This window comes from Apium graveolens, chromosome 10 (assembly GCF_009905375.1).
Source record: "Apium graveolens cultivar Ventura chromosome 10, ASM990537v1, whole genome shotgun sequence".
Lineage (NCBI taxonomy): Eukaryota > Viridiplantae > Streptophyta > Magnoliopsida > Apiales > Apiaceae > Apium > Apium graveolens.
The window spans coordinates 197908070-197980158 of NC_133656.1; the positions used below are offsets into that span (position 1 = coordinate 197908070).

A 72089-nucleotide genomic window follows, 5' to 3' on the forward strand; every position below is an offset into this window, starting at 1 on the left:
CAGAATTCTGGCCTCGGTTGAATGATTGCCTTTCTCGTCCACGATAGCCACCTCTGCCACGTACAGAACTGCTAGTCCCAGAACTGTCACCAATGGACACCTTACTTTGCAACGCCTTTTCCAAGTGGCTTGCATCATCATACTGGTTCATTCGCTGTTCATGCACTTGAAGTGAACCAACCAACTCGTCAATCGAAATTGTTGACAAATCTTTTGACTCCTCAATAAAAGTAACCACGTAATCAAATTTTCTGGTCAGTGAACGAAGGAGTTTTTCCATGACCCGAACATCGTCGAGACTTTCACCATTTCTTTTCATCTCATTTGTCACCGTTTTCAAACGCGTAACATATTCACCAATATTTTCAGAACTCTTCATCTTTAAATTTTCGAACTCTCCGCGTAGCACCAGGAGCCACACCTTTTTTAACTTTTTCAATTCCTTGGAATGATTTTTGCAAAATCTCTCACGCTTCTTTTGTCGTTTTTGCTTCAGAAATTTTTTCAAAGGTTGATTCATCAACACCTTGAATAATTGTGTACAACGCCTTTTCATCTTTTTTCCAGATATCCTTTAACGCCGTCTTCTCGGTATTTGGAAGTGCTGCTTCAGCGGCTACATCAGCGGGCTAGTTGAACCCATTTTTGACAATTTCCCAATTGTCGTAAGAACCGAGTAACACCTTCATTTGGATACTCCAATTCTCGTAATTTGTCACCGTCAACTTTTGAATTTGAAGTTGTATCATGATCGCCATTTTTCAGAAACGTGACCTTAGTTCGGATACCACTTGTTAAAAACGTGAATGGGCTCGATCAAATATTTATATTTTTAATTATAAACCAAACACACACTTGTATAAATTAATAATAATAAGCTACAATTTTTCTTGGTTACACACAAGGCTATAGCCTTTTTTTTCTGAGGGAGCTCCAGCTCTCTAAAATTCTCACTATCACTGCTATTTCTCATCACTTGATGTGTTGTAACTTAAAATACACCAGTAAAGCCATATTTATAGGCTTGAATACCCAGACGTCATGGCTAACATAACCTATATTTACTACAAGATAGCCCACATATTTGGACTACTGACTTCTTTATATTTATTAACATACATACTATAAAATGCATGCATGCCCTTAGTAACTAATAGCAGTTTTTACTTCATCTTCTAAACACATGCAAATTAGTCTTCTTTTCATACACAACTACTGTACTTCACTTGTAGATAACATTAGCAGCCTACCATTTTTTTAGGATTCAACCTTGATCTTTTACAACTCAACAACTGTTGCCTTATTTTCAATACTAATCTTTTACTTCTAGTGTTAGCTGCTGTAAATATTTATTATAAGAGTTTAACTATTTTGGGTTTCTTTGAGCTAACATATGCAATTTCATGTTTTCTGTAAACTTATATAATGCTTGTTCAAATGCAGCTCAAGGTTCTGCTGTATAAACTGGACTATAAATCTTCAGAGTACGTACGTCGATCCCTTGTTAGACTAATTTGGTATAAGCATCTATAGATGCATCTGATTAAGATAAAATTTAAAAGTTGTTTATACCCTTATAAATTTTAGATGTATCCTGAAAAATCTATCTATACTGTAGGTATACACTATTGGTGAGCTCGTGACCACGAGACCACTACATTTTTTTTGATTTTCGAGGAGGATTTGTTCATAAGATGAGATGAATTTGTTTTAGATGATACATGTATCCGTGAACTACTTAATTATCCTTCTCGCTGGCATGCGAACCTAGAGTTACACAGCGTTTACAAAATATGATAATATATAGTTTTCATTCCTAATTATCTTTATAATTCTGGCCTAGAATTTCAATTTGTTTCAAGAAATTATTTTGTCAAACATACTGAATATTCATGTATTATGTGACAGCATACTAAATATACTTGGGTGTGGTTGCTAGTGCAATTGGTCAAGGGGTGATGCATCTTGATTCTACTACCAGGGCCAAAGGTCAGGAGCTGAGAATGGTTCTGGAAAGACAAAGCAAACAATGATCCTCGATCTCATCCTGGTGAAGAAGATTTGGACATCAGTCAAACGGAATGAAATAAGTTGAAGCGGGATTTCATCCCATATAAGCTAACTTATAGTTCCCCATGCACTTATTTTCTCGTAGTAAAAATTTTGATTTTGGACCGAAGCTATTAAAAAGCAGCAGCAGCAGCAGCTGCAGCAGCAGCTGCCTGGTCGAACTAAGCTACAACCCTATGTATAATAGCTTCCTCCATCCGCCCGTCTTAGCTGATTGCTAGTATTATTGATGATATTCGTAGAATAATTTTTCCCAACATTATATCTTTCTCGTTTGCTCGTGGTTCATGTGATAAAGCTGTCCACTAAATTGTTAACTAGGTTATGTCCTATGGACTCCATTGTAAATAGATCAATGATCTTCGTATTTGTCCTGGCTCTCTCTATTCAAATATGATTTGCTAATTTAATTTGTTGGCTGCTTTGCAGGTTTTGCTGTAAAAAAAATGTATAGAACCTTCCCAAAATTTACAAGGTTGAGACGTTGAGTAGGTTCAATAATTTGGTTTTGGAACAAAAACAAAGCCAGTTAATTTGATGCCATAACTGTTTTACAATCAGCCCAAATCAGGCCCACAGACAGTAAACCAGATCAGGGTAGTGGAAAGTGACCAAACCACCCACTATTTTCTTTTTGCTAATTACCATCCCCCTATATTGATTTATTTGTATAAATTTCAAGAAATCACAGTTTTTATGTTGTACCGGTACTAATTTAATATGGTACAAAATTTTATTTAAAGAAAAAAATATATTACTAATTTTATTGGCTGTTATTTTTTGAAGTTCTATCAGTAGAGAAGAGTATAATACTAATTCAGAAAAGAAAAACTCCAAAAATAATACGCGGGAGCGGAGCAGTAATCAATCATTACTTGGAAAAGTAAATTTGTTCAAAAGTTTAATTAGTAATTAATGATTATTTTTATATGAACATATACTGTAATATATGTAAATCATAAAAAAAAGTTGCTTCACTATTAAACTCAATTTTCAATTTTTTAATTGTTTCGAAAAACATTAAATTTATAGTCAATATATAAGATTTTAAATATTTTATATAAAAAAAGGAATATTCTAATTTTAACTTAATATAATATTGGTTAAAAGTACTACTTTAAGAAACATCATTGTAATATAGTTATATATCATTATTAGTCAATTTGCTAAATTTCTATCAATAGCTGATAAAAAAATTCGAACAAATTATTCAAACAGATTTTATAAGATATCCGTGACTTGTGTGTGCCGCCCAAGCAAATAAATTTGCTTGCAAAACAAAAAAAAGTTCCTTCCCACGTTTGAAGTAACGACTACGCATAACCTATACTATATAGGAAAATATATAAACCACCTCTGTACATGCAAGCAATTATTCTAGAGTTTCATTACCTTTGTACACACAGAACCATAAACATGAGTAAGATTCAAATTTTCGTAAAATCATTGAATAGCAAGACGATCTCACTCGGTGTTGGCTCGAGTGACTCGGTTGAGTATGTGAAAAAGCTGATTGCTGAGGAGAGTGGTGGTGAGTAATGATTTGACTATTTATTGCGTGTGTGCGTTTAATGTGTATGTAGTAGCAGTAAGTTGCATGAGTTTTGTAGTGTTTAAATTGATATTGGTTCGAATATAATGTAATATAAAGATTAAGTACTTGTGGCATTTATTTAACGTATTATGGTTTTAGATGAGTTTTGTTTACGAAAGTTCCAAGGGGATCTTATATTATACTATTTGTGAGGTTTTATATTTGTCTTCTTGTCTTGTGTAAAGAATAACACGTAGAGTAAGTTACACAAATTTATGTTGTGTTTTGATTGTGAAGCTGGTGCAGACATGGAGGAGATGAGGCTTGTTTTTGCTGGACAAGAGCTTGAGGATGATAGTACTGTTGGTGATTATCAGATCCAGAATGGTAATATAACTTCACTAATTGCGCCTGTGTGTGCTTTTGTTTGTGTGCGTTGAAGCATATGCATATCGAATTAGAGTAACAGAAGGGTTAATGTCTGTGTAGAATCGACACTGGATGTGCTTGTGAGGTTGAGAGGTGGAAAGGGAGGACCTCCTCAGAGGATTGATCCGAATTTGATTCTGTTGGCTCAAAAGTATAATCAGAAGAAGATGATATGCAGGAAGTAAGCATTGCTAGTGCATTCATGTTTTGATTGTTTATTACTAGTATTTAGCTTTACTCTTTTCCAATGCTTTATAAATTTATTGATCTAGTAAATGTATAGTGATTACCTTCAATGATGTTGATTAGTTGAAGCTTTTAATTACCGAATCTAACCAATGAAAGAATATTGATTGAACTCTGATCAGATGTTATGCACGTTTGGACATTCGTGCTAAGAATTGCAGGAAGAAGAAGTGTGGACATAGCAATCAGGTAATTACTGAGATTTTAAGTCATTTTTCGAAAACTTAAAGAAATATATGAGTGAATTTTAGGCTTACCTATGTTTGTTTGTGTGTTTGTGCAATGCAGTTGAGGCCGAAGTCTGTTCTGGATTCCAAGGGTTCGGGCTAAGAGGATTCTGATTTCTGAGTTTCGTGTTGTTTATCTAGTTATCTAGAACTAGAACTTTAGTATTATCAATTTTATGGGTGTAATAAGTCATTCAGACAATTGTACTTGTGGAAACAAGTTTCTAATTGGCAGTGGTTTGGGCCTTGATGTTATTCGAATAACCTTGTGCATGTTAGATTCCGAGTTTAATCCTTTTGGTTGGCTTGTGACTTTGATTGATGGCTGTTTCTTACTGGTTCGTGTACTGGTAGCTTGATTGATGCATGATCAGTTATTAAGTGAAATTGTCTTCTACTTTTTTTTATTAACAAAGTATGTATCTTCATGCATCATACTGAAAATAATCAAGTACATTCTCTGCAGGGTCAGCCGGTCGAGGTCTTATTCTTATTAAAATTGAGGTGTATTTTCTGTTAATTTTATCGATTACATGTTGCTGCATCTCGGCAGTATATTACGGATAGAGATGTAATAAAGAAACTGTTGGAAAATGAGGGTAGTAGCCCTACATTGTGCAGTCAATTTGAATCATAGTTTGAGTGGATGAATGTCGCGTGCGCGCGACAAGTGACACTGAGAACGTGTTCTCCTCCTACACTGGATAGAGATGGATGAGATATGATCATTCAAATTTAGTCCCTGAGTTGTGGAAATTTGTGAAAGTCCCAAAGGAGAATACATAGCTTTTTTATAGTAAAACATTTATATAGTTTTCAAAATGTGTTACTTATGTATTGCCCCAACACCTACGTGCGTGCAGGGGGTGCAAATCTAGGGCTTTCGAGGGGCAAGCTCGAGCCTATATATTATTATTATCAGGTTTAGGGTTATATTATTTATTCGAAACATATCTCATAGCCGCCTCCTACACAAAAAAAACCATTTTCTCTTCCGGTAATAGTTTCTTGCCCGTTCTTATTCGCCGAAGGCGCTGTTCGTGCAACAACGCCGTTTTCTCATTTTATCCTGGGAGGCTAGCAACTCGCACATACGGTGAGTGCCGTGATAACTTTAAGGAGACAGTATACGCTGGACTCGAGAACTTCTCTTGTTATATCCTTTTATTGTCTTTTCTGTTATTCGTATATTTTGTTTGTATTAATCGCAGATTGTGGCTCACAATTTTAAAGCTATCATTATTTTATATCTGTGACTAATACATCTGTATCTGCCTGTTTTGTTGAGTAACAGATCTATGGACGATAACACTGTGAACAATACGATGAACATGACGGCTGATCCCAATGCACAGATCGCTGGATCTAATGGGATTCACCAGCAGGCGATTAACCCTAACACACAGATCGTAGTATCGGATGGGGGTCAAACACCTGTTGGACATGTGCCTTCGGGATATGTGCCTGTGGGACACACTGTCATTGGACAGTTTAGTGTGCCTCTTGGACAGATATCGGCAGGATTCACACCTCCGATTATACCTGCGGTGCCTACTAGTGTGCATACATCTGTAGTACAGACGCACACACCATCTGTCCCACATGTCGTGCCTGTCGCACCTGTTATGCCAACTGTGCCTATTGCACACATTGAAAAACCTGAGAAATTCAACGGAATGAACTTCAAACGTTGGCAGCAAAAGATGCACTTCTATCTGACCATGTTACATCTGGATCGCTTCTTGAAGGAAGAGGTACCATTGCTCACTGGTGAGAGCAACACGCAAACTTTGTATGCTGTGGATGCTTGGAAGCACTCTGGACTACATATGTCGGAATATTGTTTGGCTAACTCGTTGTATAACGTGTATAGCTTGAAACCAACAGCTAAGGCCTTATGGGAGTCAATTGACCATAAGTATAAAATCGAGGACGTTGGGGCAAATAAGTGGATTCTTGACCGTTTTCTTGACTATAAGATGACGGATTCTAAGATTGTGGTCAGTCAGATGCAAGAACTGCAGGTGATCATTCATGAAATTCATGTTGAAGGAATGATCATTAGTGAATCTTTTCAAATTGCTGCTGTGATTGAAAAGTTGCCACATGCATGGAAAATGTTCAAGAACTACCTTAAGCACAAGCGAAAGGAGATGACCATGAAGGATTTGATCCTCAGACTTCGTATTGAAGAAGACAACAGAGGATCTGAGAAAAAGTCGAATGTTGCTACTAAGAAGGCAAACGTGGTGGAGCATGTTAAAAGCTCCAAGCCAAAGAAGGCCACTTCTGGTAAAGGGGGAAAACTGGCACCCAAGGGAGGGATTTCGAAATCGAAATTCCAAGGGATGTACTACAACTGTGATAAAGTGGATCATAGGTCTTCTGATTGCAAGAAGCCCAAAAAGGCCAACAAGAAGAAAGAAGCAAACATGGTCGATCACATGTCCAAGGAGATGGGTGACATAGACCTATGTGCTACGGTCTCTGAAGTGAACCTGGTCGGCTCTAATCTACGTGAGTGGTGGATTAATACTGGTGCTACTAGGCATGTTTGCTCAGACAAGGTGATTTTCTCTAGCCTCAAGGCTTCCGATGCTGGTGAGAAGCTTTACATGGGGAACTCAACGACTTCTACCATTGAAGGTGAAGGAACGGTGATTCTGAAGATGACCTCTGGGAAGAATCTGACTTTGAAGAATGTATTGTATGTGCCTGATATTCGTAAAAACCTCGTGTCTGGTTCTTTGTTGAATGAGCATGGCTTTCGTATTGTAATTGAGTCAGATAAAGTTGTTTTGTCTAAGAGTGGTATGTTTGTAGGAAAGGGCTATGTAACCGATGAACTATTTAAGCTCAATGTTATGTCCATTAAGGACGATAATGAAATGAAGAATTCTTCTGCTTACTTGAGTCTCCTAATTTATGACATGCTAGAATATGACTTGTTAATTATGACACTTTACGAAGGTTAAGTGTAAAAGAATACATACGGAAATTAACAATTGATACAAAACATAAGTGTCAGACTTGTGTTGAGGCAAAATTAACGAGGTCATCATTTAAACGTGTGGAAAGAAACACCAAAGTGCTAGACCTAATACATAGCGATATATGTGATTTAAAATTCGCTCCAACCAGAGGAGAAAACAAGTATTTTATTACATTAATAGATGACTGTACAAAATACTGTTATATATATTTACTGAAAAGCAAAGACAAAGCTATAGATAAATTTAAAATCTATAAGGAAGAAGTTGAGACAACAAACTGAGAAAATCGAAACGATACGAAGTGATCGTGGAGGTGAATATGTTGAACCCTTTGGGGAATTCTGTTCACAACATGGTATAATCCATGAGGTTACTGCACCAAACTCCCCTCAGTCAAATGGAGTGGCTGAGAGGAAGAACCGCACTCTCAAAGAAATGATGAATGCGATGTTGCTAAGCTCTGGACTTCCGCAGTCGATGTGGGGGGATGCCATCTTAAGCGCGAATAATATTTTAAATATTACTATGTGCGAGAATAAGGATGTAAGTCCTTATGAAATGTGGAAGAAAAAGAAACCAAGTTACCAACACCTGAAAGTGTGGGGGTGCCTGGCAAAGGTACTGGTCCCTACACCTAAGAAAGTAAAGATTGGTCCAAAGACTATGGATTGTATCTTTATCGGATATCCACCACATAGCACTGTATATCGGTTTCTCGTATATGATTCCAAGATTCCTGAAATTCAAAAGAATACGATTATGGAATCTAGGAATGCCTCATTTTTTGAGACGACATTTCCTTGCAATCCAGGAAACGAACCCCCTACAACGTCCAAACGAGCTCATGAGTCTATAAAGGACAATAATGAGAGTACAGAAAGTGAGGACGAAAATGTGGGGGTAGTGAGAAGGAGCAAAAGGCAACGTACGGAGAAATCCTATGGGTCTGACTTTATGACATACTTGCTCGAGGAAGGTGACCCGAAAACCTATAAGGTAGCGGTTACCTCACCCGATGGCCCCATGTGGAAAGAGGCCATTAAAAATGAAGTTGATTCAATTTTGCAAAATCACACTTGGGAATTAGTTGATTTGCCAAACGGCTATAAGCCATTAGGTAGCAAGTGGGTTTTCAAGAAAAAACTGAAAACTGATGGTACTATCGACAAGTACAAGGCAAGACTTGTAATTAAAGGATACAAGCAACAGAAAGGTCTCGACTACTTTGACACATATTCTCCAGTAACGAGAATAACGTCTATAAGGATGATGTTTGCTATCGATGCACTGCAAAATTTAGTAGTATATCAAATGGATGTGAAAATAGCTTTTCTAAATGGAGATATAGATGAGGAAATCTATATTGAATAACCTGAAGGATTCGTTGTCCCGGGTCAAGAGAGGAAAGTCTGTAGATTAGTGAAGTCACTGTATGGCTTGAAACAAGCGCCTATGAAATGGCATGAGAAATTTGATGAGGTCGTGTTGGCCAATGGCTTCAAGATCAATGAATATGATAGTTGTGCCTATTACAAAGATAATGAAAGCAGTTATGTCAAGGACAATGACAATGGTTATGTCATGATGACATTGTATGTAGACGATCTACTTATTGCCGGAAGTAATGACAAAGTGATCAAATCTACAAAGAAAATGTTAAAGGCAATATTTGACATGAAAGACATGGGACTAGCAAAAGTGATTCTAGGAATCCAAATTTCTAGAACATCAAAAGGACTCGCACTGAGTCAACCTCATTATGTTGACAAGATCCTTGAGAAGTTTCTTAAGGATGACCTTGAGAAAGCCAGGACACCTGTGGATATGACCTTACATCTATCCAAGAACAAAGGTGTAGCGGTTTCCCAGTTGGAATACTCGAGGATAATCGGAAGTCTGATGTATCTAATGAGTTGTACAAGATCAGACATTGCATACTCAATCAGCAAGTTGAGTAGGTTTACGAGTAATCCGGGAACTGATCACTGGAAAGCGATCATAAGGGTACTGAGGTACTTGAGAGGAACTCGAGACTATAGACTATACTATGGAAGATATCCAAAAGTATTAGAGGGATATACTGACGCGAACTGGATATCCAGTAAGAAGGCTCTAAAGTCTACGAGTGGCTATGTGTTTACACTAGCTGGCGCGGAAATCTCATGGAAATCCTCAAAAAAAATTATGATAACTCATTTTACGATGGAAGCTGAGTTCGTGGCACTAGATAAATGCGCCGAAGAGGCTGAATATTTACGCCAATTTTTAGAGGATATTCCAAGATGGCCAAAACTTGTGACTGCAATAGGGATACACTGTGACAGTCAATCCGCTATTGGTAGAGCACTAAGCACGATGTATAATGGAAAGTCTCGTCATATACGATGACGCCATAGTTCCATTAGATAATTGATCTCAACCGGAATTATCACTATTGACTATATACCGTCAAAGGATAATATCGCGGATCCGCTAACCAAAGGGTTATCAAGAGAAGTGGTTGAGAAATTATCGAGAGGGATGGGCCTTAAGCCTGTTACTTAACGGCGTGATGGTGTACACCCAACCAATGCTGACTAGAGATCCCACAAACTTGGTTCAATGGGCCAACTAAATCATGATGACCAATTAATTTTGGGGGAAACCCCTGGCCTGTTCCTATGATGAGGAAACAGTGAGACCCATATGGTACGAGGTTAAGCCTTTGAGCTTTTAATGATCTTTTGGGGAATACATGGAGTTCAGGAGTGAACGCATGAAATTCAGTTGAGTAAATGCTGGGTTACTCTATAAGAAAAAGATCACCTATGTGGGAGAGAAGTGGGGCCGCTTCAAAAGAGAATTGCGAGGCACAATTCTTTAGAAACTCCTGCAGAACCAGGACGATGTTCCATGGCCAAAATGGACATACTCATGAGAATTGAACGAGTCAGAAAGGATATAGTGATAAGTATATCATCGTTTACACAAACGGTCGAACAGTTCAAGGACAAGCATGTCTACTGTCTACCAGTAAAGTCAGTATGCTTATTCGAGCGAAGGTTCAAGGAGCATTCTCTACCTATCGTATGCTATATCTGATCGAAGAACTATCACCAATTCAAACTCCGTGTCTGTCTATCTGGTGTGTGCTACTGAAATGTCAATCTCATTCATATGGGGGATTATTGGAAAATGTGGGTAGTAGCCCCCATTATCGAGTCAATTTGAGCCATAGTTTGAGTGGACAAATGTCGCGTGCGCGCGACAAGTGACACTTGGAACGTGTTCTCCTCCGCGAGAGCTTTCCGAGGCACTTTGAATAACTCAAAATGACTAAGAGATGGATGAGATATGATCATCCAAAGTTAGTCCCTTAGTTGTGGAAATTCGTGAAAGTCCCACATTGATTTTGCAAAGGAGAATGCATAGCTTTATATAGTAAAACACTTATGTAGTTTTCAAAATGTGTTACTTATGTATTGCCCCAACACCTACGTGCGCGTAGGGGGTGCAAATCTTGGACTTTCGAGGGGCAAGCGTGCGGACACGAATGTAGCAGAAAATTGGCTCGAATAATTACAGACTAGTTTTGCTAAATTTAAATTCTACTGGGCTTGGGCTCTTAAATTCTTAATTCGTTTTTGATTACAAATTATTATAATTGATTTGGCGAAATAATAATTCTGATTCAATTACGGATTTGATTATTAATCAACGCGTTTTATTTAATTACGTGTAAAGTAGCGCACATGTTTCTCTCGAGCCTATATATTATCATTATCAGGTTTAGGGTTATATTATTTATTTGAAACATATCTCACAGCCGCCTGCTACACAAAAAAAAACCTTTTCTCTTCCGGTGATAGTTTCTTGTCCGTTCTTGTTCGCCGAAGGCGCTGTTCGTGCAACAACGCCGTTTTCTCGTTTTTTCGTTTTATCTTGGGAGGCTAGCGACTCGCACATACGGTGAGGGCCGTGATAGCTTTAAGGAGACAGTATACGTTGGACTCGAGAACTTCTCTTGTTATATCCTTTTATTGTCTTTTCTGTTATTCGTATATTTTGTTTGTATTAATTGCAGATTTTGGCTCACAGAAACATAATTATTCTTTATGCTGTGCAATTGAAATAAACAAAGCGGAATGAGCAAAGAACAGATGGCTAATGATATTATGTTCAACTTGTAAATCTTTCAATTAGCAGATGGCTAATGATATCATATGATTGTACTTTTGGGCCATGATTCTGAGAATGCATTCACATCTGAGTACTCTGTAATTTTGATTGCAGGCACGAGATTAGTAATCAAGATCATTGATTCCATGTCTCGACCAATTTCTGCACAATGAAATTACAGTAGATGTATATATATTGTTTATATTCGAGTGGATCAATTTGAATTAACACAGGCTTGGATATATTGCAAACTTTGGTCTGTCAAGCTCAGAGCAAAAACTGACTGAAGATGATTTTGAATTAGCAATCATGACTTGCAAGACGAGCCGAGATTACGTAATTGCACTAGTAGCCTGATATTAATTTCAGAGTTCACGCAGTTTCAAAGTTTCATAACTCGCATATGTATTACATTCCTAGATTGTCATGTCCATTTTATCTGATTGTTCATAGTAAACTTGGCATGCATTGATCAATGTGGTGCTCTAGTAGAGCTAATAATCGACTCACATATTGTGGAGAATTTATGCTGCATTGTGAATTGAAGTTAGCTTGGCGCCGGAAATGGTAAGTCCCAGCCCTGGTCGGTTCCAGGCTTACAGTGGGCTTAAATCTATTCCAAATGTACTTCTAGATTAATGCAAACCTAATTATAGTAATTCATTTGTAAGCCAAACCTAATTCGAACTTTTGATCTTCCGTAAGGGGGACAGCTCCTTGCAAATGCAGTGACCGATTTAATGATTAAAGAATTGATCAAATTACGTACATATATATAGATATATATATAATGCGTCTTTACAGGAGTATTGTTATATAGTACATTGATAATATGTATATATTAAAATTGTAAACATCACACATGTATACGATTATACTATCAAGAAGTTCTGATTTATTGACACGAACAAAATGCTGTAATGAGTACAAGTGATGAGCTTGTGGAGCATCCTCTGCTAGCTGCAACTGCATGATCATCCAACTTTTATAGCTTGTTGCTGTTATCCCGTTTTTGATCAAAATGGATGTGGGGAAAATGTGCCCACTACAATGCACACATATATTTTTCACATATATAGTTAGAACCCAACAATCAATTTCTAATTTCTATTTGGAGCACGACCAAAATATAACATTATTTCAACTTGTTTCATTTTTCTAAAATTCAATTAAACGTTTTTATGCAGCTTACATTTTTAGCGGCTGTACTGAAGGCTTCACGGTGGCTAATGTCTGGTTTTACTGATTTTATCCTTTGAATTTCTTCCCTGCAAATTGTCGACCCCAAAAAGTTTCTTAGTTACATATTTAATTAGGAGCTGCAAAAAAGTGAAGAGTACACACAGGCATACACAAAGGGGCTGCCCTACCTATATGAACTACTCAAATTAATAATTACCCCCTTCAATCTTTGAATTTGTTGAGGCATATAATTATCACCAGCTAATTCACGTACGCTAAATTACATTTATTAAACGACTAATTGTACTCCTGTCAAATGCTTTATTTTCACAAAATCTAGAATTAAATGTAAGGATTGAAACTTACTTAATGAATCTGTTATATGCGGAAGGAACGCGTTGTCTCTTCTCTGGTGCTGCGAATACATAAACGTTAATTCGTTTAGTTAATTACTGCTACTCAACTTGTCAAAAAATTCGACATATGCATAGTGAATCTCTGTGTCTATTTATACATAGTTGCATCTGAGGTAGTACTAAATTTTAACTCAAACACTTGCAGCATCTCTCTCAAAGAATAGCCAGAATGTTTAGCTAAAATTATATTAAATAATATTAAACATGTACAATAATGTTGATGTTAGTTTATAAAGTTGTTACTTATACTTAAAAAATAATCTTTTTATTATTATTTTAGTTAATCTCATTAAAGCATTTTGGCTGAATACGATGTAAATGATTATATAAAATAAATTGAGATTCAACAAATATAAATAATCAAAGTTGAATATGTAAAATTATAACTAACAAGAGTGTGTTTTTTGAGTAGTGTCAATTTACAGGATAGGTGAAAATCGGTACAATTTAGATGTCAGATTAAACTTTTTAGCTAACCGGTCTCGATAGTTGGACTTGGAGTCGCTTTTCAAGCCACTCAAATCATCACAGGTTTATTTTTATAATTTGATATATAATGAATTATCATATTTACGAGTGAAGGCAGGTCGTGTTGGTCGGGTGTTAGGGGTAATAAATCGAACCAACATAATTAGTTTGATTTTAAAAAATGAACCCGTTAATTAAAAAAAATATTTTCAACTCAACACTGCCTTTTATACATTGGGTCGGGTTGGTTTGGGTTAAAACTCGAATAAAACTATTTAAATATTTTTTAGGAGTCAAAATTTCAAATAAATTTAACCAAAAGTTGAAGTAAACTAGTAGTACCCCATAATTTAATGAAAGATAAATATTATTGGATATTATACGTACCGTAAACTCTTCTAGTTTAAAGTTAATAAATTATAGTGTGTTATCCGTAAAATAATAATATTATTTCGAATATATTGATTAATACAATAAATACATAAATTTATAAAATTTCAAATAATAATACTATAATTATATCATCGGGTTGGGTTGGGTTAGTAAGGGTTTAATTTTTTTAAAATTTGACCCAACCCATTATATTCGTGTTGACAAAAATTTAAACTAATTAAATTTTGGGTTTTGGATAGTTCGACTTCGTCGGCTGAAATAAGAAACAGGTTGGGACGATTTTACGATTTGGTTAGTTTTTTGTTCATCCCTAATCACACTTAATGATTAGGGATTATATTTGAGTAAATTACAAGGTATTTTTTTAACTTTATTTACTTTAATATTTTGGTGGTCAAAATTCAAATTTTGTAATAAATTGGCCAACTAATATTTTAACGCTTGAAAAAGATGGGTAAGGGTTACTTTTGAAATCACGATCTTAACCAACTTCTTGAATAATACAAGTAATGTTAGACCCATCATTTTTTAAATTTCAAATTCTGATTGATGTAAAATCGGAAAAGTTCAGTCACATGTATGTAATTTACTAGAATTTATATGTATGGATACGAGTACAAGTAGGTTAGCTAAAGCAGTTGTTCTTAGAAACCAATGTACTTACGGCGATTGGGAGGCATTCTCGGAGATTGTTGATGCCGATCAGCAGATTCAAATGCAGAAAACTTGTTGCATTCAGAAGATGAGCCGCAGTCTCTTCTAGCATTCACCAGCCCTGACTGTGGTCTCTGCACTTTCTTCAATGCCACAAATAAAATATAGGCATGTAAATATAATTTTCTCCAAGCAGAAAGAACATATGTCCAGCTTAATTCTTTAGTACTCTATGATTCTCACTCGTATCGGTATTCGAGCTATTCCAACAAACTACTTAATTACCCTAATCCCCAGGTAATCTTTTATTTTTCTTCTAAATAAAAATAAAATATTTATTTTTTTATATAAAAAAGAACATTTTAAAAATGAATTCCGAACCTATATACTTTATAATTAACTTAACATGTATGTCAAGCATGTGAAAAATATGTAAAGAAATGAAGTCACAGATGTAGTATAAAGAAGGTACTAGTGATATAGATATACACGCACTCCGTTCCCTTATTTACAGTCACTCCGTTTCTTTACTTTTGAGAGTTTAAATTGATCAAGTAAAAATTAAAACTCATTTGTTTATTATTTTAAAAACTGAAAATTATATAATAAAATAGATGAGATGTAGTTTTAAATGATATAATTTTTTTAAATGGATATTTCAATGATACAATATGCATAAATTTTGGTAAAAGTTTGATCAACGATCATTAAAAGTCAAATGATAACTAAATAGAGATGAAATGAGTATATATATATATATCCGGAAATGTTGGTTAATTACTATAAATTATTCCTATATACTTATTGCATTATCATATGAGAGAACAGAGTGCAATTGTGAATAGCAGAAGCTAAGTTGTTTAATTAGGTTGATCAATCATATAATATTATTTCCTGATCGAAAAAGATCTTCTTTTGTTTTAAGTTATAAATATTTGATATTGAGAATAAATTAAAATAAATTAAACCTCCATTTAAATTAACAATAAATGTACATAAATAACTATAACATTAAGTCATTAACCCTAACCAGAAAAAATATCATCTCTCTCAAGTTTAAAAAATTATCCTTTTAAGATGACAAGTTTGTTTATTTATCTCATGAAGGCTTTTACGATGGTTGAGTTTTTGTCACTTAATTCTGTTGTGGTCAAGGGATCTTGTGCGTGTCTTAGTTTACTTAACAAAAAAATTGTTTGTTTATCAAATATGTATTTATTAAAAATCTATTAGACGAAATTTGCAACATTCAAATTGAACTCTACTCCAATTATATTACTAATATCTTTGAATTCTAGGCTTCTAGTAGGGTACATGCCAAGAATGGAGATACCCACAAATCTCTCTCTCTCACCCACAAAATTGTCCTCTCTTTCCCCCTCATCCCTATCCATTATAATTTGATGTTAAAGAAACGATGATAAAGAAAAAAAATCATATTGCAGGCTTGCAGCCGATCTATTTGGTCTTTATATATATAAAATTATACCTGAAGATCTTGAAGTGGAAGGGAGTGAAGCATAGGTCCCATATTAACAGAGAACAAATTAACGCAGTGCCCGCACCTCACTGTCACCACTGTTGTCATACTGTTGCATGGAACACTCACCTGCAATATTCATCAACATTATTTCTATATATTTATATGCAGGTTGTAACTAATTAATACTTAATCAGGTTTCCTGATTAACACAGTAGTTATAAATATATATTTACTTTTGATGCTCCTGACTTTTTTGGAACTGACACAATGCATGACACTTCCATTAAACCACAGAGAAAAGAAGTTAAAGGCAATGTCTGAAAGTCGAGGCCATTAGCCATGTATAAAGCTGCTATCACTGTATCTCTCTGCGTACTATCCAATCCATCCCATCATTCATTCATCTCTTATAATTCCAGGTGGGGTTGGCAAATATTGTACAGTATATATAAACTTTTCGAAGGCCGGCCCCAGAGATTGTTCTTAATTACTATATGTTCACTATAATTTTCAACCGATAGGAAAAAACGTACAAGGGGTGAATTAAGCGCCTAAAGATGACACGGCCTCCTTAAATTAACAAAAAAATTCAGTGTTAAACCTATTGACAGAAAATTATAACGAAAAATGTTTACATTAACAATTATTATTTGTCATGAACCAGGACCCAACTTCTTAGATCAGAACAGTTTTATGTACAAATGTATTATGGTTCTAAAGGGGCTCCTTAAAAGACCCTACAACTGGGTGGGGTTATGATGAAAGAACAAGCACTATGATGAGTTCCCCTGATTTGTATTTCACAACAGCTTCGTGATCTTTCTTTTATAAATCAAGAAAAGAAGATCCAAGAAAGATTAATGTTTGATAAAGCATACCATTTGGATATGTAGGCGTTTTAAGAGCAAAAAGCATTCATGAACCCACACAGAGAGCTAGAGAGAGAGAGCGCTAAATTCACTAGCTTGATCATTGTATTAATAAGTTATTGAATTAACTCAAGAAGAGAGAGAGAGAGAGAGAGGGAGAGAGAGAGAGATAGAGAGAGAGAGAGAGAGAGGGAGAGAGAGAGAGAGATAGAGAGAGAGAGAGAGAGGGAGAGAGAGAGAGAGAGATAGAGAGAGAGAGAGAGAGGGAGAGAGAGAGGGAGAGAGAGGGAGAGAGAGAGGGAGAGAGAGAGAGCAATAGGTTTAGTAAGAGAGAGAGGGGGGGGGGGAGCGAGAGGGGGAGAGAGGGAGAGAGAGAGAGGGGGGATCCTTTACCTTGATCATTAACAATAACTTCAGTGAATTAGCTCATATACACAATAGGATTTTTTTTTTGCCCAGCTACTCATGAATGTGGTACTATAAACGCACGCTGGAAGGAGTTGTCAAGTCTGATAAATTAACTTGGAACCAATTTATTTAGTTATTGACCACATTATATGAAAATGAGTATACTTTTAAAAGGCTTGGGAAAAAGCTTCACGTTGTCTTGATCCAGCTTCGTCTAACCTTTGAAGAAACCCTAATCTATAGACCCTAGACTCAGATACATTTATGTATACATACATCAACTGTCATTCTCCACCTTTTTTATAACAGAAATTTATGCGTGCCAGATCTTGATCATGTATGATCGATCAATTACTAATTAATTATCCTACCTTTAACCAAATTAAACATAAAAATTAAAATGCGTTAAGCTAAAACTCTCTTACTACTGCATATTTAATTATATATGTTTAATCAAAATCTAACAATTGGACCAAAACCGTAATTTTATATGAATAATCTTTTCTTAACTTGGGGCCTTCACAACCGGCTTGCTCATACGGATTAAACCTAAATAAAAATTATGCTGCACCTATATATGGATCTTTTTTGTTTCTAAATGTTGTGGATCTTGATGTACATGGACACAGGAACAAATATATTATTAAAACAAAGAGGAAAAGAGGAGGAAGAAGAAGAAGATATACCGCAAGTACAGTGTTGCAGAAGTTGCATTGAACATAACAAACACGTTCGGTGGTGAATTCCAAAGACATTATAGTATTTTTCCGGCACGAAGAAAAGGGCCTCGATCAGACGGAAACAAAGCCGCACAATAGAAGAAAGAAAAGAAACAAAGAAGATTGCATCCAAAGGGGAAGCTCTAGCTAGAAGAGAAAAACAATGGATAAGAATGTTGATAAAAGATGAACAAAGGGCTATGTACTTACTGTATAAATGTTTGTTATTTGTGATTGAGAGAGATATATACTTAGAAGTTAGTGCAGATGGCATTAATTGTGTAATGTGATCAAGTGGTGGCCTTTTTAGAGATGTGGGGAAGGAGAGGGTTTGTGGAGTGTAGTGACTAGATACAATATATACATATATCCGTTTTTCTGTGGTGTGCCCATAATTCAGATATTAAGGAGTTTATGTGACAAATTTTAATCGATTTTATTAAAGTAATTATGATGATTAGCTCTCATGCAAAAAATTCTCATAATTATGACGATTAACTCTCACGCAAAAAATTCTCACTCATAAAAATAACCAATTCATAAAAAATTATTGTTAAAGCGTGGTATGGGCATAAACCCTAGTATATTATATTATGATATAGAGAATGAGTGGGCAGGAGTCCATCTAACCATCTGGGAAGTAATTGCAAGTATTTGATTACATTCCGTTTCTTTTGTGGAGAGCGGACGAGGGGGGCGATTGTGAGATGATGATATATACTTAATGCTCTTGGAATGTTTTGAGAAATGAGAGAGAATGCTTAAGCTATAAGCCATTCGTACTTTACTAAAGTTTGGGAAGAAATTCTTTCTTGTCCAAACTTTTTGGACGTTGTGAGAGGAGTCACTTATCGGATTATATAACACTCATTTTTATGTTTTATAAATCTAAGTATGGCCGTGTCTTAATCCATGTTTAATTATCGAAAATATCGTCATTTTATTAAAAATATGCTATTATTTAAATTTATTGGAAAATATCCTTGATAATAATGGTCTAAGATTTTTACATGATTGGTCAATTTTTAAAATATGTCCGAAAAAATCAGTTATTTATTATCTTCTCTATTACACCCTATTATCGATTATTTCTCAAAAAAAAAAGACCGTGCATATTTTATAGTTATGACGAAGAAAATGTTGATTTAATTATATTATGAGTTGTGTTTTATTTCAATTATTTTTGAGGTATTGTGCTACTAATTATATTGGTGAATTGATTTAATTGATATGACTTTAGGGCTAGGAAAATTGTACAGCTAAACATACACAACATTAGCCTACTAACCTAGTTAGCTATATAGAAGACGTTGATGCTATTGTCCAAATTAGATTTGTCGTTTTACAATGTGCCCTACGGTCAAACTTTCTTTTGCTTCACTAACAAAACAAAACTAATTAATAGCCATGTACCTACCTTCTTCCCATATTTGTCGCGTGTCTGCATAATCTAGCTTATTAGTTTCAAACATGCATGTCGGGGGTTTCGAATAATTAGTTTGTGGCAGTAATGTTATTAATCAAATGTCACTTGATTTAATATTTGATTAGAATGCATGACAAATTCAAATAACTGCTCTTCTTAAAAATGTGATCGGTCACACTGGTATCACCTAGCTTACTTTACGATGGCCAGAAGCACGGCGGTAATTCGCATCGAGTCAGTCAAATTTCCAGTCGATGGTAATTTGAGTTGAGGTTAATCGAATCAAGTTGAATTGGTTTTTTTAACTAATTGAACCTAAATTTTTTCCCAAACTCGGTTCATTAATTTTACAAAACGAGCTGAGCCGACTCGCTAAGCCAAACGAGCCAATTTTGAATTGGGCGAGCCGTCTCGTTTAATTTTACACTTAATCGAACATAAACCTCTATCATAACTCGGCTCGTTAAATTTTAACTCGGGTTGTTAAATTAAACAAGCTGAAATCTCTGCTCGAAGGCTCGTTTAACTAAACGGGTGAATCGAGTTTGAGTCGGGAGATCATGAGCCGCCCGAATCGAATTACGGCCATCCATGATTATAAGCATGTAATACTCTGTATCATTGATAAATTTTTTAATGCCTAAATATTCATTCTACAATTATAAATTTTCACATATGAATTAGATTGTCCAAGCATAAAAGTCAAGGTGAAAACAATTGTATTTAATATTTTCATAATATAAATATATTTATTAATATTTAATCTTATTTTTTACTAGTTAAGAGCAAGTACCGCAGAGTAGCTATCACATGTTGTAAATTAAAATTTAAAAATTTTGACAAAACTTGTACTCCAGCATTATTCTAACCGCCTCTCAAAACTTTAGACACACATTTCCCTTAATGTTTAATAAAATACTATTTATTTTTAATTTTATTTTTATCAATAAAATATTTATTATTTTTCTAATATATATTTTTTTAAATAATTGTTATTAAAATTTGAACTAAATATTATTATATTTATAAGGAGCAAATATAAAGAGTATTATTGTACCTAAATTACTAAAAGTTATATTTCTATAATATTATTTTTAAGAAACAAGACTTTTGGACTTATCCTTGTAGATAATGCGCCTCAGAGGCCGAATTATCAATTATGTACGAGATGATCACTGAGTTTTAATAAATAGTACATAGCTTTTAATTTATTACAGATGCAATGACAATTATATTTGAGATGCAATGGTTTGGGTTGTTGAGGTGGTGCTGTAACTTATAATCTGGTAACGACTTGACACTAATAGATACATGTATGATCTGCAGGGCAATTGATTAATATGAATTCATAGAGTTAATTGGACGGACTTGTATAGTCACGATCATCCATTTACACTGCCCAAAACAGCTGATATGTACGACGTGGTCCATTCTTTTTAATTATTAAGATCCTCGGTTTTTACCATTGAAATCATTTGGTTGTGAAATTTTTTTATAAATACTTTTAAGATAAAAATTGAAGGGAAGGTGATGGATCAAATCCCCTATTAGGGCTTAATTTTTTAAATTTTATTAGTCGCGAAAATTTTCTATTAACAAATAATTTGTCAATAATAGACGAGGATTTATTAATTTACGTAGAAACATTCTCCTTCTCAGATCTCTTTGATCACGCAATATAACTGCGCATTGCATTTGCTTAATAGTTGATGCTAGTTCTATGCCAATGGATCTGCATATCTATACATATTTATACATATTTAAAGATTAATGGTGTGTACATTATTTAATTTATAAATTTCTGCCCGACATTATTTAGTTATGCATGCTCATTACTGTGCACTCTGCATCTACGCAAATATCAGAGTAAAAACTTAATTAGCAAAAGAGAAAAGATATGCTGCAAATTTGTCGCATCTCATGTAAAACTAAAGAGTATATTTATATGGAACTTGATATATTTTGATACAAGCAGATTGAATTTACAAGGTAAGAAATAGGTTTATATAGCTAACATTTTTTCTTATTCAATCTTATCTAGTTGTTGATGTTGACGTGCTTGCAGGATAATAATATGTCTATCATGTACTCCCTCCGTCCCAATTTATCTGTCTTATTTGACTTTTTACGGTTAAATTGACTCAATTTTGACCGAAAATTTCATATAGTATAATATCGAAAATACTTATAAAATTTATATCATTAGAAAGTATGTTTAATCTACTTATATATATATTTTTTAATTTTTCAAAATAATGAAAGAATGAGTTTTTATTTACGGTCAAAGTTGAGTCAATTTGACCATCAAAAGTCAAACAAGGCAGATAAATTGAGACGGGGGAGTATTAAACATGTTTATATGAAAACTTGAGAAAATTAATCACACAAATTTGTTTGTCAAAACGATTTGTTTTTCCTTATTGCAAACGACTACAATATATAAAAGAAAATACATAATAAGAAAACTTATAATCTAGAACATGATTATTTAAAAATCTAAACAAATTCAATCACTATTAATTATTCAAAATATGATATTAACTAATTTGCTTTAAGATTAATAAGATCCAACATTTCTCCTCTTTAATCTTAAACCTGTCTGACAACATCTTTGACGCCCGACAACTAGCACATTTTCTCAAACTTTGTTATCGACAATGCCTTTGTCAAGATGTCTGCACGCTGCTCCTCATCACTGATATGCTTCAGAATTATCTCCCTACATTTCACACATTCGCGAATGAAATGATATTGTATATCTATGTGTTTGCTTCTACCGTGGAGGACGGGATTTTTAGCCAAGTCTGTAGTTGACATGTTGTTGATATATAGAGTTACTGGTCCGCTGCAACGATGGCCGCCATAACCTCACAAGTCAATAGAGCAACACAGCGTTGCTTTTGAGAAATCCATGTGATCACACTATCATTTAGATGAAAAGGCATACCTCCAGTACTTCGCTTGTCGTCCAATTATCCAGCTAGATCATTATCCGTAAAACCAATCAAAATATTGTTCCCTCCTCCCTTCGAATATATGAGTCCGAAGTGAATACCATGATCCTTTTTACTGTGTTCAAATGAAGTTTTGTTGGATGTTCTATATATCAGCTAACTATACTCATGGCATAAGCAATATCTGGCCGAGTATGAACTAAATAGTGTAAGCCCCCAACTATACTTTTGAACTTTATTTAATCCACCGGTTCTCCACTTTCATCCTTATTGATCTACTTATTCGGGTCCATTGGGTAATTAGTAGGATTACAGTCACTCATCCCCGCCTTTTCAAGTATTTTCTTTGTGTATCCAGCTTGTTTGAGCTCGATGTACCCATCACCTTGCTCTACCTCTATTCCCAGGTAATAACTCAATTTGCCCAAATCACTCATTTCAAATATTTGGCTCATTTATTTCTTGAAAGCTCCAATCATGTGCATATTGGAAATAATGACCAACAAGTCGTCAACATATACGGAATTTTTTTAAACAGTCATCTCCTACCTCCTTCATGTAGACGACATGTTCATATGAACGAGTGAAACCCAAACTTTCCAAACATGAGTTGAGCTTGACATACCAAGCACGTGGTGTTTGACGTAGGCCGTATAACGCCTTTAACAATTTGTAGACCATATGCTCTTGTTCTTCAATTTTAAATCCTTCTAGTTGAATGACATATACATCTTCCTTGATCTCTCCATTCAATAAATTATTCTTTACGTCAAGATTATGAACCTCCCATTTATACTTGGCTGATAGTGCCAACAGAAGATGCACAGTCTCAAGACGAGTTACTAGTGCGAAGATTTCCTCAAAGTCAATATCGTACTCTTGGACATAGCCCTTAGCTACGAGACGTGCTTTGTGCTTTGTGACTTTCTCATTCGTATCTTTTTTTAATTTGAATATCCACGTCAATCTTATAATCCTCTGTCCGGGTGGTAGAGTTGTCAACTCCCAAATTTTGTTCTCTTCAATGGAGTTGATCTCTCTTCTCACGGATTATTTCCAGTTGCTATCTTTTACGGCCTGATTGTAGTTTGCAGGTTCTTCCTATGAGGTATAGCTCCTCGTCTAGTTCGACCTCCTCTGACTCGACATACACTTCACTCAAAAGCCTGAATTTTCTAGGCTCCACACTTTCATCATGATTTTCAGGGTTTAGTCTTGATGTAAAAATCTGAGACATTGGAGTTGCATTCTTTGTATTGTCATTTATGTCGTTATTCACATTTGCATTTCAAGAATCATCTTCACCATTCATGTGTGCATCTGGAACAGGAAATGATATTTTCACCTCATTGACGTCCTCTTGTTTGTTCCACGACCAAGGCTTTGTTTCCTCGATGTTACGTCTCTACTTATGTGTACTCGATTACTCTCTGGATCGTAGATACGGTAACCCTTCGTTCCTGGTTCTTTTCCCAAGTTGATTACTTACTTGCTTCGATCATCTAACTTCTGCACTTGATTACCATGAATTTTCATATGCACCAAGCTTCAAAAAACATGAACATAGCTTAAATTAGGTTTTTTTTTGCTCCAGGCTTTGTATGGTGTTTGATTTGTCAAGGAACGAGTTGGCAACCTGTTCAACAGGAAAACTGAGTGTCTCATAGCTTCCCCCACAACTTTGATGGTAGTTGCATCTCCTTTAAATAACTCTTTGTCATATCAATAATTGTACGGTTACGACGTTCCACTACTCCATTTTGTTATGGATTATATGGAGTTGTATAGTGCCTCTGAATCCCAACCCTTTTACAATAATATTTGAATTCATTAGAGGTGAATTTCCCTCCTCTATCAGACCTGAAAATCTTTACCCTCTTTTTTATGCCATCTTCGATTAGAGCGCAAAATTTCCTGAAGGCGCTGAGTGTTTCATCTTTGTTTTTTCAAGAAATAAACCCATATAAAGCTGTTAAAATCATTAACCATTAAAAAGAAATATTTTTTACCTGACACAGTCTCCGGATAATTTGGTCCGCATAGATCTCCATGAACGAGTTCGAGCACTTTAATAGAGTTGTAACTGGTTTGCTTTAAAAATTTCTTCCTCGTATGCTTTGACAAAAAATAGCCATCACAAACATCCTTTGGTTGAGTTATTTTGGCATTGCCCTTGTCATTCATGCTTTTGACATTATTGACAAGGCTTGATAATTGACATGTCCCAAACGAGCATGCCAAAATTTTGATACATCATCTACCTTAGATAGAAGACATGCATGTCTACTGCTTTCCACGATTAGCTTGTATAATCTGTTTGACCAACGTTTTACCTTCATAAGAAGTCGTTCTTGTTTGTCGTATACCCACAAGAATTCTTCTTTCATTATGACTTTGTTTCCCTCCTCGGAAATTTGTCCCAAACTGATGATGTTATTACGCAAGTTAGGAATATAGTACACTTCATGAAGGGCTCGTTCTTCAACATTTTTGCACATCATCATCACTGTTCCTTTTCCTTCTATCTTTACTGTAGAAACATCACCAAAATGGACTTATCCAGTTGTGCCTTAATCTAGAGCCAAGAATTTTATTTTACAACCTGTCATATGATTGCTAGCACCATTGTCAAGATACCGGAGATTGTATTTAATTATGTTGTCTTCGTTCCTCGATAACAATGCAGGTCTTACTCTGCTTTCATCAACCAGCATCAAGTTTGGTTTGTCGTTTTCATACTTTGCCAACAACATGGCTGACTCGTCATCATCAACCATTGTCATGTTTACTTCTTATTTTTAATCTCTAATTCATTTCAGCCTTCTACATTCTGCAGCAAAATAATCATAAATATTGCAGTTGTAACATTTGACTCTACTTTTGTCACATCCTCCCCGATTTTTAAAATTTGACTACTCTTTCATACCTCTTTTGTTTGATCATTTGAGTCATTCCTCTCGAGTGAAAAGAAGTTTATTTTCATCGTTCTCCCACTTAATCCAATGTTCCTCTGTGAGCATTAATTGTCCATCATTTGACTCAGTCTTTATCGTCTTTTCCTTCAATCTTTCATCATGGGCTTTAAGTGAATCGACAGCCTCTTCGACAGACATGTTGTCCATGTCACCAAATTGTTCCATGGTAGACATAATCTGTAAAAACCTTTGAGGTACTGCACGAACCAGTTTTTCACCATGTATGATTCATCCATTATTTCTACCAGGGCCCGTATATTAGTGATAAGTCCTTTCAATTTCATATAAAAGTCATCGAGTTGCTCATTCTCTTTCATGTCCAATGACTCAAACTCCGCCTTTAAAGTCTAAATCTTGGCTTTCTTTACATGATCTGCTCCTTGACACAAAGTCTTGATCATCTCACATGCTTATTTTTCCATTTTCTTCTCTTCTAACGATAAAAGCACCCATTCAGGTATGCCCTGGTAAATGATGGCCAAGGCTACCCTATCTGTTTTCTCATTGACAGGTGCTTTCGGATTCGTCTGCTCCACAACGTACCATACCCCTTGAGCCTGCATAAAGACTCTCATCTTCATGGACCATGACGTGCAGTTGCCTCTGGTTAAAATGGGATAACTCAACCCAAAAGATCTTCCCTTTGCCTTGTCAATCTTTGATGTTGTCGCCATTCACTGAGAATTAATTCCTCGCTCTGATACCAAGTGTAGGATAATAATACGTCTATGATGTATTAAGCATGTTTGATATTAAAACTTGAGAGAACAAATCACGTAAATTTGCTTGTCAAAATGCCTTGGTTTTTCTTATTGTAAATGATAACAATAAAAATTTGGCCCGACCCGATCCGGATAAAAGTTCGGCCCGGCCCGATAAAAGCCCAAATTTTATGGTGATTTTTAATAAATATTCGAATAAAACTTTAAAAAAATTATGACTTACTGAAATTTATTTTATAATTGAATATATTACCAAATAAAAACCCTAAATTTCTAATAAACTCTTTAGAGAACTGATATTTACACATCTTTTTTTATACGTGAACATTTTTGTTGATTTAAAATCGAATAATCGAGATGTAAAACAATTATTAAAACAATTAGTAATTACCAAAAATAATTAAAACAATTAATATTAAAATTATTTAAAAAAAATCATGTAGCCCGGCCCGATCTGTGCGCCTAAACAAACCTAGTTATTTTGAACAAAATCCGGCCCGACTCGATTTTAGAAAAAGTCCGATCCGATTTTAAAAAAATGAATTTTTTAAAGCCCGGCCTGAATCCGACCCTATTCAGTTTTTGCGCATCTCTAGTTACCAGAATCCGATCCAAAGAGTAAAATTGATATGAATGAAATGTTAAAATACTTTCATATAATTAGGGAAAAATTAAGAAAAATTGAAAAAAAGATATTAATAAATATGACTACTTACAAGAATGAAAGCAAGTGTCCCCTCTGAGAATCTTCCGTCTTTATTTTCTATCCGTAGTACCAAATCTTTTTTTAAACAAAGAATAAAAAATTACACCATTGAAACTTTAACAATGGTTCAAATCACAATCCTTGTCAAAATCATCGGCAAATGCAAAATCAAATTACTGAAACTAAGAAATTTAAAATTAATCAAAAAATATAAAAATATATAATTGTCCTACTTGAAGGAATGCTTAGTTCTGCATACAGTTTTCTGATTCTCTATAGTATTCTATACAAAAAATACTTGACACAATTACATATCTGTCATTTGTCTGAATATGGTTAAAGAACATTAAAGTTCGAGAATGATATATTGTATTAATCTAAATCTTAACATGTTTCATACCTACAAATTAATTTCTTCGTCTTTGGTACTTTTCACCAATACTTTCTTTGGAAATCCATATATAATGTGCAACACGGGTTTAGATTCTGGTTAGCGTTCTGCTGCATAATATGGTTAATGATTCATACTTGCTTATATGAATTAAAAGTAGAGAAAACACTAAGTTGGGTGACTCTCACCTCTTGAATACAACTTTCCGGACAAAGATCTGTATAAGTATAATATGTAATACAGTAAATTTATATATTGAGACAATATATATCTCCATAATCAATCAAAGAATTTGAAATTAGCAGTAATTTGGATGCCTAATTTATAAAGATCAATCAACGGATTAACAAATATTAATTAATATATTGATTCAAAAAACTATAAATATGGTAACATATTTATACGTTTTGACTGTATATTTTGCCCTTTTTTAAATTGAAAAGAATTATTTAATTATGTTATAATATATAATAATGTATGGCTAGGATTGTGTCACTTATGTCTCTTGATAGTGTCGTTCTCCATGGAACCTTATGATATATATATATATATATATAAATATTGAAAATCTGTACTATTATAGTAATTACTAAAATATAATATTAGTTAAGAAAATTTATAACATCCTCTAAAATAATTAAAAAATAATTAAAAAAATATATATAAAAAATTATATAATATACTATATTATTATGCAAGACATTCCTGTACATAAAAATATTAAGTCATTATGACAACCTTAAGATTCAGTTGTATGATAATCTTTTGTATTTTGTAATTGTACCTCTTGAGTCTGTAAAAATGTTAAGGAGATTAGACTGAAAGATTTTTTATGAACAACCATCAAGCTAAGGAATAAACTCTTGAATAAGAGCAATCTTGATCATGCCTCAGAGAGAAGTGTAGAAGCTTAGAATTGAATAATGTTGTTTTTGGAAAAAATGTTCTAGGTCGCAAATCGACAAGTCATAGGTCAATATGTATAGAGATGTCTGTCGAGAAGTCAAAAATAACTTAAGAGAAGTAACTCTACTTGTAGAGATGTCACCCTGATTGTAGACAAGTCCAAAGAGATATCGACAAGTCAATCTACTTGTAGAGAACTAAATATATCGATTAGTCAATATTATATGTAGAGAAGTGAAGATATCGATAAGTCAAAAGTCTATATAGAGAACCTGAGATAGCGAAAAGCCAAACTACATGTAGAGAACTGAAGATATCGACAAGTCAATTTACTTGTAGAGAACTTGAGATATCGACAAGTCATAATACTTGTATAGAAGTGGAGATATCGATAAGTTACTCTACATATCGATATGTGACTTCTCTATACTGTAAAGCAGATCTCGATAACAGTCTCAAAATTCAGATTATAGACAAATTGAAGATCCAAGATTATCAGTCAACAAACCATTCTATCATTGAATTTGAAAGTCTACAAATGCAGCTTGAAGAGTGCAAGATCAAGAGCCAAGATGAACTGAACAAAGGATAGTCGCAGACCTGGAAGATTACATGCAGATATGATGCACTCAAAATAGAAACATAAAAATAGACTTAAGAATATGTTTTAGTCCATTTTAGGATAATCTTTGTAAGTTGTGCATATTGTTGTTTAAAACATGTACATGTCTTTTATTTATATGCAACAAAAATAGATCTATGAATCTTCTATTCTCTCAAGAGAAGTAGCTAAGTTCTTATTATTTAAGAACACAAATTTGTAGCACAACAAATTTAATTTAAATATAAATCATGTGAGTTTTGATAAATTGTTTGTGTCTTTTATATTAAGTTATTTGTCACTACAAATTTATATCTAGTTGTTGAAGTTCCAAAGCCTAAATACAATCTGATTTTCAAGACAGTGAAATCAAGAAAATCAAGAAAACACATTCACCCCCCCTGTGTTGCACTTCATACCTAACAAGTGGTATCAGATCAAAATCTGAAAGTAAATATAATAGATATTGGAAGTATGAGTGCACAAAAACTTAGCAATATCAAGATTCTTGTCTTTGACAAAGTGAATTATGCCCTATGAAAGAAGGAGATGATGTTGTTCAACGAGATGGATAATCCACTATATCTTGAAATTCTCAAGCATGGACCTTTCATTCCAATGGTGAGGGTACCTGAAGTAACTGATGGTAATATGGTCATTCCTGGTCACTTTGCTCCTAAGGATCCATCTACATATACTGAACCAGAAAAGGATAAAGTTTCACTTAACAATAGCTTGCAACTCATTCTTATTGAATCTCTTGATAATTCCATGTACAATAACATTATCATCTGCGAGTTAGCCAAACAGATCTGGGAGAAGATAGAGATTCTGTGTGAAGGTACTGAGGAAGTGAGGTCAAACCAAAGAAGAATTTTGGTCTCACAATATGAGGGTTTCATGGTTAAAGGCATAATTGAGGTTTTTAAAAGGTTCAACAAATTGATAAATGATTTGCAGCTGCAAAACAAGTATTATGAAGCTGAGGAGGTCAACCTAAAATTCTTCCTCACTCTTCCTGACCGTCTAGAATAAAAATATTTCTGCAATAAGAGAAGGGATTTATCTAGGAAGAATAACTTTGGAGGTTTTATATGGCATTCTTAAAACCTATGAGCTGAAGATGATGCAGAGAAAATTATTAAAGCTGAGTCAAAAATATGTTGTAGACGTGTCAAGTGCCTTGATAGTAAATGACAAGAAAATAACTGAAGATGAAAGTGAATCCCAGACTCAAGTTATGCAACCTGTTGAGCCAAAGAACAAGGAACCTAAAAAATAAGTCATTCTGGAGTTGGAAGAGGATGAGTATTACACTTTTGATGAGTTGGATAAAATGGACCAGTCTATGGCCTACCTGGAAAGGAAGTTTTCAAATATAAAAGTCAAGAAACCTAGGTACTTTAAGGGTTAAGGTCAAACATCCTAGAACAACAACTGGAAAGGAAAAACTCAAACAAATACAACTAACAAAGGTGGCTATAAATTAGGATTTGTGGACAGATCTAAAATTAGATGCTATAACTGTGATGAGCTTGGTCACTTTGCCACATAATGCAGAAATCCAAAGAAGGTGAAGAAAGATAAGGCATATTTAGAGTTTGAAGCTAAGTATGTAGCACTTTCGAAGAAACAACAAGGAAAAGCTTATATTGTTGAAGGAAGGAGTTTGGATGACACATATAATGAAGATGATGGTGAAAAATATGAAAATAATACTCTCATGACCTTGGAGGAAGGAAAGTCATCTGCATCAAAATCCGAGGTACATATCCTAACCATCATTGATTTAAATGATTCACAATACAAGGAAACTATTAAAAGATGAGAGTAGGAATATTTCACATTCACACAAGCACGATGGCTGCTACTGAGGAAATGAGTAGGCTATCAAAAGTGAATGAAAAACTTGAAATTGAGAAACAAGAACTAGAGCTACGGCTTATAAGCCTAGAGTCAGTCATGCAAGAAAATGAAGGTATTAAAAATAAATTGAAATTTGCAGAGGAAGTAAAAGTTGTATTGAGAGATAAAATTGAGAAAAATGAACTTAAGCTTAAGTCATTTAAAAATGCATCTCAACTTGTTGGTCAATACCATGAGAAAAACAAACCATGTGCTAACATAGTAATTGGAATGGACTATGAGGATGGTTCATCTCAAAAGAAATGTCAAATTGACAAAGGCAAGGAAAGTTTGAATAAAGAAGTTCTTGTTGTGCTTCAAAAGGTGAATGCACCCTTGTTCAAATTCTGTGAAGTAAATTTCAGAGAAGAGGAGCTCATCATCAAGCAAGAAATTACAGATAAAGATGAAGAAAAGAAAAATGTCAAATCAACTATCAACACTGATTGTGTGAAAAGTCTGAGCCTAGTCCAGTCATTAAAATACCAGTAGCTGAAACAAAAAATGAAAGCACGGGAAAGAAAAAAGAAGAACAGAAATGGAAAGATAGGTGTCAAAAAAAACAATAACTATGTTTATGTTGCAGATGCTCCCAGAAAGCAGTGTCAAAGATGTGGCTCAACAAATCACCCAACTCATCATTGTAAAAAGATTGTTAGTGAGCCAAAGTATGGAGCCTGCAAGTACATGAAACTCAAGCCGATGACCCCTACTCATTCTGTGACAAGTTTGATTGAATTCCATGTAACATGAAAGTTATGAGTAGATGTCATAAGTTAAGAAAAGATTTAAAAGTAGTTAATTTTAGATATGTGATCAAAGAAGAAAATGTTAATCAAACTAAGAAAGCTTTCTCTTTTGCTTGTTCAAGTTCTACTCCTGTTAACTCTGTCAAGAAGAAGAATGTGCCCAAGACTGCTTGGATAGCTAAAAACACTTAAACCTCATTATGTGCAGGGCAAGAAGAATAAAGTCATGTGGATCATTGACAGTGGATGCTCCAGGCGCATGATAGGTGATAAAGCCCTACTATCACAGTTTGAGGATATGGTTGCCCCTTTAGTGACCTTTGGAGACAATGGCAAAGGACTTATAATGGGATATGCCAGTTTAATTTATGGGAATTTTGTCATTCACGATGTAGCACTGGTTGCAGGTCTTGAAGTAAATCTTCTAAGAGTAAGTCAATTATTGATAAGGGTTTTAAGGTTATTTTTGACAAAGAAGATTGCTCAATCACAAGCAAGAAGACTGGTGAAGTTGCTCTAAAAGGAGTAAGAAGAGGAAGTCGGTTTGTCGCAAACATGAATTCAGCAAACAAGGACAAGATATGTTGCTTCTACACCAAGGCATTAAGTGAACAAAGCGAACTTTGACACAAGAAGCTCTCTTACTTAAACTACAAAGCAATCGGTACTCTTGTGAAAAGAGAACTGGTGAGAGACATGCCATCCTTGGATTTTGCTCAAAATGAAGTTTGTGAAGCTTGTCAAAAAGGAAAAATGAAGTGATCAAATCACAAAAGCAAAGTTGCGAATGCCATCAATGCTCCACGATAACTTATTCATATGGATTTGTTTGGTCTTGTAAATGTCATGTTCATTTCCAATAAAAGATATGCACTGGTAATGATGGATGACTACTCAAGATACACTTGGGTGGAATTTATGCATTCAAAAGATGAAAATACACACATTATCAGTGAACACATAAAGAAGATTAAAAAGCAGGATGAAGATCAAAAATCTATAAAAAGATTGATGTGACAATGGTACTGAATTTAGAAATTCCATACTAAATGAATTCTGTAAAGACAAAGCATCATTTAAGAGTTCATGCTCCAAGAACACCTCAAAAAAAATGGTGTGGTTGAAAGAAAGAATAGAACTCTAGTTGAAGTTGCAAGGACAATGCTGCAGGATGCAAAGTTGGCAACCAGTTTTTGGGAAGAAGCTGTTAACACAACATGTTATACTCAGATTAGATATTTGGTAAACAAAAACATTGGCAAGTCACCTTACTCAATCATGTCAAAGATGAATCCTACAGTTAAGCATCTTCATGTATTTGGAAGCAAGTTCTTCGTGCTAAAAGGCAACTCTGAATATGTTGGAAATTTTTTCTTGGATATTCTTTGAAAAGGACTACTTACAGAGTCTATATGCTAGAGCAAAAGAATATAATGGAAAGCATATATCTGATAATTGATGATGAAAAGTATCATGGCTTGGAATTTTTTGATGACAATGAAGCTGAAGCTTTGAAATTTGATAATCTCAACCTTAACAGTGATTCTGAAGATGAAGTTGAAAATAGTGTAGATAATTGAGAAGGAGAGGAAACTACTGTAACAATGAATTCTACAAATGAAAATTCATCTCAAGATAGAAGCTCGCCTGAATTTGATAGCACAAACTCAGGGAAAGAAATAGATGATAGTTCTGCAAGTCATGCCAACAATGAATAAAATGAGGACACATCTAGTCATCAAAATCATCACACCAGAAAATGGGATATGAGTCACACAAAAGACACCATCATTGGTGACCCTAATGCTGGAGTGAGGACTAGAAGTGTTGTTAGGCCCTTAATCAACTGTAGAGGGGGGTGAATACAGTTAATACAATCAACTCGACAAAGCTTCAATAGAAACAACAGTTTTTATATCAATCTTATAAAAACTTATTACACAAGTACTCTCTCGAAAGGATGAACAAGATATCCTTGAGAGCTGCTAGGTTATGCGAAAGATATAACAATGTCGCAATGCTTATAGCATGAACCTAATTTGTGCTTTATATAGAGCACATCTACCAATGTATAAGAAATCATATTCTATTAACAACAAGGAAACCTATACTATTGCTTCTGAGATAAAGTCCTCCACCGACTTAAGTTTCCTGTTTCTTTTTCCTCTTCAAAGATCAACTGATGTGACAAATATTGATTTCATCATCCGTTGATATCGTTATCCGTCAAATATCAACATCCGTCGATGTCAGCAGTTACCATCTGTAGATGCTTCTAATAGTTTCTGTTTGATATCATCAATTGCACCTAACAATCTCCCCCTACTTATTCATCATGGAATTATGGACAAGTTCCAATTTATGATGTCAAAACTATCTAAATGTAGGAATTAAGTATATATATTCAATGTTGCTTCAATGAATATCAGACTTTAACTCTTCATCCTGAACTGCTTCTTTAACTTGAGCAATGTCAGAGGTTAACTTCACTTCCTCAGCTCAGAATGCTTCTAGAAATCTTCCTTCTTTGACCATCTTGGATGATATCTGCTTCAAGTAAATTTTCTTCAGTATCAAGAGCTTTAACTACTGTATAGATTAAAACTATCAGAATTTAAGATTCAAATTTCTTAGATACTGTCTCCAGCTTTGGCTTTAAACTTTGAAATCCTTGACTTTTCTTATATCTTCTCCTTTACTTTAAGCTTCATGTCAGCAGTTCCAATAGCTTGAGATCTGAAAGATCTTTTATCTTCTGCCTGTCTGATTTTCCTTATAACTATACCTCTAGTTGGTCTGTTAGAAGGATCATCTTCATAAAGTACTTGAGAAATATCAACATTTGTTGTCTTCATAGAATTTTTTAAAGTCTTTCTCCATTTGCCTTAGCTGTTCAAGATCAACTCTAGGATTTTCCTTTGCAAATATTATTCTACTCACCTCAGAATCAAATAATTGAATCTTTGGATCCTTGTAGAACAGAGTTGTCTTTCTTCCTTTAACTTTTAGAGTTTAAAGATATTGGCTTGCTTCAGCACCAGCTTCTTTCTCCAGAATACCTTAGTCTTCATCAGCAACAGTTGTGAATTATGAAGATTTTTGCATTTTAGTAGTCACAATCAATTCTTCAACTCTTCTTTCATTCCTCTTGCTTCCTCTTTTACTCTCCTTTTGTTCCCCTTATTACCTCTGTAAAGAATAATGTAATGTAACATTTAATCGAGGAATTATAACTCAACATGAAACAGAAACAGATAAACAATATTAAACTGTGAAGTACAAAAACCTAAAGATGAAGACATGATACATGCAAAGAATCAAAAGATGTAAATGACTCTCTAAGTCCACACTCAAGTCATGGGAAGAAGTTCATTAACATGTTAAAGCATCCATGAAGAATAAAACATCAAAGGACTTCCAGTTACAGTTACATGGTTTGATTTGAAGTATTGAAGATCTGGGGTTCAGTGATTGAAGCTAGAAATAACCTTCTAAGATGTATCAGCTTTGCAGTATAAAAGAAATTGTATTATATCAACTCATGTTAGTTGTTTGTGAACCAGACCAGTGCACTAAACATCAACAATACAGAATAGATTTAATTCAGCAACACAGGAAAAATAGAATGCATACAACTATTGGAGACAAAGAAATTTACTAAGGCAAATATATATAGTCGCAGGTTGACTATATAGTCGCACGTTGAAGTTCTGAGAAATTCTTCTAAAGAAAAATCAACATTGTAGTCGCCAGTTAAATTCCTTAGTCGCAGATTGAGGTGTGAGTCATAGGTTGGCATGTTAGTCACAGTTGGCATGTTAGTCGCAATTTGAGGAGTTGGTCGCAGGTTGAGAACTTAGTCAATATGAGTTCTTAGTCGCAGGTTGATTCCCTAGTCGCAGGTTAACAAATCCTCAGTTGCCAGTTAGCACTTGGAGGCTTTACAGAATTAAAATGAAACAAATTCAAATGAAACAAGTGGTCCAAATTTAGCCACCTTCCAAATGAATTTGAAGACTACAAAGCAGCAAAGTGAATCTGTATCCATTTGGTTATCTTCTTCAGTTCAATATAAAGTGTTTACGGGAGCTCCATTAAAGAACCTCATTTATTAAGCTTGTAAGCATAGTGTTGTGCTACTGAATTTATTATAGCTAATCAATTCATTGATTAGATTGTAGCAACCTCAAGGATTATATTAATAAAACAATATATTCCTCGAATTATTCTGTGTCTATTTTGATTCCGCACTTATAACGAAGAACTTGTAAACGAATCGAAAAAGATTGTAGGTATCGTATTCAACCCCCCATTATATGATACTTTGGGACTAACAATTGGTATCAGAGCTTGTTGATTGACATACAAATTAAGATCCGGAGAAATAAACAAGTTCTTGAAAAATTTCTTGAATTTTTTTAATTTTCAAAAATTCCCATTTCTTGAAATTTTTGAACTTTAAATAATTTTAATTCCGCCAAAATGATGAACAACCAAAGAATTGGAAGTATCAAGGTTCCCCCATTTGACAGAGATAATTACAACCTATGGAAGAAAAAGATGATGTTGTTTATGAAAGCTTCGAATCCACTTTATATTGGGATATTACTGAATGGCCCTTATGTCCCGATGGAAGTAGTTGTTGAATCCACTACTACAACTGGTGTAGGAATTCCTTCCTCGTCTACTCCCAGGGATCCGTCTAAATATACGGAGACTGACAAGGAGTTGATAAATCTGGACACAAGCCTTCAATTCATAATTGTGGAATCGACCGATAATAATATGAGCCATCAACTTCTAGGAAGTAATAGTGCAAATGATATGTGGGATACCATTGAGCTTTTGATGCAAGGTACAGAAGAAGTCAAAGAGAACAGGATGGATATTTTGACTACTCAGTATGCGGCATTCAAACTTCAAACCGTAGAAACACTGTCTTCACTCTTTGAAAGATATGCAAGACTGTTAAGTGAATTAAAGCTACAAGGGAAAGTTTATCTTATACGAGAGTCTAAAAGAAAGTTTATGCTAACGCTCCCTGTTCACCTGGAATAAAAGAACACATCAATCAGGGAAAGAGCTGATTTTATTACCATGTCCCTGGATGTAATCTATGGAAAGCCAAGAACCCATGAACTGAAGAAAGAGCAGAGAACTATTATCTATGGACCTGGTTCTATTGAAAGTAAGAGTACAACACTTGCAAAAACCACTACACTTGTAGTTCGTGAACCTGAAACCCAAGAAATCAAGGTTGCACCCTCCTCAACAATCAAGGAAATTGTTGTAACTGAAATTGCTCATGGTGAGCCAGAGGATGAAGGTGATTTTATACTCAGAAAGAACTTGAACAGTTGAAGGACAAATCTATGGCATACATGGCTGCAAAATTTAGTCATGTTAGATTCAGAAGAAAACCCAACTATAAACCAAGGGGTTCATCAGGGAGATTTTAGAAAGAAAGCTACTCATCAGGGTCAAGCTCCAGAGGAGGCTACAAGTCAAGTTGGGTAAACAAGAGCAAAACAAGATGTTACAACTGCAATGAGTTGGGGAACTTTGCATCTGAATGCAGAAAGGCCAAAGCAGCAAAAGGAAATGATTTCTATGAAAAAAGGAAACTTATGAAGATCTGAAGAGGAAGAATGAGAAGCTGAAACAAAAAGCTGAATGCTTATGTGGTTAAGGAAAAGGGAAGAGCGTACATTGCTGAAGGAAAAGGCTGGGATGATACTGATTCGGATGAAGAAGAGTATGTAAATTTGGCTCTTATGGCAGACTCTGCAGAGGAATCAGCCCAATCATCTCAGGTTCCTGAACTTACCACTATAGATATGTATGTGTCTGAATACAAATCTATTGTGCATGAATTTACTTTAGAATTGTATAATGTTCATACAAGCATGCTTGCATATAAACTTGAAAATGATAAGTTAGTTCTTAAAACTGAGAGTTTAACCTCTAGAAATGAAGAACTAGAATTGTTTGTAGTTCGATTAGAAGGCCTTAAACAAAAGAATGAATATCTAGAGAATAAGGTTAAGTGCAACGCAGACATAATAGCCATTCTTAGAACCCAAATTGCTGACCTAGAAAAAAAGTTACAGGCATTTAAGAATGCAGCTTTGACTCAGAAAGAGATAATAGATAGCCAAAGATTTAAATATAAGACTTCAATAGGACTTGTCTATTCTAATCTGAATAGTAAAAAGCATAGTGGTGCTTCCGAGATAAACATGTGTGTCTCAGAGAAAGTATCATATGTTATTAAGGATGCTGTAACTCCGTTGTTCACTGAGTCTGTTTCAGAACCTTAGGATGAAGTAAGTTTGCTAATCAATGAGGAATTGATTGCTGAAGACAGAGAGAAGAAGAAGGTAGAGGAATCCCTTAAGACTCTTAAGGCTCCAGCTAGTAAAGCAAAATCCATAGTTGACCAAGGTAATAAGATGGATATGAAAGAACCTGACACACTTAAGATACCAGAACCAATAGTTAACTCTAGGACTGGTGAGAGTGCTAAGGTTAAGGCTAAGAAAAACATGAATGGCAAGGTAGGTGTAAATAAGAAATCTGATTTTGCATCTTCCTCATCTGCATGTAGAAAGTTATGTAATAATTACAATTCTGCTGCACACCTTACACATGCATGCACAAAAGCTAAAGTAAAATCTGTTGCAACTTCTAGTATGCCTGCCATGCCTAACATGCATAGTTTTTATGAGCCCTGTGGCGTAGTTGGATGTATGCCATGTGCATTTGTTACCATGTCTGAATATTTCAAAGCTTTTCATGCAACTGCTAGCACTTGCACTGACACTAAGACAAGCATGAGTAATGAGCACACATAGGCTAAGTCTGTAGTACCTCGTATCTCTAAGTCTGACAACTTTGTTGAGACTAGCACTGAGAAGGAGTCAGTCAAAGTGAAAGTTAAGCCTGTTAAGGTTTCATTTGATTCTATTTCTACTCCTAAACCTTCAGGACCCAAGAAAGCTTGGGTACCAAAGTCTTCTTAATCAATCTCTGTTTGCAGGGTAAGGTAAGAAAGGAAAAAAGATCATGTGGATTATGGACAATGGTTGTTCTAGGCACATGATAGGGGAAAAGTCGCTGCTCACAGGTGTGGTTGAGAAAGCTGGCCCTATAGTTACCTTTGGAGATGACAACAAAGGATTTACTAAGGGATATGACAATTTGAAAATTGGGAATGTCATCATTTAAAACATCTCTCTTGTGGAAGGATTGAAGCATAATCTTCTGAGCGTCAGTCAGTTTTGTGAAAAAGGATACAATATTGATTTTAGGTCAGAAAGATGTTTGATCACTCACTGGAAAGATTAGAAGCTTGCTTTACAGGGAGTAAGGAAAGGTAATTTGTTCGTAGTTGACTTGAATTCTACCTGTGATGGAGTAATGAGATTTTTCTATAACAAAGCTTAATCAGAACAAAGTTGGCTATGGCACAAGTAGCTCTCGCACTTGAACTTCAAGATAATGAACTCTTTGGTTAAGAGAGAATTAGTGAGAGGACTACCACATATGGAATTCTATCAAGAAGGACTCTATAAAGCATATGAAAAGGGGAAATCAAAAAAAGCATCACACATGAGCAAGGAAATGACAAGCATAACTGAACCTCTTCAGTTAATTCACATGGATTTATTTGGTCCAGTGAATATGTTGTCACTATCAAGGAAAAGATATGCTTTAGTGATAGTCGATGATTACTCCAAGTATACATGGGTGTTGTTTTTGTAATCCGAGGATGAAGCACTTAATTGATAGTGGATCATATAAAGAAGATTAAGATGGAAGTGAAATTACTTGTCAGAAAGATCAGATCAGACAATGGGACAGAATTCAAGAATGCATATCTAAATGAATTCTATACAGAAAAAGGTATTTCGAGACAGTACTCAGCCCTAAGAACTCCACAACAAAATGGATTAGTAGAAAGGAAGAATCGAACCTTGGTTGAAGAAGCAACAACTATGCTAAGTGAATCAAGACTTCCTACCTACTTCTGGGTTGAAGCTATCAACACAACGTGTTACACTCAAAATCGTACCCTGATTAATAAAGATCATGACAAGACTCCTTATGAGATTATGGATGACAAGAAACCAACACTGAAATACTTTCATATGTTTAGAGCAAAATGTTTTGTGCTAAAAGAAGGAAATGAGCATCTGGGAAAGTTTGATGCTAAAGCGGAAGAAGGCATATGTCTTGGCTATTCTCTGGAATCTAAAGCTTACATGGTTTATATGATTACTAATCAGAAGGTGATTGAAAGCCTTAATGTAACATTCGACGACACCAAGCTGGCAAGCCTGCAAAGAGAAAAGGATTCTCAATCTCTGGAATTTGAGAATCTGTCAGATGATCCTTAAGATATAGAAGAACCTGAGATTGCTAGAGCTATACCTACAGTACATGGCAATGCTGATTCTGGATCAAGTGGTGGTAATGGTGGAAATAATGATTATGATAATCATACAAGTACACCCTTAAGAACTACTACTCAAAGATCATAATCATCAAGTCATGGTGGGAGCAACTCAGGGGGAGCAGGAAGAGGATCTACAGTTCACACTCAAAATCATGCTGAACAAGGAGAAACATCAAGATCTTATCTGCCTCGACAAAGAGTTTGGAACAGAGACCATCCCTTTGAATTGATCATTGGTGATCCTGAGACAAGAGTGAGAACTAGATATGCCACTCAGAATAAATGTCGTTTTTCAGGGTTTCTCTTAGAAATGGAACCTAAAAAAGTGGATGAGGCACTTGAAGATCCATATTGGGTTATTGCTATACAAGATGAACTCAATCAGTTTGAGAGATAGAAGGTATGGAAGCTGGTACAGTGATCAAAGGACAAGTCAGTGATAGGCACTAAATGGGTATTCAGAAATAAGTTAGATGAAGATGGCACTATAACGAGAAATAAGGCCAAACTGGTAGCTAAAGGTTACTCTCAAGAAGAGGGTATAGATTATGATGAAACCTATGCACTGGTAGCTAGGCTTGAGGAAATCAGGATGTTTCTGGAATTCGCAGCACATTCAGATTTCAAGGTTTATCAAATGGATGTGAAGAGTGCATTCCTGAATGGGGAGCTAGAAGAAGAAGTGTATATGGAACAACCTCCAGATTTTGAAGATCCAAATCTGGTTAATTTTGTGTACTTTCTATTCAAAGCTCTCTATGGTCTTAAGCAAACTCCAAGGACATGGTATGACACTCTCTCTAAGATTTTACTTGAAAATGGTTTTACTAGAGGTGTTATAGATAAAACTCTGTTTCACAAAATGCATAAATCTGATATGATATTAGTTCAAGTATATGTTGATGACATTATATTTGGTTCTACTAATGATGATCTTTGCAAGAGATTTTCTAATCTAATGCAAAGTAAGTATGTAATTAGCATGATGGGAGAGTTGAACAATTTTCTTGGATTACAAGTGAGTCAAAGGAAAGACGGTATATTCATCTGTTAATCTAAGTACATCAGAGAACTTCTCTAGAAGTACAATCTGGAAGATTCAACTCCGGCAAAGACTCCAATGCCAATAGCCACTAAGCTTGATCAGGACAAAACTGGTAAGAAAGTTGATATCACAAGCTACAGAGGTATGATAGGCTCATTACTTTATCTCACATCAAGAAGGCCAGATATTATATTTGCAACATGCTTATGTGCTAGATTTCAAGCTGACCGAGAAGAGTCTCATCTTATAGCTGTTAAGAGGATATTTAGGTATCTTAAGGGGACTCCAAATCTTGGTATTTGGTACCCTAAAGGTACAGATTTTAACCTAGTTGGCTATACAGATTCAGATTTAGCAAGTTGTAAGATTGACCGGAAAAGTACTTCAGGAAGCTGTTAGTTTCTTGGAAGAAGGTTGGTATCCTGGCATAGTAAGAAGCAACACTCATAATCCACAACAACTACTGAAGCTGAATACATAGCTGCTGGAAGCTGTTGTACCCAAATCTTGTGGATGAGGAACCAACTCCGGGATGATGGTCTGTTGGTATCTAAGATTCCAATATTCTGTGACAATACAAGTGCAATAGTAATCTCAAACAACCCAGTTCAGCACTCAAGAACAAAGCACATTAATATCAGGTATCACTTTATTAGAGAGCATGTCACAAATGGCACTATGGAATTATATTTTGTAGCCACAGAGGATCAAATTGCAGACATCTTCACAAAACCATTTGATGAAAATACCCTCTCTAAGTTGGTTAGTGAACTTGGGAGGTTAAATCTTTCTAATTAACAAATTAGGAACCAATAACTGCAATTTGTCTCAAATAAATTCACTTGTTATTTAATGTCAATATTCTAAGGACATGTGGATTTATGTGTCACTAATTATTTCTCGTATTTCAAATATTTGTGTGATTGTATCTAATTGATAAATATTTTAACACACTTATATTGATAAATTATTTAAAAATAATTTAATCATTATTGGTTAAGTTATGAGTAAAATATTGCAGAATAATTTTGATTTAACTAATTGAGAATCTATCAATTCAATGATAAAAGATTTTATAGTAATAAACCAAAGTTTTGATTTATTAATTTTAGTGAACTCTGAATTTTTCAATATTTCAAGGGGTTCAATAAAATTAATGAGATAATGGTAGCATAATTTACATCATAAAAATATAGTTTTATCAAATAAATGATAATAGTTGTATGATTATGAATAAAAATTATAAATTGTCAATGAAATGGATTTTAGATCATTCAATATTTAAAGAATTTATTTTGTTGATATTTTTAAAATAGCAGCACATTATTTGTTTTAATTTTATTAAATGTTTTTTCTGAAAAGAAGAATTTTAATAAAATCATAAACAAAATTAATTGTGATAACTAGAAATAGTCTATCTACCAACCTGCGACATTCAATTTACTAGTAGCAAGTTGCTAATTGAACTTTTTTCAGTGGTCAACCTGCGACATTCAATTTAATAGTCGCAGGTTGATATTTGAACTATTTCTAGTGGTCAACCTGCTACATTCAATTTATTAGTCGCAGGTTGATACTTGAAATGTCTTAGTATCTAACCTGTGACATACAAATTACTAGTCGCAGGTTGAGACTTGAAACATTTACAATGGCTAACCTGCGACTTACAATTGATTAGTCGCAGGTTGATACTTGAAATATTTATGGTGTCCAACCTGCGACGTACAATTTACTAGTCGTGGGTTGACACTTAATACATTTTTTTGTTATTTTGTTTGTTTTGTGTTTTCAGAAGCTCTGTGTATATATATAGCCCCTTCCCGTCGCCACTTCCTTAGCGATATACATATACAGAAGTACGAATAAGCAAGAAGAGAGTCAAGTTTTTTTATTAAAAAAGTACCAAAACTCTATCAAAATTTGATTTGATTCACAGATTACTGTTGCCCATCACAAGATCTTTCTTTTGACTGTAAAAACTAGCAATTTTACTGGTTAAAAAGCAAGATCCACGATTGTGCCCATTTTGGTTAAGGCTTTATTTGGCTAAGTACTTTTTAATCCATTAGTTAATTAATTAGTTGTTTGGCTCTCTAAGATTTGTTAGTAATATTCTATAATTTGTCATTTTGTGTGATTGATATTAGTTTACTGTTTTAAATTTTCGTGCACAATTAATTTGTTTTAAAATCAATATTTTATTCTTATCTTTTTAAAAAAATATGGGAGATAATATTCAGATTTTAAAAAAAAATTGTCTCGATTATAAAACGTGATCCAACTCAGTTAGGTGATTTTGAAAAATGGATCCGTTTTCTAAATGAGCATTCGATTGTGCATTATGCGTTGATTACTAATGTCCCACTGAATGTTGAGCTCCTCAGACATATTCACAGTACAGCTCAAGACATATCAGATGACAACATGGTAAGATTCTCATTTCTCATTGGTGATAAAACAATACAAATCACTGAGGATGACCTTAATGAATATTTGCAACTTCCTCAGGATAATTTTGATCCAGCACCAAATGAAGGGGAACTGATCAATTTCTTCAGAGACATCCACAGCAACATGCCAAATGACACATTTCCCAAACACTTCAACAAGAGCCATCTGACAAAACCTTGGAACTTATTCTTCAGTATTCTATCCTTCTGTCTGTCTCCCAAGACTGGTGGATTTCATAAAATCACACAATTTATGAAGGTAGTTGGTGTAGCTATTGCTAGTAATCTACGAATTAACTTTGGGTGGATGATCATGAGAGAAATTCTGTAGAATTAAGCCAAACATCAAGAATACATTCTCTATGTCAGATTTCTCCAGATTGTTCTAAATGGCAAGCTCACAGAAGCTCAGAAAGAAGCAGTTCACAGTGAGGACATGGAACCATCTGCAAAATTGACCTCCAAACTGGTATCTACCCTGATAAAAATGAATCCTTATTCTAACAACAACGACATTTATGTGATGGAATTCATGCAAGAATTCTTTGACTCCATTGCTGAAGCATCTGCCTCTGAGTCTGAAGAAGATCAAGTCCCTAAGAATCAAACCCCTAATATTGTGAATGAGGATACTGAAGGAGCAGAAGCTGAACAAGAAGTAGATCCTCAGACTGCTCCTTATGCTCAAACAATTAATGTTGATCAAGAACCTGTAGTTATTGAACAGCCAGAAAAGGTTTTTCAACCTGAAGCTACTGAACAACAAGTAGAAGCTAAGTCACATCAATCAGAGACCAATGTTTACATGCCAGACTTCACAGGTATGAATGAATCTGCCATGAGCACTACTTTTGATGATTTAGTTGATATAGATTTACTTAATCTTGCTGAATTTCATACACAACTTGCTCAAGAGCAATTACTATCAGGAGGCAATGAGTTTGTTTTCCCGTAAATTCATAACCACCCTCTAGAGCCAATACACACATCTCAAACTCTCTTAGCCCAAACCCTGGAGTATAAGGATCCTATGGATATAGAGGGAGAAACTGCACATGATGCAGCAAATAATGAAGGTACTTTGAGTGAACCCACAGCTCCGTCTCCAACGAAGCAAAGCAGTATCCCCACTGAGACAACTGTAACCTCCCATATATCTTCCCAAAAGGATACAATGGCTGAAAAGGCACATAAACAGTTACTGGATCCATCTTCTCAACAAAGTGGGTCTATTAAAATTCACCCGTCAGCCACGACATCCTGTAATGAGTCAAACACACTCTCCAATATTCAAGCTCTTGAAGCTTTAAATGAGTCAATTAAAAGAGCTCTATTTGGTGATAAAGTACTGATGGAAACAGGGCATTCAACCATTTTACGGTTAGAATATCCTGTTCAAGGTCCTTCAATGGATCAACTGCCTTCACAGGTGTTAGGAGAGAGTGTTGTAATCGCTGCCACATCTAGCACAACACTTACCTCCCTAGGACTAATAAACGTGGATGCATATGCGAATAGGGGATCCGACATAGGTGCGGATCGGCAACCCATTGACGATGAACCAGATTCACCTGGTGAGCCTACGGGGAAAGTGTTTTCACTGACACTAGAGGAAGCTGAGAAACAGATGCCAAATATGACGACCTTAGTGATCCTTCGATAGATTTCAACTCTGGTCCAATCATCTCATGGTGACAGGCAACTTTTCTTGAACAAGGATCGGGACTCACGAATTACCATTGCACCACTACTGACCTCCTTAAGGATGGCTCCAGTGTTTTTGCAGGTACATCTTCTAGATCTCGGAGCTATGAGCGGAGTGTATCCGTGAGGGTGAGTGAAACACAAATCCCTAAGCCGAGTGACAGAGTGTTGAGTGATACACCGCGAGAAGCCCGTGAGACACCTACCTCCCAAACAACACCTATAGACATGTCACATCACGTAACAAAATCTTACCTTGAAGAGCAGTTAGCATTTAAAGATAGCTATCTCAAAGAACAACTGGCTCTCAAGGATCAATATATCAAGAATGAACTGTCTGTAAGGGATCATCAGATTGCCCGTCTTTCCGAACAACTAGAACTTCAACAAGTATCATTTGCTAGTTTAAGGGAATTCATAGAGAAATCTCCCTCTTATTCCGGAAAGGGAAAGGCAATTGCCAATACTGAGCCAAAGATCTCCGTTAGCAAGTGCCAATCCCTGTCTCCACTGAAACAGCTATTTCCAGTACTGGGCCAAAGACCTCAGTCAGCAATCAAGTGTCTGTTTCAGAACCATATTCATAATAGATTCCTATCTTGATCTTTCCTTCTTAATCAACCTCAGCTCTGAAGAATAAAACAACTGAGGGGGAGAAATGGGTGGACCGAGAAAAAGTAGCTGCAACTGTGGACTTAATTCATGATACTTTTCAAACAGCTGACTCTAGTTATGATGAATTTGGAGATGAGATTCAGGAAGAAAAGGAAGAGGAAGAGAGAAGTGATGAAAAAGTGTTGTTAAAAGCAAGACATGCTGCTAAGAAGAGTTCTTCAACTTAAGGGGAGCAATCAACTTTAAAACAAGATCTCCTAAGCAAAGTCATTATGACTCAAAAGAATCTTATGTCGGAGATATATGCTCCAAAGCCCATGTTCTCAGAGTATGAGCTGGAGGAAGGAGAAATAGATGAAAGTGATGTTCCTGAGGGTTTTGAACCCAGAGTTAAAGCAATGATTAATGAAGAGAGAAAGGTCATATCTGAAGACGAATAATTTGAAGATGAAGATGTTTTTTCGGATGACTGTTTGTACTATGGATTGTCGGAAAAGCTCAATCGATCCTATCAAGAAATTCAAGAAGATATTGAGAGATCAAGAGCCAGAGTACAGAAAGCAATACAAAGAAGGGAAGCCAGAGAAGCAAGAGAATCTTATCTTCGAGCTAACAGGAGAGGAAGTGAATGGTATGAGATTAAAAGAAAAATGGACAAATCAGAAAGCTATCAAAAACTAGACCCTGACAACATGAATCTTCTGAACACTGTAGAGAAGTACAGAGTTGATTATCCAAATATTCATGAGTTCTATTCTCAGTTGAATATGATAATCACTGGAACCACTATGAATATTCTAGCTAATGGATGGAAGATTACTGTCAATCACAGAGATGGACTCCAAATGAACATCTCTACTAGTGTGCTGAATAAGCTAAATATTTAGCATAAAAAATTCCTTGGTTAAAATTAAATGAGAATGAATACTTCAGAGACAAGCTTCGAAAGATGATGATGGATGTATCTCCTCAAGCATTTCTTCATCCATTTGTGATCAAAGTATTTACAGATGGCAGGATGCAGAATATCACTATGTCTGATCGACATCTGAGACCCATTCGATATCTACAACTCACTTTCCTGGAAAGTCAACTCAGGAGCAAAAGAGCAAAACTGGAGGCACCAGGAGTTAAAAGATCAGAAGCAGACTTTAAAGCTGCTGAAGTTCTATATGCTTATAGGCTCAATGACAAAATGATCAAGGATATAGAGAAGGACACGAAGCAAGTTAAAAGAGCTTAGCATGAGATATGGTTAATTAATGGAGAGCCAAAAATTAATCCTTTAAAAGATAGTGAATTTATCATCAACCCTAACAGTGAAGGGGAACTAGTCTTTTAGATTAATAAAGCAAAGATTAAGATCAATGATTTCAAAACAAGCGGATCAGAAGCAATACATCAAGCCTTAATGGACGTCAAACTCTCCACATGTAAGAAGGACAAGATTGCTTTGATCCCGATTATAAAGATACTTGATGAGGTGGTGGAAGAAGATTCAATCAATGACACCAAGAGAGTACGAGGACATCCTAAAAGGATAATAGTCTTCGTAATGTCAAAAAGATCTACAATGTTTTTTGATCTTGTTCCTAAATGCTCCAAAGTCAAATATCTTCAGATGATGCTTAATGAGCTGAATAATCCACCTCTCATTAATGCACTAGAAATAGAAGCTCGTGATTTGGTCCAAGCTAGACTGGATGTCCTTATGAATAGAAGCAAAGAATCATCTCTCCTAGAATCAACAAAATCAACAGATCCTAAAAAGAAAGCTCCCAAGAAAAAGTCTGTTGAGACTCAATCCACTTAAGAAGGAGAAGGCAGTCAAGGCAAGAAGTTCAAGAAGACAAAGACAAAGAAGACATATGTAATTTGTTCAAGCTAGAAGAACACTTCTTTGTAATTTATAATTTAAGAAACCTGGAACTGAATATGTAATCTAGAATGTATTTAATATCTTTATCTATTTTGAGGTTGTACTTTTTCTTATTGTCAGTTGAGTTATCCTTAGGGATTTGCTTGTCAAACTCTAACAATCAAATAGGGGGAGATTATAAAGCATAATATAATATAACATGTAATCGAGGAATTATAATTCAACATAAAATAGAAACAGATAAACAATATTAAAATGTGAAGCACATGAACCCTAAAGATGAAGACATGATACATACAAAGAATCAAAAGATGCAAATGACTCTCTAAGTCCACACTTAAGTCGTGGGAAGAAGTTCATTAATATGTTCAAGTATCCATGAAGAATAAGACATCAAAGGACTTCCAGTATCAGTTACATGGTTTGATTTTAAATATTGAAGATCATGGGTTCAGTGATTGAAGCTAGAAATAACCTTCCAAGATGTATCAGCTTTGCAGTGTAAAAGAAATTGAATTATATAAACTCATGTTAGTTGTTTGTGAACCAGACCAGTGCACTAAATATCAACAATACAGAAGAGATTTAATTCCGCAACACAGGAAAAATAGAATTGATACAGCTATTGGAGACAAAGAAATTTACTAAGGCAAATGTATATAGTCGCAGGTTGACTATATAGTCGCGGGTTGAAGTTGTGAGAAATTCTTCTAAGGCAAAATCAACATTGCAGTCGCCAGTTAAATTCCTTAGTTGCGGGTTGAGGTGTGAGTCGCAGGTTGGCATGTTAGTCACAAATTGAGGAGTTGGTCAAAGGTTGGGAACTTAGTCAATATGAGTTCTTAGTCGCAGGTTAATTCCCTAGTCTCAGGTTAACAAATCCTCAGTCGCCAGTTAGCACTTGGAGGCTTTTCAGAATTAAAATGAAACAAATTCAAATGAAACAAGTGGTCCAAATTTAGCCACCTGTCCAAATGAATTTGAAGACTACAAAGCAGCAAAATGAATATGTATTCATTTGATTATCTTCTTCAGTTCAGCAGAAAGTGTTTACGGGAGCTCCATTAAAGAACCTCATTTATTAAGTTTGTAAATATAGTGTTGTACTGCTGAATTTATTGTAGATAATCAATTCATTGATTAGATTGTAGCAACCTCAAGGAATATATTAATAAAACAATATATTCCTCGAATTGTTTTGTGTCTATTTTAATTTCACACTTATAACAAAGAACTTGTAAATGAATCGAAAAAGATTGTAGGTATCGTATTCAACCCCCCCCCTTCTACGATACTTTGGGACTAACAACCTCCATCAAGATTTTCATCATCAATACTTATTAATGACATCTGTTTGCATTTAGATTTATCAATTTTCTCCCCCCTTTTGCATCGTCACCAAGTAGTGGAGAAAGAATCAGCTCCATTGAATTTTGTACTTCAGTAAGTTGATCAGACATCTGAGCTTGATTAGCTTCCAATCTAGCTTGACTGGCTTCAATTGCAGTTTTTCTGAGAACTATTGGTGAAATTTGTTTCTGAATTTCCTGATAAGTAAGCAGCTTTGAAGCAATCAATGATTCCTTAATCTGATTGATTTGAGTATTTGTTGCTTCATGAGCTGTGTGTAAGGATTTGACAACCAAAGTATATGCTTTCAGATGATTCAGTACATCAGGATTTGTAATCTTTTGTTCTGCTGTTTCCAGATGTTCAACTGCAGCTGAATCTTGCACTAACTTCTGAACATTTTCAGAATAATCCTGCTTCTTCTTAACATCTAACTCTTTCATTTTCTGTTGTCTCACATGCATAGGCATATCTTCAGGAAAGAAAAGATCATTCTCAAGATCTAACATAGCATTAGATACATGAGTTTTTTTACCATCATTAGATTCTTCAATAGCAGCTGGATCTTGCACTAACTTCTGAACATTTTCATCAGCTTCCGTATGCAGAATAGAATGTGAAATTAATCCAGTGGCTTCAGAAGGTTCAACACCTTCAGCAGTCTTCTCCACATCTTCAAGTATTGTATATAAATGAATTGGAGCTTCAATATTAACTTCCAGGAGTGTAGTTCCTGTAATATGCTGTGGTGATTTTGAAATGGATGAATCTTTATTAATGGACTGTTGTGCTACTACATTTTCAGCAACAACAGGGATTACTTCAAGTGATGGAAAAGAAGAATAAATGGACCGTTTTTCAACAAAAATAGGGATTATCTCATGTGGTGGAATAGTAGAATATATGGACTGCAAGAAAGTATCGGTACTTAGACTTACAGGGAGATCAATAGCCTTTGATACATCAGAGCTTTCCTGAGATTCAACATACTGCTGTTCAGCATCTATTCCTTTAGTACTCTGAGCATCTGCAAACATATAGCAAATTAAAACTTAATCTCTCTATTCTTTTAAAGTAATCTCACTACTCCTCACACCACACATCTCATGACTTTTAATAGTCAGAGCTTCCTCACAAGGATTACTAAATCCTATCTCTCATCTACCTCTCCTTTTGCCAGGAAGGATCCTGCCTCTCTTATATTCTGTTTTTCTCTCAATCTTTTCACACATCTCACAGAAAAAGGCTCAGAAAAATTGTCCTATAGAAATAAGAGGTGGCTAAAGAAGGGTGATATATGATTATACAACTAGAGGTAGTCCTTAAGTAAGGTCTAGATGCAATCATATCAACAAGATTTATATTATAAAAAGCATACTATAAATTCTGAAAGAACTAAATCAGTATTAAAATAAATGCTGATAAAGTAATACCAGTATTTGTACCTTGTGAATTCTCAATATGACAGTTGTTGTCCATCCATAATGAGAACCTCCATTTGAATTGGAGAGGATTTGATCATGTTATTGTCATGTACCATGATCTCAAACCTCTGTTCTTCTTGCAAAGAACTAACACTTGAATGTGTTTAATAAAAGTTATCATAAAGTCTTCAGTAAAGACTGATGAAACCTATGTGTCTCTGTTAGTATCATCAAGATCTACCTCAGCAAGTAATCTCTAACCAACTAAATGTTGTTTCTGAGTGGTGAGCATAATTCTAGAATTATGACAATTGATTTTTTGGCAACATTTGAGAAAAGAATTCAAGTGTTTCAGTTGTAAGAAGAGAATTAAGATATAAGATATATGAGTTTTGAGATTGAGTGTGGACAACTTTCTTGATCAGAAAAGAAAGTTTCAAAAGATTATGAAGTGTAAGCAACACTCAAAGATTATAATTCTGAATAATTAAGAATAAAATATTTCTTAAATTTTCTTCTTTAACAATAGTTACCTCCTTTAGTGCTCAATCTGTACTGAAGTGTCACATGAACTCAAACAGAGATTAGTTTATTCATATGCACTATAAAAAATATTTGATATTAAGCATGCAGTACTGATTTAACATTTAACATTGAAGAACATTCAAGCACACATATAAGAAAGTAATCAAGAACTCATTTAATGAAGCAAAAGAAGATGATATATATTCATTCATTAAGAAGTAGAATACAAGATTTTAATAGAATCTTAAAGATAAAACCCTAAACAATCTATCTATTCTAGCTTCTTCTTCTTTTATTCTTCCAGTTTCTTCAATGCCCTCCGATGAAAGATTCTTGACATTGAACCTACAAGAGAAATGATATTCTCTTGTAATGCCAGCCATATGAGGCGACGTTGTTCTTCCTCGAGATGCCTTTGTGCAACCACATCAGCTCATCTCATCTCTTCAAATCGAGCATCTAGTCTAAAGAGATGGAAGGACTCAGTGTCATCTAAGTTCATATAATCAATAATCGACTGAGGAATCTCAGAATGATAATAATCTTGGTCGTGGAAGACTGCCCTGAGTCGACCAATGTTAAAATACAATCTCCCGTACTCAAGATTTATTACTGGACGGTAGACTCCATATGAAAGAGAATAAATGGCCATTGATTTGTAATAAGGATTATGAGTTTTTAGGAATTTGTGAGTGAGAATGATACTGAGAGGCTTTGATAGTGAAGGGTTGTATTTATAGAAAAGAAAGTAGAAACTGAAGAGACTCTTTGATTGATCATGCAATAATTAGACATAATAAGCATACACAATTACGCGTATCTAGGCAAGTAAAAAGTAATCACTCTCTTTATATTCTTATTCCCAGTGTAAATACTCAAGTATCGACGGATACTTGCATCAATAGGTAACCCATTCTAATCAATTAAAAGATATTCCACTCACTCACTGATTAATTAAAATACCGCTAACAATTTATTTTGAATAAGTTTAAAATAATCAATTAAGCATAACAATCAATCATGGTTTGACCATTATCAGTATCTTAATTAATAGTATCAGGATTTAACAACTACTGACATAAACTATTAGTCAAAACAAGTTTAACTAATAACAGAGTTTATAAGCATAATCAGTAGTTTAACATGAAATTATCACATAAGATCATTTAGCACAGTTTGCATGTTATCATGACATCAAGCATTTAGCATAAGAGTCGGTATCTAACAAGTACTGACAAATAATAAGATACCATGCATCAAAAATATTAGCAGACTTAATTATCATAGTTTGAGAACTGCCCTGAAATCATTCCCAATTCATTCACCAATCTTGTGAATGTAGCTTCACAGAGATGCTTGGTGAATATATCTTCTACTTGCTGATCCGTTGAAACAAAAACCAATTCCACTATACCAGCTTTCACATGTTCCCTTATGAAATGGTATCTGATACTGATGTTCTTAGTCATTGAATGCTGCACTGGATTTCCTGTCATTGCAATAGCACTTTGATTATCACAATATATAGGAATAGAAGAATGGTCTAACCCATAACCCAGCAGCTGATTCTTTATCCATAGAATTTGAGCACAATAGCTTCCTACAGCAATGTATTCTGCTTCTGTAGTTGAAGTTAAAATTGACTTTTGTTTCTTCCTGTACCAAGAAACCAATCTGCCTCCAAGAAATTGGTAGCTTCCAGAAGTACTTTTCTTGTCTATTTTGCATCCTGCAAAATCAGCATCTGAATATCCAATTAGCTTAAAATATGAATCTTTAGGATACCATAATCCCAGATTTATGGTGCCTTTGAGATACTTGAAAATTCTTTTCACAACTAATAGATGAGGTTCTCTAGGGTCATCTTGGAACCTTGCACAGAGACAGGTAGCATACATGATATCAGGTCTACTAGCAGTCAGATATAGAAGTGAGCCAATCATACCTCTGTAGTTAGTTATATTTACTGAAGAACCAGTATTTAAATCTAACTTGGTTGCAGTGGCCATAAGAGTTGATGCAGTTGAGCAATCTTGCATTCTAAATCTTTTGAGTAAGTTCCTGGTGTATTTGGATTGATTTATGAAGTTTCCTTCATCAGACTTTTTGACTTGTAGCCCAGAAATAACTCAATTCTCCCATCATACTCATTTGATACCTGGACTGCATTAGCTTTGCAAATCTCTCACAGAGTTTATCATTAGTAGATCCAAAAATGATATCATCAACATATATTTGTACTAACAACAAGTCCTTACCATGGTATTTATAAAAGAGATTTTTATCAATTTTACCTCTTGTGAAACCACTTTCTAGAAGAAATAGAGCAAGTATTTCATACCAGGCCCTTGGAGCCTGCTTCAATCTATAGAGTGTTTTATTCAGTAAGTAGACATGATCTGAATACTTTGGATCAATGAACCCTGGAGGTTGTTCATCATAAACTTCCTCTTCAAGTTCTCCATTTAGAAATGCACTATTCACATCCATTTGGAACACTTTAAACTTTTTGTGAGCAGCATAGGTAAGAAAGATCCTTATTTCCTCTAACCTTGCAACTAGAGCAAACGTCCCATCATAATCAATGCCTTCTTGTTGTGAGTAACCTTTTACAACTAGTCTTGTTTTGTTCCTTGTTATGATGCCCTCACTGTCAGTTTTGTTTCTGAACACCCACTCTGTACCAACTACAGATCTGTTTTTTGGTCTTGGCACAAGAGTCCAGACTTTGTTCCGTTCAAATTCATTGAGCTATTCTTGCATTGCTGTGACCCAGTCAGCATCTTGTAGAGCTTCTTCAACCTTTTTAGGTTCAGTTTGAGATAGAAAAGAATGGTAGAGACATTCATTCTGAGTGGCTTTTCTTGTTCTTACACCACTTTCAGGGTTTCCAGTGATTGAGTCAGGTGTGTGCGACTTAGACCATTCTCTTGCTGATGGAAGTTGACTCTTAGAAGAAGAACCTCCCCCTTGATCCATAAATTCTCTGTTATTTCTTTGAGTAGTACCACTGTTGTTTCCTGATGCTCCCCCTAAATCAGTGTTCCCATATTTATCAGTATTTGACTAATCAGAGTTTGAGGAAGATGAGTCTGATGATCTTTCTACTGATGTTTCTTGAGTTGAATCACTTACAATAGTCTCTGGATTTGAATCATGTTGCTCCCCCTCAATATATACTTCAATGTCAGAAGTATTTCCACTATTATGTGGAATCTCATAGCTTCGAGTGATATCAGGACTTACTGTATCAGAGTTAGGATTTAAAAGTTCAACATAAGGTATTTCATTTTCAAATCTCAACTTGTCATGGTCATCTGCATCTTCTAGACCTGTTATCTTTTTGTCATCAAAATATACATGTATAGACTTCATGATTATTCTTGTTCTTAGATTATAAACTCTGAAGGCTTTTGTAGTCAACGGAAAACCTACAAATATTCCTTCATCATCTTTCAGATCAAACTTGGTCAACTGCTCCGGATGAGTTTTGAGAACAAAACACTTATATCCAAATATATGAAAGAATTTCAAATTTGGCTTCTTTCCTTTCACCATCTCAAATGGTGGCTTCCCATGCTTGTTGATCAATGTTACATTTTGTGTAAAGCAAGCAGTTTGCATAGCCTCAGCCCAGAAGTAGATAAGCAATATTGCTTCTTATAGCATGGTTCTTGCAGCTTCTATCAGAGTTCTATTCTTTCTTTCAACAACTCCATTTCATTGTGGAGTTCCTGGAGCATAAAACTCTTGTTTTATCCCCTTGAGTTTGCAGAACTCTTCCATAGAGCTATTCTTGAATTCAGTTCCATTATCACTTCTGATGATCTTCACTTTGTATGTTGATCCTTTCTCCATCTCCCTCAAATGATCAAGAAGAATGGATGGAGATTCACCCTTGGTGTGTAGAAAGTACACCCATGTGTATCTTGTATATTCATCAACGATCACAAGTGCATACCTCTTCTTGGAAATAGACATAACATTCACTGGACCAAAGAGATCAACATGAAGTAGATGATATGGTTCAAGAATTGAGGATTCAGTTTTACTCTTGAAAGATATCTTCCTTTGTTTGGCTTTCTGGCATGAGTCACATAAGCCATCAGGAGTAAACACTGCATTGGGCATTCCTCTGACAAGATCTTTTCTCACAAGTTCATTGATATTATTGAAGTTAAGGTGAGAAAGTCTTTTATGCCAGTTCCAGATGTCTTTCACATATGCCCAACTCAGTAGACAAAGTTTTGAATTATCAAAATTTATGGAGACCCTGGCTTCATACAAACTACCATGTCTTACACCAGTCAATGTGATCTTGCCATCAGACTTACTGACAATTTCACAATGCTCCTTGTAAAAGTTGACATGGTAACCTCTGTCAAAGATTTGACTCATACTAATCAGATTATGCTTGATTCCTGTAACTAGAGCTACATTTTCAATGATGACATTTCCGACTTTGATTTTGCCATATCCCAAGATTTTTCCTAAGTTTCCATATCCATAAGAAACGCTTGGGCCAGCCTTCTCCTCAAATTCTGATAGCAGGGATTTATAACCAGTCATATGTCTTGAGCATCCACTGTCCAAGACTAGAGCATTCCTCCTGTCACCCTGGAATCAGCAATTTGAATTAGTTAGTGTTTTCAAGGATCCAGACTTGCTTGGATCCTTTGGCCTTTTTAAGTTTATTAACATATGCAGCAGAAGACTTCATATTAGAGTTTATGTTAACATTCTTACTATTCGTATTTATACATGCATAAACAGATTTTGCTTTAAAAAGAGGGTTTCAGTTTATAAAAATCATTATACAAATTATGATATTCTTTACATGTATAAATAGAGTGCCAAACACTACCACAATGAAAATAAAGGTTTTGTGGTTTATATCTAATTATCCTATTCTTAAACTCTGATTTAGAAGGAACAATTCTTCTCTTTATGCTTCTTGCAGGAATTAGCAAGATGATTAGAGCTACCACAGTTTGAACAGGTCTTTCTAGGTGCATTAGGCGGGGTTACATAATTTCCATTCTTGTTAACACCTACCTTGCCAATCATATTTTTCCTAGACCTTTTCCTTTTGTCTTTCATGTGTAAATCATTTAGCTTTAGCTTAAGCTGTTTCTGAGTCATTAAACCAATGTTTACTGAGTTTATATGAACTTGTCACACTTTTCAGTAATTAAGTTTGATCTAGGTGCTGAGGTAGTACCTTCCTCATGGATTGATTTAACATTATTAGTACTTGGATTAAACTTAATGCTCTTTATTTGAACCTTGTTCAATTTGACCTAACTTTCAGCTTTTATTGGTTGTATTTTCTCAGTTTCTTCTCCACTTTTCTTATCAAAATTAGATCTAGCTAAGTATCCTAATTTTGATCCCCAACAACCATTCTCTAAGATTTCTAGGGTTGCTTTTCCTGATTTAGTCTAAAGTTTAATGACTTCTTTCTCTTCAGCTAGCTCATTTTCTAGATATGCCTGTTTTTTCTAACAGTTTTTATTTAATATAAACTGCATTATCTCTTTCTTTTTAAATTTCTTGCATGGAAAGCAACTCTGTTATTCCCTAACAATACAATAAGAATTACAAAAGGGGGGGGTTGAAGGTAATTCTGGCTACTTTTCAAGATTTTAAAAAAATTTTAACTTAATACATATAACAGTGTTTGATTTGCAGAAGTGCGGAATGGAAAGATAGTTGAAATCAAAATACTAAGTAATAAAACACAAGGCTTTAAAACTTTCTGGTGAATTTGAATGTATCCACCATATATATATATATATATATATCAAATTGAGAACTCTGTGAAGCTTTGAATAGCTCACAGCTGCTTACAAGTTTGAACAAACAAAGCTACAGAGAAATACTTACAAAATACAGCTTGATATATTTCTCTGGAAAAATGTATTTGCTTAGTTAATTGTTCTACTTGCTACACTTGGTTTATATATCACCAAGTTTACATGACAATAAGACAAGATAATAAAATAAAACATATCTAGTCTAACTCCATGCTACTTCATTACTCTATTCCAGCATCTTTGAATATCTTCACAATTGCATGGAAATAGTAATGCTTCTTTGTTCTCGAAATCCTGCTTAATAGAATGCCATATTCATTTTGCAAACACCCAACGCATGTGACTGTGTTGTCACTGTCAACAACTATTTGAATTTGATCATCCATCGGGACTATGTTTGTCATCCGTCGGGAATTTTATTGATCATCCGTCGGGAGTCTTGTAGATCATCCTTCGGGAGTCTATCTGCCACTTGACTCTATTTCACTTATAGAGAATTACAAGACATCTCATATTTATAATTAGTCAACCTATTCGGCATATCAATCTAGTAGTCAACATGACTTACAGAATCCTACACAATCTACTTGACTAAAACATGTTGTTTGCAGAAATGTGCTACAGTTCTTATTGTTACATAAGCTACACTCTCGATGGATGTCAATTTGTCATCCGTCGAGACTATAAAGTTCATCCGTCGGGACTATATTAGATCATCCGTCAAGAGCTACAAAATTCACTAAGTTAAATCTACTAAGGTGTTTTGTTTAACTTATCATCAAGTTCACAACATATTCCTAACAATCTCCCCCAATTTATGTCTACTGGAATTGTAGCCATAAATTAAGAGAAACTTGATGATAACAAAACACTCTAAAAATACAGATTAAAAAGTAGTAGATAAAACTGATAAGTGCTACAACATTTATTGAAAATTGAACAAAGCAAAGTGTGCAAAGAGTTCTCACAATCATTTTCAAGGTGCTCCTCTAACCTGAGCAGATGATTCTATTTCCTTGATTGTCTAGATTTCTTCACAAGCTTCTTGTTGTTTTCTTCTATTTGATTCTGGAGTTGTCTGTGGAATTCAAGTTCATCAGCTACAGATAGATCCAGCATTTCTTGCATTTCCAATAAAGTCTCTTTGTTAGAGATACTCAATTGATCATCCAGTCTAAAGAATCTTCTTACTCCCTTATCATCCATGAATTCCATCAGCCAATAAGGCCTCAAATGCACTCTCTTTACTGTGAAGGGGATTGTAAGAGTTCTTGAAAGTGCATTCTAGTGTCCAAGGAATCCACCTTAGCTGCAAGTTTTGAATTTCTTCTCAATTGTCTATTGATGTCAAGTATTGTTGTATTTGGAAATGTAGCATCCAATCTTTCAGAGACACTCTTCTTAACTTGGTCAATTTCTGTCTTGATGGAAGTGACATCTTGGTTGTGTTGAAGAACTTGGATTTTATGGAGTTGGAGATAGTTGAGATGTGCCTGTAGAAGCTTCTTGGTGCTAGCATTGGTAGTGGCCTGAAGAGCATTGTGTGTCTGTTGGATGATGTGAAAAAGAGTTGTCTTGAAATGATGCTCATCACACTCTTTAGAAAACACCCAAGAAGGAATGTTTGATCTAGAGCTAGGGCCTGCTTCTCCCCCTATGTCCATGAGCTCTTCACTATCATCACCATCATCTCCAAAGAAATCCGCAGACTTACCAGTACCATAGTCAACATCATCACCAGCTCTAAATGGCATGCCTGTGATGGCATCATTTGCTCTTTGCATTGATTGAGTAGTTTGCACCAAGTTCAGCATCTTTTCTGCATTTTCATTGCCCTGTCCAGCCAAAAGTTGATATGCTGGAACATGATGAGTAAATATCTCAGCATCCAAAGAGATGGAATCTATGACAGCTTGATCATGCTGAGATAGTTTCTCTCTGTCTGCATCATTGACATTCATTGACTCACTAACAATGATGTTCATCCTTATTTCTCCTGTACCTGCATTTCTCTCATGATCTCTCTTTTCTTGCTTCAAGGGCTCCCCTTGGCTCACCACCCTCACACCTCACCTTCACCTACTAAGGTGGATCTCCCCTCACTCACTTTTGCCAGACCTGAAGAAATGGTTTGCATTTGATCATTCATTTCCTCTCCTTTTGCCTGGGAGCAACCCAACCTCTTACTCAATTCACTCCCTGCCCTCAATCCTAAGAGTGATTGCACTACTACTAGGTCATCTGCACTTTTGGAAATTGTTGGGATTTGAAGTTGTGCAGAGAGTACCGATGGATGAGGAACATCCATCGGGATAGTAGTTTGGCTAGCCGACGGATGACTGCTGTTAGGCGCATCCGTCGGGATACAATCACTACTCGACGGATGAACAATATCCACCGGGATAGAAGAAATGAATGAGTTTGGAGTGGAAACTATTGTAGACTCTGTGCAGATTGTTGAAAATTTGGGCACATATGTCTCAATAGACTCGGAAAGAATTGGCAAGTGAGCCAATAAATCATCTAAAAGATGATGCTCACTTGCTTGGATTTTTGGCTTCTCCAATAAAGTTAAAGATAGTGATTGTGTGGGTAAATTTGGTGTTTCATGTGCTTCAATTATTAATTATTTTGGCTGTAACTCCATATTTATTGAAGCCACATCAAGCTGACTTTGAGATGGTGCAGTGACTGAGTCTTTAGCTCCAGTTTACACTGTGTGTGTTCCCTGTGCATCCCCAAGGGTTTTAGATTTTTTCTTTCTGGCACAAGTTTGTGGTGAACTTGTGTCTCTTACCCTCTTGTCCTGTGCTCCTGGTTGGGAGCTTGTTTCAATAGTAACATCCTTTTGGGAGGATGAAACTAGAATTGAGCTGATTTCCTTATTAACAACCACAATTTGTTGGAAAACTGTGGTGTGGCTAGGCTTGGGTACACTAATCTCACTAGCCTTATCCTTAGGGTTTCTTTGATTTTCACCCTGTCCCTCACCTAACTCACTCTCCTTCACACTCCCCTCTTTGTGTTTGGTAGTTTTTGTAACTGGTTTCTTTTGAGAAAAACCAGAGGGGGCTTTCTTTCCTTTGGATTTTGAAGTTGTTTTGGTAGCTTGCGTAGGCATCTGTTGGGTCATAGACACAGATTCCATAGCTACACTTAAAGGAAAAGAAATTTTTGAGGTTGGAAGATCAGAGACAGTGGTGCTTACCTCACTTACCTGAGGTCCCCCCATGATTGGAAAGAAGAAGAGGGGCACCACTTTGTGGTGACTTGCTCTGTTGAGATTTGCAATGATTCTCCTTTCTTGAACCCAACAATTCAGTTTGTTGGTTGGGTTCTCAACATCAATATTCTCAATAAGATGGTTAGCAAGCATCATAAAGAATCTAGCATAGTAGACAGTTTTACCTCTCTTATTAAGTTCCCCTAACTTATAACCTAACTCAAACATGATCATGTCACTAAAGTTAAAGTACTGATCAGTAACTAGCATATAAAGCATGTTAAGCATAACAATGTTAACAGAATCAAAATTACTCACTTTACCAGAAAATATTTTGGTAACTACATCACACACATAACTCCACTCTTTTCTAAGACCTAGTCTCCTAATCTCACTTAATTTAGAGGTAGGGAGAGCATAGCCAATAGAATTAAGCATGTTAACTAAATCATTATCTGTGTGTGGAACAGTAGTAGTGTTTTCAAGAATTTTAAAGCAAGCTTGAACTGTATCACTGTTAATGCAGAATTGCTTACCTTTAATAGTGAAAGTTATGATCTTGTCAGAAGATTGGTACACAGCAGTTGTCCGTATCTCCTCCACAACTTTACAGTAGATTGTGGGTGATTCCAGCATAGCATAACTGAGTTTACAGCTCTTCACAAAGTCCATCATTTTGTGAAAATATCCAGATTATGGAATCTCCTTGTTCACAAGAGCTACGAAGTTGTTCTTTTCATAGATGAATCTAGAATAGGACATGATTTTGACTACTGGTGCCATTGTTAAAGTATGGAAATTTGCAGAGATAGTATTTGCTTTGGAGAAGAAAGGAGCTAGAGCAATTGATTTGAGAATGATAAAAGAATAGAATAAAAATGAATTTTGCTTCTATATTATCTCAGAAATAAACTGTCAAAAATAATAAAGTGAAATAAAGTAACCAATCAAAATATCCCAAAATAGCCGTTTAAAATAAATAAACTATCAAAGTTTTGTCAATTATTCGTCATGTTATACTTACAAACTGTAGGGACAGATAGATCGAATGCAGCATAGGGGTCAATGGCAGCCGCAGATGGGCTTTCACACTCCTTCTCTATATAAGATCCATAGCTTGAACAAGACAGTTGCACTGGGATACTCAGAAAGAAGTAAAGCGCATCACTACTGACTTCACTAGGAAAAGGTTCTTATTTATGTAATTCTTTCAATCTAGAATTGATTGCTCTAGCCTAGACCTAGATGACCCGTACCCGATGGATAATGTTCAGAGTTTTAACGGCTAAGATTGAGATAATTCGACGGATGAGAATAAAATAATTATCCGTCGGGTTATAAGATAATCCAGATAAGTAATTAATTTTTATTAATAAATAATATTCCGATGGATGATCAAACTCGATGGATAATGAGTATCCGTCGGGATGTAAATTTTGACTTAGCCAAAATTTCATCCAAAACAGAAAAATCAATTAAGTTTTTAGCTGCATTATAACTTGCAAAAAAATCTGAAATGATTCAAGAATAATTAAGCATACCTAACTCACTTATTAACCTTGAAAAGGTGGATTCATCAAGTGGCTTGGTAAAGATATCTGCAAGCTGCTTTTCACTTGGAACAAAATGAAGTTCCAGAGTACATTCATCACATGTTCCCTAATGAAGTGGTACTTGATGTCTATGTGCTTTGTTCTTGAATGTTGTACTGGATTTTCACTGATGGCAATTATACTTGTGTTATCACAGAAAATGGGAATTCTATCCACTTGTAGACCATAGTCAAACAATTGGTTTTTTATCCACAAAATTTGTGCACAATAACTCCCAATAGCAATATATTCAACTTCAGCTATGGAAGTAGAAGCTGAATTTTACTTTTTACTGAACCAGGACACAAGCTTGTTCCCTAGAAATTGACAGGTTGATGTTGTACTTTTTCTGTCTATTTTACAACCTGCATAATCTACATATGAATAACCAGTTAGATCAAAACCAGGATCTCTAGGGTACCAAATGCCAAGTTTTGGTGTTCCCTTGAGATATCTGAAAATTCTCTTTATAGATACTAAGTGAGATTCTCTAGGATCAGCCTGAAATCTAGCACAAAGACAAGTAGCAAACATTATATCTGGCCTACTAGTTGTTAAGTACAGAAGTGAGCCAACCATGCCCCTATAGCTTGAAATATCCACAGACTTTTCAGTAGTGTTTAATTCAAGTTTAGTTACAGTGGCCATGGGAGTTTTTGCAGATGTGCAGTCCATTATATCAAACTTCTTTAAAATATTATAAATATATTTATTTTGACTTATGAATATTCTATCACTAACTTCCTTAACTTGTAAACCAAGAAAGTAAGTTAGTTCTCCCATCATGCTCATTTCATACTTACTTTGCATCAATTTGGCAAACTTTTTGCAAAGTTTTTCATCTGTAGAACCAAATATAATATCATCTACATAAATTTGAACAAGTATACTAGAGCCATTAATATTTCTAAAGAATAAAGTTTTATCAACAGTACCTCTTGTGAAGTGATTTTCCAAAAGAAACTTTGATAAAGTGTCATACCAGGCCCTAGGTGCTTGCTTTAGTCCATAAAGTGCTTTCAAAATATAGTAGACATTCTGGAAAATTTGGATCTTCAAAACCAGGGGGCTACTGACATAGACTTCCTCCTCCAAATCTCCATTCCGAAAGGCATTTTTGACATCCATTTGATAGACCTTGAAATTGGCATGGGCTGCATAGGCTAAGAAAATTATGATGGCTTCAAGTCTTGCAACAAGAGCAAAAGTTTTATCAAAATCTATTCCTTGTTGACAGTAGCCCTTAACAACCAATGTAGCTTTGTTCTTGACCACTATGCCATTTTCATCCATCTTGTTTCTGAATACCCACTTGGTGTCAATTGGATTCTTTCCTTTAGGTTTGGGTACCAACTTCCATACCTTGTTCCTTTCAAATTGGTTTAGCTCCTCCTGCATAGCTAAAATCCAATCAGGATCCAACAAAGCTTCTTCAACCTTCTTTGGTTCTTCCTTAGAAAGGAAGCTGCTATATAGACATTCTTCTTGAGTTGCTTTCCTTGTTTGAACTCTAGAAGATGCATCACCAATAATGAGCTCAAAAGGGTGATCTTTAGTCCATTTTCTTTGTTGAGGTAGATTAGCTCTAGATGAAGAGGCCTCATTGTTGTCTTGATTTGTGACTGAGTTTTGATTATGAGAAACTCCCCCTGAATTTGTGAATCTTTGATTTGAGACATGGGTACTTTCTATAGGTGATCTATTCTGACTCTCAGCTTCTCTCATTGTTCTGACGGATGATGCACTTTGTATCTCGACGGATGAAGCTGATTGTCTCCTGACGGATAAGGCAGATTGCCTCCCAACGGATGAAGCATTTTGTAACTCGACAGATGTTGAATTATATGATTCATTAGTTGTAGATTTTTCTGCATTATCCTTAATCACTGTTTCTTGATCACTTTCATCATCACTGTCATGACTAACCATCTCCACATTATCAAACTTGAGGCTTTCATGGAAATCTCCATCTTGCAGTCCTTCAATCTTTTTATCATCAAACACAACATGTACTGATTCCATAACAATGTTGGTTCTTAGATTGTAGACTCTATATGCTTTTCCCACAGCATATCCAACAAAAATTCCTTCATCTGCTTTAGCATCAAACTTTTTATGTTGATCAGTTTGATTCCTTAAGATATAACATTTGCAGCCAAAGACATAAAGAAAATTTAGAGTTGGCTTCCTATTCTTGAACAATTGGTAGGGTGTCATGCACTTTGCTTGATTTACCAAAGAGATATTCTGAGTGTAGCAGGCAGTATTCACAGCTTCAGCCCAAAAATATGTTGGTAACTTTGATTCTTCAAGCATTATCCTTATAGCTTCAATAAGAGATATGTTCTTCCTTTCCACTACTCCATTTTGTTGTGGAGTTCTTGCTGCAGAAAACTCATGCATAATCCCATTCTCTTCACAAAATGATCTCATTACAGAATTCTTGAATCAGTTCCATTGTCACTCCTGATTCTTCTTACTTTAAAGTCAGGATAATTGTTGACTTGTCTTATGTGACTAATGATGATTTCACTAGCTTTATCTTTAGACTTTAGAAAATATGTCCAAGAGAACTTTGAGAAATCATCTACAATTACTAGGCAATATCTTTTCCTTGAGATGGACAACACATTGACTGGTCCAAAGAAATCCATGTGCAACAGTTGTAAAGGTTCTTCAATTGTTGAATCAAGCTTCTTTCTGAATGATGCTTTAATCTGCTTTCCTTTCTGGAAGGCATCACACAGTCCATCCTAAGTAAATTCCACTTGAGGAATACCTCTAACCAGTTCTTTCTTGACAAGCTCATTCATGGTCTTAAAGTTTAGATGGGACCGCTTCTTGTGCCATAGCCAACTTTCATCTTGACTTGCTTTACTGAGAAGACAAGTGACTAATTCTGCATTTGATGAGTTGAAGTCAGCTAGGCACACACTTTCTTTTCTCACTCCAGTGAGAACCACTTTGTTGCTCTTTATGTTTGTCACAACACAGGCTTCTGAATTGAAAGTAACCGAGTTGCCCTTATCACAAAGTTGGCTGATACTCAACAAATTATGCTTGAAACCATCCACTAGAGCAACCTCTTCAATGATGACATTTTCTTTTGAAATCAAGCCATATCCCAAAGTATAACCCTTCCAAAAGTGATACTTGGGCCATCTCTTTCCTTGAACTCAGTGAGCAGGGTAGAATCTCCAGTCATGTGCCTTGAGCAACCACTATCCATATACCAAAGATTCTTTTTGTTTTCCTGCACACATCAAAATCAAATCAAGTTGATTTTGGTACCCAAGTTTCCTTGGATCCTGCCTTGTTAGCTTTCTTCTTTGGTTTCTTAGTTTTGATCTCATTTGACTTGGGAATTTCTGATTCATCCTTAGTCATTTGAGTTGGACCTTTGAGACCAGTCATTAGAACAAAATTATCATGCACATTTTGATTAACAGGAAAATGTGTGCTATTTACAAACATGTTATTCCAGTAAGGCATGCTAAATGACATTTGAGGCATATTAAATGCAGCATAATAAGGATTAGGTGCAAATGGCATATTAGCAAATTGTGCATTCATATTCTGAGTAGACATAACATTCATAGGCATGGTAGGCATGGCAGTCATGTTGGGAAAAGAAGAGGGTGCAGACATGGAAGTAGGCATAGCAAGTTTGCAATTAACAGACAAGTGATTAACACTACCACACTGAATAAATATATTTCTTGGTGCATATTTATCAGGTGTGTAGTTGTTGTGTTTGTTAATTCCAACTTTCCCAATTCTATTATTTTTTTAGCTTCTGTTTTAACCTCAATCTTTTCTAATCTGTCATTCAATTGCTTGATAGACAGATGACCAACATTAACTTTCTTTTTCTTCATGACTTGACTTGATTCTCCTGGAATAAAGTTCTTAGAAACTGATCCATATTTCTCATTCAACTTGGCTAGCTTAGCTTTGCTAACTGGTTTACTCACAACCAACGGATGTGGCTCCTTGTCACTCGACGGATAATCCTTTTGATTACCCGACGGATGATTTTCATCATCCGTCGAGTGCACATCTATCAACAATCCTTCAACCAAATTGGACTCAAGCTTCTCTTTACTCGTCTTCCAGGATGCATCACAAAAGGACTCAATACCTTAAACTTTAGTGATTTGAGCATGAACATCTCTGGAAGATTTCCCTGCCTTAATCACTTCCTGTTCTCGTTCAAGCTGCTTCTTTAAAATCTCTTCTTTCTTCAAGGACTCAGTAAATTCATCCTTAGCAATCTTACACTCAATTCTTAATTTCTCAAATTCAATAAACTGAGACTCTAGCACATTATTCCTCTCACTTAAAAACAAATTGTTTTCTTTAGTTTTAGTATTTTCCTTAGTGAGGGACTTAAGTGTAACATGTAGGTGATATAATTTTGTGGACATGTCATTTATTGATCATTACACTCAGCTTTAGATAAATGTGCTAGGTTAGTGGTGATTACCAGATTGCTTGAAGAACTTGTTTCCGTTTCATCAGATTTGGCCATTAGGGCTAGATTGACATAGCTTGTTTCTTCATCTTCATCCACACCTGCTGCCCAGTCATTCTCCTGTGTAATGAAAGCCCTTTCCTTTTGTTTGAGCAACTCAAAGTATATTTGTTTATAATCAACAGGCTCAAACTTCTTTTTGTTAGAATCAAACTTCCTACATTCACTGGCAAAATGACCCGCCAAGCCACATTTGAAACACTTGAATTTTGGCTTATCAACCATGTTTCTGTTTAGCTTAGCTGCTCCAAAATTCTTCTTGAATTTGAGCTTGGAAAATCTCCTAGATAGGAATGCTAGATGTTCATCAATATCATCCATGCCATATTGGATCAACTGATCTTCATTTTCAGCTACCAGCCCTTTACCCTTGCTTTCACAGACCTTTGATGTAGACTCAACAGTTTTCACCTTCATCTCTTTCTCCTTCTCTAACTCAGCAACCAGTATTATGGACCCTCCTTTCTTCCTTCCTTTCTCCATCCTTTCACTTTGCTCTATTTCAAGCTCATAGGTTTTCAGGATGCCATACTTGTAATCTTGTGAATTTCTCAATGAGACTGTCATTAGCTTCTACTCCTTTGGAAGAGGTCTAAGGAACTTGAGGTTAGAGTCTTTTGTTTGATAGACTCTTCTACGCAACTTTAGAGCATTTAGTAGCTTTTGAAATCTACTAAAAATATCAATGAGAGACTCAATTTCTTCACAATAGAAATGCCCATATTATTGAATCAATAGCTGCATTTTGTTCTCCCTTACTTGCTCAGTACCATCACAAATAATCTGGATTGTGTCCCAAACCTCTTTGGTTGTTTTACAGTTAATGATGTTATCAAACATATTACCATCAACTCCATTGAACAATATATTCATGGCCTTTTTGTCCTTCCTGACTCGTTCAATATCAGGATCTAAACATTCATGCCTAGGTTTTGGAACAGATGGTTTATTTCCAATTGCAGCTCTCATTGGTACATGAGTACCTCTCTCTATGCAGTCCACATAGGCCTCATCTTGAGAAAGAAGATGTAGGTGCATCTTCACCTTCCAGTGGTGATAGTTGTCTTTGTCTAGAAATGGGATCTTCACTCCAACATCCTTTTTGTTCATCTTGTTGTTTGTTGTGATCTTTATACTCTTTGTTCTTCAAGAGCTTGCTCTGATACCAATTGTTATTCCCTAACAATACAACAAAAATTATAAAGGGGGGGGGTTGAATGTAATTCTGGCTACTTTTCAAGATTTTAAAAATATTCTAACTTAATACATATAACAGTGTTTGATTTGCAGAAGTGCGAAATGGAAAGATAGTTAAAATCAAAACACTAATTAATAAAACACAAGGCTTTAAAACTTTCTGATGGATTTGAATGTATCCACCAGATATATATACATATATATATCAAATTGAGAACTCTGTGAAGCTTTGAATAGCTCACAGCTGCTTACAAGTTTGAACAAACAAAGCTACAGAGAAATACTTACAGAATACAGCTTGATATGTTTCTCTGGAAAAATGTATTTTCTTAGTTAATTATTCTACATGCTATACTTGGTTTATATATCACCAAGTTCACATGACAATAAGACAAGATAATAAAACAAAATATATCTAGTCTAACTCTATGCTACTTCATTACTATATTCCAGCATCTTTGAATATCTTCACAATTGCATGGAAATGGTAATGCTTCTTTGTTCTCGAAATCCTACTTAACAGGCTACCACATTCCTTTTGCAAACACCCAACGCATATGACTGTGTTGTCACTGTCAACAGCTATTTGAATTTGATCATCCATCGGGACTATGTTTGTCATCCGTCGGGAGCTTTATTGATCATCCGTCGGGAGTCTTGTAGATCATCCTTCGGGAGTTTATCTGCCACTTGACTCTATTTCACTTATACAGAATTACAAGACATCTCATATTTACAATTAGTCAACCTATTCTGCATATCAATCTAGTAGTCAACATGACTTACAGAATCCTACACAATCTACTTGACTAAAATATGTTGTTTGCAGAAATGTGCTATAGTTCTTATTGTTACATAAGCTACACTCTCGATGGATGTCAAATTATCATCCGTCGGGACTATAAAGTTCATCCGTCGGGACTATATTAGATCATCCATCGAGAGCTACAAAATTCACTAAGTTAAATCTACTAAGGTGTTTTGTTTAACTTATCATCAAGTTCACAACATATTCCTAACAATCTCCCCCAATTTATGTCTACTGGAATTGTAGCCATAAATTAAGAGAAACTTGATGATAACAAAACACCCTAAAAATACAGATTAAAAAGTAGTAGATAAAACTGATAAGTGCTACAACATTTATTGAAAATTGAACAAAGAAAAGTGTACAAAGAGTTCTCACAATCATTTTCAAGGTGCTCCTCTAGCCTGAGCAGATGAATCTATTTCCTTGATTGTCTGGATTTCTTCCCAAGCTTCTTGTTGTTTTCTTCTATTTAATTCTGGAGTTGTTTGTAGAATTCAAGTTCATCAGCTTCAGATAGATCCAACATTTCTTGCATTTCCAATAGAGTCTCATTGATAGAGATATTGAATTGATCATCCAGTCTGAAGAATCTTCTTAATCCCTTATCATCCATGAATTCCATCAGCCAATAAGGCCTCAAATGCACTCTCTTTCCTGTGAAGGGGATTGTAAGAGTTCTTGGAAGTGCATTCTTGGCTTTATTACTCCTCATTTCTTCTATCTTCTTTAGAACCAGTTTCTTTGCAGTTACATTGAACCCAAAGTTCTTCTTGAAGGATGAGAAGACTTTTATCATAACAGATTGGCTTTCTTAAAGAATCCTGTATAGTGGCCATGTGATTTCTCTCCCTCCCTTGTACTTGAACACCAGCCTTTCAGGAAGATGTCTGTGAGCATCAATCTCTCTTACTTCTTCTAATTCATCCAAGTAGAGGTTTATTTCAGAGAACTCCTTGATGTCACAGATGTATAAAAGATCTCCCGTATTGACTGTAGATTGAGATTTGATTAGGGTCTTGGATCTAAGAGTCACAGGCTTCACTTTCTTGATTGCTCTAGTCTTTGTTTTCTTTGGCTTGTTGAAGATAGGTAAGTTGAGTTCAGGAATTGGCAAACTTTCCCAATCTATTGGCTCATCCTTGGAAACTATGGCTCACCATGAAAGTTCTTTGTAGGATCTACCTTGAATTCTTCCTGTACCACTGGTGGCTTGGATGACTGAGTTATAGATGTAGACTATTTGGGAATGTAGTCTTCCATTTCCTCATCACTAAAGTCCAATTTTCTCTTGATTCTTTGCTTGTACCTTGGTTTTTTTATCTGTTGGGGTGCATCTTGCACTTTATGATCTTTATCTTCGGTAATCATAGATGGTTGTGCAGAAATCTCTGTTGTAGTCTTCACAGCTTGAAGTTTGGTCAAGATAGCAGCTTGCTCCTTCTTTTGTTTGAGCTTTTTAGCATCTAGAGCAGCCTGCTTCTTTTCTTGATTGATCCTTTCTTTTTCTTCTTTCTTAGCTTCCATAAATAGAGTGTGTCCAGCCACCACACAGATTTCCTTACCATTTATGTAGATTTTGGCAATTCTTCTTTTAAGTACTAAATCAGTTGGATCCTTGAAAAATGCAATTGACCTAGCCAAAAGCTTCTGCTCATCTGGCCTAGGTGTCTCAAACACAAGATCCGCATGATTTTTGTCTGAGAACTTTGAGTAGTTTCTTCAAGACCAGATTTGCCTTTGGAGCTTTGATGCAAGAAGTTTGGCCTTTTTCCAAGTTGCCTAGACTCATTTCATGCACTAAGATGTGTTTGTCTTGAGAATGGTGATGAAAGGTCTTGTCTAGCTTCTGTAGCTGACCAAATTTCTCCTAAATAGCTGCATCAATCTTCTTCCATTTCTCATCTAGTTCCTTCTCAACAGCTGCAACATCAAGCATCTTGGGATTTGTCTTAGACTCAAGTTTAGCAACTGCTATTTGGATCAGATTAATGTTATCCAATACTGGTGGCTTTGGCAGAGTAATTTCTGGAACAATTACTTGACTGATCTGAACATTTATCACATGCTCCCCCTCATTGGTTGGCTCTGCTTGACTGACTTAAATTATTGATTCTTTCTCCCCCTTTTTGTTATCATCAAGTAGAGTGGAGTTAGAAGTTTGTGCAGCCACCAGGTTTTGTAGCAACTGAGTTTTCTGTGCTTGATGAAGATGAATGGTTGTTAGAGATGCTTCCACAACTTGCAATCTAGAGTCCAAGGAATCCATGTTAGCTGCAAGATTTGAATTTCTTCTCAACTGTCTATTGATGTCAAGCATTGTTGTATTTGGAAATGTAGCATCCAATCTTTCAGAGACACTCTTCTTAACTTGGTCAATCTATGTCTTGATGGAAATGACATCTTTGTTGTGTTGAAGAACTTGTATTTTATGGAGTTGCAGAGAGTTGAGATGTGCCTGTAGAAGCTTCTTGGTACTAGCATTGGTAGTGGCCTGAAGAGCATTGTGTGTCTGTTGGATGATGTGAAATAGAGTTGTGTTGAAATGATGCTCATCACACTCTTTAGAAAACACCCAAGAAGGAATGTTTGATCTAGAGCTAGGGCCTGCTTCTCCCCTATGTCTAGGGGTGAGCAAAAAAAGTCAAACCGACCGAACCGGACCGGACCAAATCGACCAAACCATTTTTACGGTTTTTTTGGGGGTTCAGCTTGGTCTAGGTTTGGTATGAATAAAAACCGTTATTTTACGGTTCCACCTGGTTTTCATCTCCAAACCGGACCGTTAAAGTCGAACCGGACTGTTTCAATATATATTAATATATTTATTATAATTATATACCATTTTTATGTGTATATATATTAAATTACTTAAGTTTATTTTATACTTTTTATATATATTTTATAATCAATATCTTTAAATTCATATTTTACATGTAAGATTTGTATTCTAAATTTTAAAAAAATAATAAATTTTATATTTATGTATTTAGTTAGGTTTCAAACCGTTACCGACTGGACCTGACCGTTAACTTGCGGTCTGGTCTGGTCTGAAATTTCAAACGGTCTGGCCCGGTCTGATATTCTATAAAACCGTTATATATGGTCCGGTCTGATTTAATCGTAAAAAACTGACCAAACCAACTGTTGCACAGCCCTACCTATGTCCATGAGCTCTTCACTATCATCACCATCATCTCCAAAGAAATCTGCAGACTCACCAGTACCATAGTCAACATCATCACCAGCTCTAAGTGGCATGCATGTGATGGCATCCTTTGCTCTTTGCATTGATTGAGTAGTTTGCACCAAGTTCAGTATCTTTTCTGCATTTTCATTGCCCTGTCCAGCCAAAAGTTGATATGCTGGAACATGATGAGTAAATGTCTCAGCATCCAAAGAGATGGAATTTATGACAGCTTGATCATGCTGAGATAGTTTCTCTCTGTCTGCATTATTGACATTCATTGACTCACTAACAATGATGTTCATCCTTATTTCTCCTGTACCTACATTTCTCTCATGATCTCTCTTTTCTTGCATAAAGGGCTCCCCTTAGCTCACCACCCTCACACCCTCACCTTCACATACTAAGGTGGATCTCCCCTCACTCACTTTTTCCAAACCTAAAGAAATGGTTTGCATTTGATCACTCATTTCCTCTCCTTTTGCCTGGGAGCAACCCAGCCTCTCACTCAATTCACTACATGCCCTCAGTCCTAAGAGTGATTCCACTATTACTAGGTCATCTGCACTTTTGACAATTGTTGGGATTTGAAGTTGTGGATAGAGTACCGACGGATGTGGAACATCCATCGGGATAGTAGTTTGGCTAGCCGACGGATGACTGCTGTTAGGCACATCCGTCGGGATACAATCACTACT

The 72089-nt window shown here is 35.4% G+C and overlaps 2 protein-coding genes across 4 annotated transcripts; one reads left to right on the top strand and one right to left on the bottom strand.

Annotated features, from left to right (window-relative positions):
* The first annotated feature begins 3445 nt into the window (after positions 1–3445).
* On the top strand, positions 3446–4800 carry LOC141692954 (ubiquitin-ribosomal protein eL40y fusion protein-like). Of its 2 annotated transcripts, none has more exons than XM_074497923.1 (5): positions 3446–3601; positions 3902–3991; positions 4094–4214; positions 4402–4468; positions 4568–4800. In XM_074497923.1, exons 1-5 carry the CDS (start codon positions 3487–3489, stop codon positions 4607–4609), a joined length of 435 nt encoding a protein of 144 aa, XP_074354024.1. In that variant the 5' UTR covers positions 3446–3486; the 3' UTR covers positions 4610–4800. The 2 variants fall into 2 exon arrangements, with proteins under 2 accessions (XP_074354024.1, XP_074354025.1); XM_074497924.1 differs by having other exon boundaries at positions 3911–3991.
* A 7618-nt stretch (positions 4801–12418) lies between these two features.
* LOC141693662 (putative axial regulator YABBY 2) lies at positions 12419–18546 on the bottom strand. 2 transcript variants are annotated; one of them, XM_074498814.1, is made up of 6 exons: positions 18217–18546; positions 16260–16379; positions 14781–14904; positions 13206–13254; positions 12850–12925; positions 12419–12702 (listed from the first exon to the last, which is right to left on the bottom strand). In XM_074498814.1, the coding sequence occupies exons 1-6, from the start codon at positions 18283–18285 to the stop codon at positions 12643–12645; spliced, it is 498 nt and encodes a 165-aa protein (XP_074354915.1). In that variant the 5' UTR covers positions 18286–18546; the 3' UTR covers positions 12419–12642. The 2 variants fall into 2 exon arrangements, with proteins under 2 accessions (XP_074354915.1, XP_074354914.1); XM_074498813.1 differs by having other exon boundaries at positions 14781–14913; positions 18217–18539.
* Positions 18547–72089: the final 53543 nt, after the last annotated feature.

Coding starts and splice junctions, on each gene's coding strand:
- LOC141692954 (XM_074497923.1), top strand. CDS start 3,487: ATGAGTAAGATTCAAATTTTCGTAAAATCATTGAATAGCAAGACGATC. Junction 3,602..3,901: donor GATTGCTGAGGAGAGTGGTG/GTGAGTAATGAT, acceptor TTGATTGTGAAG/CTGGTGCAGACATGGAGGAG. Junction 3,992..4,093: donor TGATTATCAGATCCAGAATG/GTAATATAACTT, acceptor ATGTCTGTGTAG/AATCGACACTGGATGTGCTT.
- LOC141693662 (XM_074498813.1), bottom strand. CDS start 18,285: ATGTCTTTGGAATTCACCACCGAACGTGTTTGTTATGTTCAATGCAAC. Junction 16,380..18,216: donor TCTGCAACACTGTACTTGCG/GTATATCTTCTT, acceptor TGAATATTGCAG/GTGAGTGTTCCATGCAACAG. Junction 13,255..14,780: donor GAGAATGCCTCCCAATCGCC/GTAAGTACATTG, acceptor ATGTATTCGCAG/CACCAGAGAAGAGACAACGC.